We start from the raw sequence: 72,089 nt of genomic DNA, 5'->3' as shown, positions 1-72,089 counted from the left end.
TTGAGTGTGACGGGGTTGAATGTGACCAGGTTGAATGTGTCGGGACTGAATGTGAGGGGGTTGAGTATGACAGGGCTGAATGTGAATGAGTTGAATGTGATAGGTTGAGTGTTGCGGGAATAAATATGACGGGGTTGAGTGTGACTTAGTTCAATGTGATGGGGTTGAGTGTGACGGGGTTGAATGTGATGGGATTGCATGTGATATGGTTGTATGTGGTGGGGTTGAGTGTGACGGGGATGAATGTAAAGAGGTTGAATGTCACGGGTTGAGTTGATGGGGTTGAGTGTAACAGGGTTGAATGTGATGGGTTGAGTGTTGCAGAAATAAATGTGATGGGGTTCAGTGTGATGGGATTGCATGTGATATGGTTGTGTGTGACGGGATGAATGTAAAGCGGTTAAATGTGACGGGTTGAGTGTGATGGGGTTGAGTGTGATGGGATTGCATGTGATATGGTTGTGTGTGACGGGTTGAGTGTGATGGGGTTGAACGTGACAGAGTTGAAAGTGATAGGATTGAGTGTGATGGATTTGAATGTGACGAGGTTGAATGTGTCAGGGTTTAATGTTCGGGGTTGAGTGTGACAGGGTTTAACGTGACGGGGTTCAATTTAATTTTGTCCCTGTATGATTATGATTTAAAAAGATAGTCAAATAAATGTTTGTAAATCCTTAATAAGGAAATTTCCCATTTTTATAATCACTTATTCCTTTAATTTGTTACTTGAAAATCAAAAATCATAATTTGACTGTCGAATGGGGTTGAACGTAAAGGGGTTGAAAGTGACAGGATTGAGTGTGACGGGGTTGCACCCCTTCCCTTTGAACATCTGTTCTATAGGGAAGAGTTACACTTTAAAACAGAGGATAGGGGTACAAAGGAGAACTGGGATTGGGCCTTGAATCCTAAATGGCAAATACTGAAGTAAACAGTTACTTTACAAATCTACCAGTAACACTCACACTCTGTTACCTACCACTTCTGTTAATCAGCCTTTTCTCACTTTATATAAAACCACTGTAACTCTACAGGTTTTTAGTTTTCTCTTTATTTAATGCTACATTTCACATTTGCTTTTTTTGTTCTGTCTGTTTGAGTATGTTGGTCTTTCTCTTGGTATTTTGTTGCTTCTTGTCTCCCCCTACAGGATAATTTAGTGTAATTCACTTTTATTCCACTGCACTCAGCAAACAAACTAAGTGCTTTATACAGAACATTTTACAAGCTGAGAGACACAGAAAGTAAAGGAGGTACATGAGCTGGTGAGATAATATTTACAGATATGTAACTTTATAGACAAATATAAGTGTATACAGCATTATGCACTATATACTGCAGTAACCAGCATACCAAGCCCAGAGTGGCTCTGACTGCAAAACAATGTTCCATATTACAGTAAGCGTTAGGGGTGAAATTGATGATATCACAAAACAGATTTTTTTTTCTACTGCAGCTTTAATTACCTTATATGTTTGTATTAAACAGTTTAATTCATTCAGTAGGAACAAAAAACATATATGAACATTTTGCTTTTTCATAAACAGTAACTTATTAAGACTCTGATTTTGTATAAAATAATAATAGTTTAACTAAATAAAAAAATGCAAAGAAATAAAACAAATGTGGGGTGAGCCAAATTCAGTGCATAAATCAGACCAAGCATTAATGCACAGGCTTGGGCAACAGCTTTCATGTTGTCCAGAATGATGTCTCCATCAACGACTATCCTCATGTCCTCCAACAGCTCCACTCTCTTTTGTGACAACGTAAAACTGATTTTGGTGGTGTGCTGGTCTTTTATGAGGTCTTCAGATGGAATGTTACGGTGGCCGAGAAAGCCCAACACAGTGCAAATTGAAAAGCGCTGCAAAAGCACAAAACACATCCATCAAAATTACAACACAGGCGCAGCAAATAGAAAAACGAGCTGCAAATACAACCACAACACAACGGAATTTTCCCGGGGGACCTTAAAAGATACTGTACCAGCTAAGCTGCATCTTCAGTAACGTCTCGGACTTCACTATGTGTACAAAGGACAATAAGTGTCAAACAAGCTTCTGAAAAGTAAGTTATGTTTATTACCTGTGATTACCACGGTTGTGTGCATATTATTAAAAGTTCTGCTTCACAAAACGCCTTGTTTGCCACTTATTGTCCTTTGTTTGGGGGTTATATGTTTTTTTAATATGTATTTTCTCTAATATAACAGCTAAATTTAAATTCTTCAGATTAAAGGTGCTTCCTCCTTTAAACAGCTATAACATGGATTTGTATCAGGCTACAAACAGGGCTGCTTTATGAATTCATGTCTTAAAAGCATTTGACACTGTTTTACTCTTATTTAGTGTTGGCATAGCTTTTGCTAATATTACTTTTATATTTTTTACACTTACTTTTTAAGTTAACTGATCATATGTCAGTTTTAAAATCTGTTATTTCACTTGTTTTACTGCTTTTTAAAACATGTTGATCCACAGCATAGAGGCTACAAAACTCAAACTATGCAGCCTTTCAACAAATAAAATGTTACCTCCATCACCTCAAAGTCCCTGTGTAATCCTAACTTTACTAACATTACTACCTGTTTATGTGCTACACATTTCCGCTCAGTCTGTCGGTCAGTTTTTCCGTCACAAGCCTGCTGGGTCCGTGTACTTTTTGACAGTTTGATTCTTGAACTGAATAGAGAGCTGAAGAGCTGAAGTTTTTTGGTTTGGAAATTCAGTCCGAATATTGGTTTTCTCCTTTGGGTCTACAAAACGAACATATGGCTCATTATTTTGATTGCGAAATATGGGCGGGCTTTTATCGCGCCTCCTACCACATTGATTAGTCTGAGAGATCACGTGTTCGCAGCCGCTACGTTCAGATATAATAAAAGTCTCAAATTGTCAGTAATTATGACCGCAGGAATATTATTAGTGTTATATTATTTATCCAGTATGACTGAATTATTATTCTGATTACAGAATCTGATTAATGTGTTTGTACACACTACTCATCTGAGAAAAACTATAAAATTTATATGTAACAGGAATGTACACTGTAAAAGTAATAGAGCCCAAAATAATACACATGTAGAGTCTCGGTACCTGGATATTTAGTTTGAATTCATTATATTATTACATTCATACATCAAACCATTGTTCATCTTCTGTACTACACACTCATGAACTAGGTACCAGGCCCACCATGCATAACAAAAAACACTTTTGGATAAAATTTATGGTGGAAGTAATTCTCCAAAAAAATCCAGCTCTTTATCTGACAATAAATATTTTACATTGAGAAGTTATAGTTTATAATTATAGTTATTGTTTTTTTTCCCTAAACAATTGTTTATCATTTATTATATTATTATTTATTATGTTGCGGCTATATCAATCGGACAATAAAAAACATGGAATTTAGGTTAAAAAGGTGACATTTGCTTTAATTAGCTGTCAGTCCTTTAAGAGAAAAGTGCAGTGTCATTTCCTCATTTGCCTCAATGATGATATCATAAAAGCCAGTTTTTAATTTTATAGGGGGTAAATTAAATGGTGTGACAGAATAGCCGGCCCAATGCATACTAAAATTATGCGGATGCTTAGGGGTCCTAACGCCACTAGGGGGCACACCAAGAGCACAGAGACCCCATGATAAAAAATACATGTTTTAAAATAACGTATAAAATTAAAGTCTTTTTATTAACAGATTAAAGTCGTTATGTTACTAGATTAAACTCGTTATATCTGGCTACATTAGGTTTACATAATAATAATAATAAGAAGAAGAAGAAGAGAAAGAAAAAGAATGCATATATTTATTTATTTAATTGAATTTTATATATTTTTTTTTATTCCTGAATCAATCCCTTCATCCAGTTTACAGGCCTAAATCCACATCCACTGCAATATTCTTGATATGGCTGCAAAAAATGATTATATCTTGATTAATGTATTCAGGACTGAGAACAACTAAAAAAAATGTCATTTTAAAACGAACTTCATAAGTACAACAGACCCACGATTGGTACTCAAGGAAAGCTGCAAAGAAAAAATGAGGCAGTTTTTAAGTTAATATCCAAAAGATATTACTGATAAATATCAAAGCGGAGGATAATGGACCGACAGACGCACGCACGCACGCACACACACATTTCAGCATCTCCAATTCACCTGACGGCATGTGTTTTGGACTGGAGTTTGGATTATCTGCCCGAACTGGGGCAGAGGTTTCCCACCGGCTGCTGGCTCAGTCGGGTTTTAATAAATATTTTTCTTAAATAATAGGTCTATGCTTCTTTAGGCTTGCAATGTTAAATAGTACAACTCTGAACAGATTTCGCTCATTCAAACTCCCTGAAAATGTGTTTTAAAAGTTCAGTTTTAACGCACTACTAAAAACAATTATGTTTAAATAGGACAGGTTATGGGTCTGGGCGGGCTCGGGCAGAACGCGCACAGGCTCGGCCAGGTCGAGATGGATTTTTTGGGACAGCTAATTCAGCGCTACATTACTCTTTTAATAAATACATAAGTAAATTCCAAGCACTAAATTTAATTAATTCAATTCCTATTCAGATTGCGGTTGGGAGTGGCAGAAATGTGACGAGGCTGAAGTTGGTTTGATATTCGCAGCTCCAGATTCGTTTGGCTCGATATTCGCAGCCTCGTATTCCCCGGCTGAAGTTGGTTTGATATTCGCAGCTGCCGCTTCACTGAACCACCGTGAACTAAAGGGAGCGTTCACAAACACCCGCTGTTTATATTAAACACCTCACAGATCAACACTGAAGGAGATAGAATGAAGAAAAGCAGTACAGCTGTTAATGAACAATGTAAATATACAATATCTTATTAAATGTAATTTTATATACACGACCTTCCATCACTTATTTTCTCCAGTTTTACTTACAACATGAATTTGCTGTTCTAGTGTAATTCATTCATTTCCTGAGTCAAAAATATCTGAAATAGAGATTTAGCCTCCTACTTTCAAGAAAACCTGGCATTATCCTGTCCGGAGCTAATTGTATATTGTAAAATATTTATTTTAACTACTGAATTTATAATTATATATTATAATAAGTAATAAAAATATATATTTAATAAAATTATATTTTAAAAGCCATTGCTCTCAAAAAATATAAGGCAAATGTTCAAGTGTGATTTTGAAGAACTTTTTCATGTTGGGCCAGAACAAATACACATGATCTGAAGAGTTCTATTCTTCTAATTTAAGGAAATCTTGGAATTAGCCTGGCCCGAGCTGATTTTATACTTTAAAATGAACTGGCAACATGGCCTACTGATCCATAATGCACAATTTTTTTTTTATGTAAAGCTGATGTTCTAGTGTGATTTTGAAAGACTTTTTTAATCTTGGGCGAGACCAAATACACATGATCTAAAGAGTACTAGTCTTCTACTTTAAGAAAAACCTGGAATTAGCCTGGCCCAAGCTGATTTTATACTTTAAAATTAACTGGCAACATGGTATAACGAGCCATTTTGCACAAAAAAGCCACTGTTCCAGTACAATTTTGAAGAACTTTTTCATCTTGGGCCAGAACAAATACACATCAGATGAAGAGAACTACTCTCCCACTTTGAGGAAAACTTGGAATTAGCCTGGCCCGAGTTGATTTTATACTTTAAAATGAACTGGCAACATAGCATAGTGAGCCATTTTGCACAAAAAAGCCACTGTTCCAGTACAATTTTGAAGGGCTTTTTCATGTTGGGCCAGAACAAATACACATCATCTGAAGAGAACTAGTCTTCTACTTTAAGGAAAACCTGGAATTAGCCTGGCCCGAGCTGATTTTATACTTTAAAATTAACTGGCAACATGGAATACCGATCCATAATGCACAAAAAAACTTTATATAAAGCTGATGTTCCAGTGTGATTTTTAAGGACTTTTTTATCTTGGGCCACAATAAATACACATCAGATGAAAAATTCTAGTCTTCTACTTTTAGGAAAACCTAGAATTTGCCTGGCCCGAGCTGATTTTATACTGTAAAATGAACTGGCAACATGGTTAACCGAGCTATTTTGCACAAAAAAGCTAATGTTCCAGTGTAAATTTTAAGGACTTTTTTTTATCTTGGTCCAGAACAAACACACATTAGATGAAGAGCTCTAGTCTTCTACTTTAAGGAAAATCTAGAATTAGCCTGGCCCGAGCTGATTTTAGACTCTGAAGTTAATTGGCAATGTGGCAAACCGAGCCATTGTGCACGTAGCATGTGTCCCACCCAATGTAAGAAACAGCTAGGTTTGTCCCCTCCAATCATTTTACTGGAGGAAAAGTGGATTCTGCCTGTGGCTTGTGTTGAGACTCCTTTTCAGAAATGTCCTGCATTCACTGAGCCCAACTTTGCCTGTTTTAGAGTCTGGTAAGTTTGTGCAGATGTTGTGCCGAGTTTACTGCCCCAGTTCTAAACTCCTTTTTTCTTAATAAAAAGAAAAACTCTGTTATATGAAAAAAGTATGTAGACATAGGCTTAGAATATAATATTCAAAATAGGAAATAGGAATACGCAAGAATACAAATTTGATTAGTATACATACATATATATATATATATATATATATATATATATATATATATATATATATATATATATATATATATATATATATATTAAGAAAACATAAAAAACAGTTATTCTACTTTCTTTTTACTACTATACACACATAAAAACTGGCAAAAACACCTCTGCCTTGTAAAGAGAATGTCCTGCATTTAACCTACAAACAATCCTTTATTCAACTGTCAAATTAAAAGACATGTAACCAACAAATGAACTATATACAAAAATTAAATCTCTATGCATACTGTGGATATTAATATCTCAAATCTTCAGCTGGGCAGAAATAGCCTGTGTTCTAATAAGAATTTACATAAGCAGTTTTCTTTTTCTTTTTGTTAATAATCTCAAAAACTGAAATTAAAACATAAAATAAGGACGGAATATACTGTACTTTAATGGAAAATCTGGTTAAGGATTGTAGGAATCATTGTAGGAATCATGTTATGTTCATGTTATGAAAAATGTACTGGTACATTTTTTTTTGCTAATTAGTACACTATAACAAATGAGGTAAAGACTACCTTTCGGAAAAGCATTTGAAACTGGCTGTGATGGCGAGGAATCGTTTAAGCTGTAAGCCGTTTCAGCTTGTGTGGGGGAAGGAGCACAGCCAGCTACCACTGGTGGAGCCTTACCTGATGTGGAGAATCTGTGTATCATTCATTAATTTGATAATTAATAATTCAAATCGTAAAATAAAAAAAACATTATTATTTTTTGGTTTTTAAATATATTACAAAAAAAAAAACAAATAACTGCTTGTATTTTCAGATTTTTATTTGATGATCCGAACAACAGTGGGAAATTTAAAAAACAGGGGTGCGTTTCCCAAAACGTTCTTAACGCTAAGTACTTCGTAACTTCGTACTTACGAACAATCTTAAAATTACGAGCGTTTCCCGAAAGCCTTCGTAACTAACGTAGTACTTAAACTCGTTCGTAACTTTACGAGTGGTCTGACCCACTCGTAAATAACTAAGTTCTTCTTAACGTGGAATCCACGTGCAGTTCTGACTCAAAAACGAAAGAGGCCGCTTTTGATCCTTAAAAAAATGCATTTAAAGATGCATTCAGCATACGTATTTATAAAAAAATAAACAATAAAAAAAAGACTAAATTCCAGACTATTTAAATTCATTTATTAACCTGCGCATATTTATTCATAGTATTTGGGTTTATTATATGGTTGAAATAATCGTATTCACGTGAAGAAAAAGTTACAATTACCTACAAATATAATTTTTATTCACACATATCACACACATATGGATTAAATTAACGGTTTTCCCCAGTCTGACAGTCGTAGTAGTAAACAAATAAGTAAATATATTTTATTTGGCTTTTTATATCATACAAAATTATACCTTTGTGGCTTAATAATGAAGAACTGTATATAAATCGGTGGTCTAGTTTTCATCTGGCTTTGCCTTAAACCTCACAGACACGGGGGCGGAGCCACCAAAGTGCTACTTAAAGGTCCTTCGTAAGTATGGAGACTTAAGAGTGGCTTCTGGAAACAGTCGGAAAAATGGCGTTCTTAAAGTTAAGTCGTTCTTAAAGTTGTTCTTAAATCCCTAAGAACAATCGCTATCGGGAAACGCACCCCAGACCAGGAGCCGAACTTGATTTAGATTTTTCAACCAGCGTCTTATTCGGATTTCCGCTCCACATTAAATGCTTACTGCAGTAACACACACAGAGTCATCCTTCGGGTTATCACTTTATTCAGTCCGGGATGGGTCAAGCTCAAGAAAATGGTCTGTGGCGTCTTTTTTTTATGCAATTTTGTTTTACAGAAAACTATGGTGTAATAATCATAGTATAGCTAAGTAACAAATCAAACTGTTTTTAAAAAAAAGTTGCACAAGTAAGAATGCTATAATCATGCAGCTCTGGGCGCACATGTGAGCTCCTCCACTTGACCACGTTATGTACTTGACTTGTAGAGAACTTAGATCGGGCCCTAAAAATCCAGACAGACCTGCCCCATTAACTGGCATTATGATCCCGAGACCGATTTATAACTTTATTTTTATTTATAACTGTATAATCACAGCAGCCCTGTAACAGTCCTATAGAGGAAAATGCTTCTTTCCCTCTGAGCTTCTTGTCTTAGTGCTTGCGTTACAGAAATCGTTCGCTCGAATTACAGAAATCGTGAGCACGAATTATATAAATCGTGAGCACAAACTGCACATGGTTCACTCGAATTAAAGAAAACGTGAGCACGAACTGCTATATCGTTCACTTGATTTAATATTTTTTTATCCAGGGCCCCTCCCAGGCTCCGTATTAACCTGACTTTTCAGCTAGGGTGGTTAATTCAGTTTAATTTATGTGCTAATAAATACAGTTAAATTTCTACTACTTTACTCCAGTGCTGAAACCCCAGGTTCACCATCACTCTTATTTTTTTGACTAAGTCTCTGGATGTTTTTGAGGTAGAGACGCTCTGATGTGATATTATTGCTTGTCGAATAAGTTACTAAATTACAAAAAATAAAATGTGCTCTGGTTAATAGAAAACAATGTTAAAATGCGTTCTAAAATAACCGTTTGTTTTGTCAATGCATTGATTTAAAACACTAAAAATAAAAATATCACAGAACTTTTTCGGACAGCTGTGGGCCTGCTATGGCTATCCTATGGGTGGATTTTTAGTGAGGTGAAGTGGAATCAGCCTTAGCTAATATAGCTTATACAGTGGGCATGGGCGTGGTAGTGGGGGGAAAAGTGGACCTGACTACCCAGGGCCCGAGTAGGGAGAGGGGCCCATGAAAATCCTGATTTTATTTTCGCTCACTTTCCTTTGTTTACTGGCATGGATAGGGGCCCATTAACATAGAGGGTGTACAGGGCCCAGAATTTGCTGCTACGCCCCTGACAGTGGGCTTTGGTTTGTAGTAGCTAATGTGTCCCCTGATGTTAAACCCCATTCCAATACAGTACAGTAATTTACAAAAACAAAATAAAAACTAAATTATAAATCCAATTCTTCACTTTTTATGAGCTTAAAATACAGACATTATAGTTCTTTAAAAAACTAAGGTTCATTTTGTCCCTTACATTTTCCAGAAATAAATGCATAAGCTTAATGTCTGAGAACAAAAATGATAAAATTACGGATGTCAGCTTTTTCACCTCTGGATCAAATTTAAGTGCTGGGCAAAGTGCACAATGGTCACGCGTATACACCAGGTATACCTGGTGACAATAACGATTTTATGCTCACAGCAGTGCGACTGTAGACTAACACATGCACTTTCCTAGTGCAGGATGACTCAAACCTTTTTAAAACTGTATTTTCTGAAGCATTTATTTATGTATTTGCTAGATAGATTCACATATTAATGATATCTATGTATCATGAAAGTAATAATGATGTAACCAGATTTTAGAAGGGTCGCATTTCCTTGGAGGCTGACTAATATTTAAAGTATTTTATGGTTGGGTGTTTAGTTATTGCATGTGCATCTGCTGGGAAATGCTGGGAATATTTTAATATGAATTATTTTTATTTAATTAATACATGTTAGCCCTATATTACTAAATAGTTAATAAACACAATTCCACATTGTAGAGATCACAACTTCGACGCACATCATGCTTCACAGTATATTTTATCTTGATATAGTTTATTACCAGTGTTGGGAGTAATGCCGTTACTTTTTTCAGTAATGAGTAATCTAACTAATTACTCTGACTGTAACTATAACGCTGTTACCATTTCCGACTCCCCGTTACTGCACGTTACTTTAGCCGCTTTTTTTTTATAACTTCGCTTTGCCCTGGTTAACCCCTCCTCTTTCCGGTGAACTTGAGCTTCTGGCCCGAGTTCCGATTTAAGGACGTTAAGTTCTTTTTAGCTGCTCCGGTTTTTGTGGTGCTGCTGCTTTCTCTTTTAGAGCTTACATTCTATGCCCAAACCCGAACTGACCCGAGGACCGACCCGAAATCGGGCTCCTATTTTTATTTTATATAAAGCTCTGGTGTGATAATCACAATGTTGCTAAGTAACCAATTATTATTGTTCACTAAAGCGAACGAAATAGCGAAAACTGAAAGTGAAAAAACATTTGTGTTAACTGAATCTAATAAAAACGGTAATTAAAAGGAAAAAAACATACTGTATTTTGTGTTTATAAAACTAACTAAAACGAACTGAAATTACTGATAGAATACCCTAATTTTCGTGTTAAATTTATTTATAAGCGCTGTTGTACAGCGGAGTTGTACAGCCGGCGGTGTTGTGCCCAGCGCGCAGCACCTCATAGTGCGTGGCGTTAGTTCTAGTGTAAAGCGCTCCCGCTAGCCGCAAAATACGACAGAAAACACTGAAAAACTGCAGAATTATGTATGGGATTACAATATGAGCGCAGGCAGATAAAAGAGAAACAGGAGATACAGTGTGTGAGAACCTTTAACTGTGAGTAGCTCATACCAGAAGTATCTCTCTCTTTCTCTCTCTCTCTTTCTCTCTCATGTTTATTAGATTGATCTCTCTGATGAGATGTGAGAAAACTAATAAAAACTAGCAAGCCCACCCTAAAAAACAAATTAAAACTTACTGAATAGAAAAAAGAAAAACAGCACTGTGTGTAGCTGTTCTTAAAAATCATTTTAATTAAATAATAGTTCTATGCTTTTATGTTACAGTGTTGATTAACATAATTATATTTCGCTAATTCAATCAGCCCGAAAACAGACAGTTTATGGGGCGGATCTTGTCGGGCTCATAATGATATAGTTCATGGTTTGGGTTGGGCTCGGGCATAACGTGCGCGGGCTCGGGCTGGGTCGGATTTTTTGGTCCCGCTCTATTCTCTTTTGGTGAAGCTTTTGATTTGATTAATTCTCTTTTGATTAATACCATTTTAACGGTCATTAGATTGTTGTTTTTGTCCATTATTTTGTTTTGTTTATATATACACTGTAACCAATTGCTGTATTTTTTTACAGTAAAACCATACAGTAAATAACTGTTTAACGATTTTCCATTGTAAAACTGTAGAACGCAATGCATCATGGGATGCCCTACAAATACAACTGCCACCTGTGTATTTAACCATAACCTACTGGGGGCAAAGAGGCAGTTCTGTTTTCCCCTGGAAAGAAGAAGTTTCCTCAGGATTTACTGCTGTTCTTGAGCTCACCCACCTGAGGAAAACTCCAAGAACACCTGCATTTGTGAGTAAGAATTAACCTTTGTTTTAGGAAACCTTTTAAATTAGACTAGATTCACGTGGTGCTACGTGAGGCTTATTAGCAAGCCAAACCTGGTTTATTTAGAGAGTTTGCTAGCTAGTTGTTGTTAGAGTAGCATTTGTTAGCTTTGTTGGTTCTGTTCATTGGTTATTGGTTAGATGGAACATATTGAAGTTATTTGGAGTGTTGTATTGGAATGTGTGTTTTATTAACCTAAGTATGATCGGTTGATAAAACATCTAACTACTTAGTTTAACTCTTTATTTGGTTTAAAGGTGTGCCATGCAGCTAGGTTATCTAGGTTAGCTAGCTAGCCAGCTAACTAACTACAGTCAAGCTAGTTAGCAGCAAGTTACTGTGGTGTATGTCAGCTAAATGTAGCTAGCTAGCGAGCTAACTGCTGTCTAATGGAATGACTACCAACCTAGCTAGCTAGCTAGCACTAATTAATTAACTGTGGTGTATATCAGCTAAATGTAGCTAACGTTACCTCGCTAGCTAGCGAGCTAACTACAGTTTATTTAGCTGACATACACTATAGTTACTTAGTGTTAGCTGGCTAGCTAGGTTTGTAGTAATTCTATAAGACAGTGGGTAGCTCGGCAACTAGCTAGACCATAGTTATCGGTGCTTAACTGTGGCTGTCATCACATATCAAACGCTATAAAAACATTTGAATGGAGCGCTAGAATTGTAGTGTGTTCAATATACAGGTATGTGTTAAAAATTGTACAATTTGTTAAGTGTTTAGGTTTCAGAGATCCACGCCATGCAGTCAAACCAGGAGGAGACAGACACCCGTGTTTTCCTGTACCTCCATCAAGCTGTAAAGTGGGGGTACAAGTCCAGTGTGATGAGGACCCCGAACACAGAGACATTACTGAACCTCCTTTACCATGTCAGCAGTGTCAACCTTAGCATGTAGTGAATGTCTCTGAGCTAGCTGGAGCTCTGGGATCTAAATACTGCAGCACTCTTCTGGGATTCTATGCTGCACCAGTGCTCTCAAGGGCAAGGGAAAAGTAGCTCTCTTGAAGAAGCTGCAGCTTGGTACATTGTGGCAGGACAGCAATGAGCTCCAACAGGAGATAATGTTATGTATGTCCATGGTCAACTGACCTCCATTGATGCTGTGAGAACCAAGATGCTGCAAAAGATGGTGGGTGTTAACAGAGCCCTGGATGCAAGTTTTAAAGTAGACAGAGTAAACTACAGGGTTGGCTTCTAAGAAAGGACAGATCAGCCAAAACCTGAAAGGCCAAACCCTTACGATCAGTGCATGAGTTGGGAGAAGACAATGGAAGAGGGGGTGTTGGAGCCGGTCTGGTCAGTTTGCCCCATCTTCCCTCCTTCTCTTGTTGACATTTTTGCAAGAGCAGAAGAGACAGAATTGATTGGAGAGGGGACCGATGATCTGGAGGAAGGGACTGAGATTTAAAAGAGACTTTGATGATCTCTTCAATGATGATAATGAGGATAAAAATTATTAGTACCCCACTATACTAATATTTTATTTTTAGTACATTGTTGAATTTTATCATCAATTAGTTCTGCAGCTAATTACTTTTTTCATCCTGGTGTCTGGATCTAAAAATAGACTAGGGTTATAATGGAAATATAATGTGAAAACATACAGGCGATCATAACATTTTCTGCTAATTTTTGTATCTTTTTTGTCCCAGAATTAAGTCAACATGTGTCAATTGTATGGAAAAGTGTGTTCATTTGGTTGTGTAGGTTTTTAACTGAATGAGCTATGCCAATTTCATTTTTTAGGTTTGGCACTGGGATAGATGTAGTAAAAAATTAAAAATAAGCCCCACGGGACATGTTTTGTCCTGTTACCCGTCAGAATCTCAAATTACACACTTTAAGGATTAAGTACAATCTCAGGATGTTTTTATTTAGTGTGCAGGAATTAGTATAATGTGAAAACATACAGTCACATTTAACATTTTCTGCTTTTTTTTTGTCCCAGATAAGAGTCAAAATGTTTAAAAAACTTAGAAATAACCATTCTATTGACTTCCTTGGCCCAGAATTGTATGGAAAAGTGTGCTCATTTATCTGTAAAGTTTGTGAACTCAAGGAGATATGCCAATTTCTTCATCATTTTTTTCAGGTTCAGAATTGCCATAGATGCATTAAAGGGTTAAAAATAAATATCATGGGACATTATTTCATCCTGTTACCTGTCAGAATCTTAAAATAGACACTTCAAAGTTTAGGAAAAACAGGTGGGAAAAAAAAAATCCACTATGTGCTCGTGGACCCCTGTTTCCATCTAGACTATAGTGTTCTCCCTGGAGAGTATTAAATAGAATGTCACTATTGTGGCTTATATCCAGGCACAACCTAACTTTTTGGTAACAAGCTTCACACCTCTGAAAGTACTAAAAAGTATATCGGGATAAATAGAAATAGAAACTATAACTGGAAAACTCATTCTACAGTATATTGATTCTGGCAGACTTTCTGCATCTAAATAAATGAGTAGCAAAAAAGAGTATCTCTCAAAGCATGGTAAATACTAATTGTTAGTTTGGTCCCCCAAGTGTTCTTTTGAAACTCTTTATCTAATGTAACAATTCTGCATTTCTTTATTGTTTTCAGAAGAATTAAAGTTCTGTTCTTCGTTCAGATGTCCAAAGTCCAACACCTGCAGACGTATCAAGAAGTCTAAGGAATAGCCAACCCATCATCAGTACACCAAGTACATCCAGCCCAAATGACAGATCCAGAGTAATAGATCTTAGTACTTGGCTCGACAAGTTTAAGGTCCCATGGAGCAAGATGCCCCAAGGAATAAAACTCTCGATAAATGCACAACAGCGGCCTACTCCTCGAGACCGTCGGGAGATGATAAGTCATTGTAGACGAAATAAGACTTATTGAGCCCAATCCTACTAGATCAGACTGCGTTACAGTCGCCAAGATGGTTGTTAAGGAATATCCAGAAAGTTTTGCAGACATTCTAAAAGATGGCACCAGAATTGGAAGTGGGTTTGCTTCACTGGTGAACCAGCTAAAAACGCGAGTTGAACACCTCAACCGTAACAGTGTAATAGGAAGGCGCAGAAGGATGAAAGGACACTCCAGTTCACCAACTACAAACCGAGCAAAAGGGCCATCGGACCAATATGGGTGCATCAGATGGCAACCTGATTGTCCTCAAGGGGAAACTGAGTCAATTCTGAAAGAGAAGCAGGAGGAAATGAAAGAGCTTTATGCTCGTGAGGGTCCAGCAGCAGCAGAGAGAGGGCACATTACTCAGCTCATGGAGAGGACCTACTACTTGCAACGAAAAACCATCAATGCAAGTCCAGCCCCATCTATTGTGGAGCTCAAAACTGGCTGGCCATTTCTTTTTACACCAAAAGAAATTTATAATCACTTTAAGCTGTTAACTGACATCTCTATCCTTGAAAAAATTACTGATGCAATTGAGCACAGAGGGAAGATGATCGTTAACTTTTTTCGCCAAAAACCAACAAATGAAGTCCAGCAAATTCTGTCAAGGTCGAGCTATTAAGTAAGTTTAATCTGCATTTAAATAATTACTTTTATTATTTGACTTCTGCTTTCAGTTTCCAAAACTTGTGGGGTTATTTGTTAGAGTGAATCTTAAATTATGTCTTTTATATTAGCCTATTGTATATATGTTTGTGTTTTAGGCCACAGCCACACCAGCAGATGTGGAGGAATCAGTTTTACCAGACTCTCCAAGATTGATTGTTCAAGGTACTAAATTAGTTTACTATTGCAACTTGGGTTGGTCAGAGACATTTATATTAATGAATAAATGTTTAACTATTTAAGGTGAGACACTGACCTCAGCAAATTGGATGATGAGTATAGAAGGTCAGGTGGTCTTGTCTTCACATCCCAACTTTGCTGCAGGCTTGGCAGCTTTGTTTGCCTCATTCTACAACTTTAATTTGGAATACCAAAAAGAGGCCTCATGCACTCTAGACTTTATCCAAAGGTAAATGAGTGTTATTCAAAAAATAGTTCCACATTATTTATTTGGTTACTTAAAAGTCCAACACTTTCGCTTTGGGTGTGATTTTGTTTAGGGGTGTGGTGTTTTTTTTTCCCCCTTTTCTTTCAGTATAATTCATCCCTTTAATTTGGTGAATGGTTTACTTGGGTACATTTTTCTTTCTTTTTTTTAATGTTAGTTTAAAAAAGTTGAGCCGCATATTTGTTTAAATATGTTAAAATGATTAAAGCTGTATTTGGATTTCTAACATGATTGAATGTACATCAGTATCACACAGTAATCATGAGCCAACTTCAACACACATAAAAAATTTCAATAAGACCTCGCAGCCAAAACATATTGGTCATGAGTCAGTCATTTGCATGTACTAAATATGAAGTCATTTTTAATTAACTGTATTTTAATTTCCTTTAGAAATGTGCAAAAAAAGGTCAAATGCCTCACATTCTTGTGTATGATGGAATAAAATTTTAATTTTAGGACTTTTTAAAATACATAGCCCAACAAAAACAATTATTTGTTTATATCCCACTAAACACATAACTTAAGTAATATATTATTGTAGCATTTTAAAAGGATAGCACCTAAATAAACTCATTATTAGTGACAAAACTGTTGCGATTAGAAATGTATATAGAGGGAATTCATTTGAAAATAGAACATTACAGATTACAACTGCCCTATAGACGCTGTCTTAAAATGTTCTAATACAGCTCTTTTTCTGACTGTGCAGATGTTTTGTGGGAATCAACACAACCACTGGCTCTAAGACATCTACTGAGCAGGTCCTGAGCAAAAGAAGTGGAAAGGTAGTGGAGAAGAAAAAACACTCCATGAATGTCAAAGTTTGCAGCCTTCTAAGGAAATTAATGGACTTCGACTGGCTTTGCATGTCGGTGTAAATGTTGTCTTCAGCATACTACTGCATAATGTGAAAATGTTTATTTATCTTCATGATTATTACAAAAAGACAAAATGTCAAATTTATGTTTAACATTTTTTGTAGTTTTGGTATGTACTAGTAGATATGTTTGCCTATTGACTGCGTGTAAGTTGGTTGTAAATCTAATAGCATACAGTACTTGTCACAAGTTGATGCACCTTTTCATTCATTTATTTATTTTTATTTATTTATTTTTCTTACATTGTAATACTGAAGTCATTCAGACCATGAATGAACACTTAAGTTTAGTACTTAAGTGTTCATTCATGGTCTGAATGACTTCATTTTTTATTTTAATGGTATTTATTTTAATTGTTCAACAAAGCAAAATATGTATCTCTTATCTGGGGTGCTGTGAACTTTTGTTTTTTGGGGCTGGTAACTCTTGCAACAACCTAAAGAATCTAAAATCTAAAACATATGGTTTATTTAACACTTTTTATTTTTATTGTGTTTGTTGCAGTTTATTTTTTATTTTTTTATACCAAAATACAGTGTATTTCCTCTTTGGTTATGTTAATGTAAATTAGCAGCCTGTTATTCTTATTGTTCCTGTGGAGTGATTCTTCAACAGATTTCTGTTCTTTCCTATACTCCCCTGTGTGATCCCAGATTAGGATATATAGATGTAACCTGAGTTGTTCTAATACAAATTACTGTGAAATTTGAATGAAACTAAAAGTGGTACATATTGTGACAGACTTTTTTTATAATAAATACTTGATGGGAACAAATGTTGTATGTTTTATCTTTTGAAATACTATTTGTACTTTTAAATTTCTTCTAACTATATGGAAAAAAGCTGTTTTTTTTTTTCAAGATTTATATTATTAACAATTTTACAGTATTTTATTGGCAACTTGGGTTGCCAGGGAAAGACAGGGGGAAAAAAAGAGTTACAGCTAGTTATTGTAAAGAATAATTACAGTATTTATATGCATTCATACCATTACCTACTGGAAAAAAGTGGTAATGTACTGTAAGTTATTTTACAGTAATTGACTGTTCAAAAAAAAGTATTATGTTGTAATATTCTCCTACAGTGAATTGCTGTAAATGTACAATCTTTTATTGGCAACTCGAGTTGCCAGGTAAAGACTGTAAAAAATGTTTATTACAGCTGGTTATTGTTAAGATGGATTACAGTGTTATAATGTATTTATTTATGACAATACTTACTGTAAAGAGGTGGTAATGCACTGTAATTCTACTACAGTAATTTACTGTTCTAATTAAACAGTACAATATTGTGATTTTCTATTACAGTGAATTATTGTAAATTTACAATCTCTTATTGGCAACTTTTTTGCCATTAACTTGCTGTAAAATTTACAGGAAACTTTTTACAGTGTACATATTTCATTTGAGTGTGGCTTGGTTTGTTTAATTTCATTCCCGTTTTTCCGTTTTTCTGTTTTTTTCAGTATTACAAATTTTTCTAATAATAATAGTAAATACATTATTGATTTCCTTTTTTTTTGACGGGCAAATAATAAAAGTAACGCGATAGTTACTGGTAAGTAGTTACTTTTATAGTGGAGGAACTCTGTTAGTAACTCAGTTACTTTTTTGGAGAAGTAACGAGTAACTATAACTAATTACTTTTTCAAAGTAACGTGCTGAACACTGTTTATTACACACAGTCATCCTGTACAGTAAAATGTTTATTTCCATTGTTCATGACTGGAACTGTATCTATGTTCTTAAAAACCGCAAAGCAGTGCGATGCTCCCTTCAAGGGACACCACCACCGCTAAATCTGCACTGTATTACCTAAATGTAATAATAGAGCATTAATAAGCAGGATGTTAAAAATGTAGATAAGGAATGGTATCACTGCAGCCCTGTAACAGATTATGTGTGGAAAATGCTTATTTTCCTTCCTCCCTGCTCCATTTTTAAACTGCAGCCCAAGCATTTAGAAATACATTTCCCTCAAAATACTAAGACTTTATTCTAGTAATATTACGACTTTATTCTTCTAATATAAGATTTTAATCTCGTAATACTATATGACCTTATTCCGGATGTGAACTGTTTTAATTTTTTTAAAAGTGGCCCTAAAAGTCATAGTTAACAAAACAGTGCCACCTGCAGTATATTAAAAACACGTGATGGTAAATGCTGTAAAAAAAAATCCAAACCAACAGGTGTCACTGTTTGGAATTTTTCGTTATTATGCTAAGTTTTTCCCAAGACAACTTGTTGATGTGAACATATCTGATCTGATCGGCCATTGCCCGTTATCATTGTCGCGGAAGCAGGACATTAGAAACCACACCAAATCAATCTTCAAATGGACCATGGAGAGTGACGGAAGGTGATGTCGTATAGGTTGTCAAGTATGTTATATCTTTTTTATGCTTTATCATGCCGTGGAATCTTTTCAAAAATCAAAATGATTCAGAGGAGACAATTATTAGTCTTTTTCAAAGACACATTAGCCAGTTGGATCCAAGGGCGTAGGAGCGGGTTTGATATTGGGGGGGACACATTTGCTAATATGCACCAAAGCCCACATAGTTTCTTAGAACAACATTTAAGGAATTACTTTTAATCACAAATAATCCCTTTTTTCTGTACTCTGTTTATTATTAGTTACATCCAAGTAAAGGTGACTTTACAATCGCCATGTTACTCCAAATAACATTTAAACAAATATGCGTGAAATGTCTCAATTATATACATATATGACAAAAACTGATCAGTTATCATCTGCGCTTTTAATTGTTTCTACTGAAAGCACTTCTTATGATGGTGTCCTTTTTTGAAAAAAGAATGTAACTTTACGTTTCATAGAGATTTTTGACAGAAGTTAATATAAATATTAGACTAAAGAAAAAAACATTTGGATTCGCCTGGAATCCCTCTATTTACTCAGGATTTAGTCTTACTGTGAACTACAAATAAACAGAAGTCAGGTTAGAGCAGTGTTTCTCAACCCTGTTCCTACACATTCTACTGCATATCCCCACTGCCTACTCTGCTTTAAAGTCACTTAATAAAGTAAGTGGAGGTATGATGTGTCTAATACACTGCTGACATACATAATGATTTATGCTCAATAGGGGGCTAAGGGGTTTTAACAGGTAAACGCAGTAAAGGACTGTTTATTAGCTAATCAGTTGGATCTGGTGGATACAACACAATTTTAGGGCAGAGATCAGGGTTAATAAACTGCTTTAAACTACCAACATAAAGTATTGTACTAAATTCTGGCTATCCACTACATCTGGCTTCTAGCTAACTATTTTTTTAGTTTACTATAGCTTACAATACGTCCTGCAATCCTAAATGAATAAACACAATTTGAAAATGAAATAGTGATTAGCTGATCAGGCATATCAGGGCAAGCTGAACATAACATTTATGTTTTTTTTTTTAAGCCTTGACTCCCTGTCTAGCTAATTCCAAAGTTAAGATAACTGACTAACACAGCTGCAGTTTATTAATCACACGGTGGGTTTAATCTGTGTGTTTTGATTTGGAGAGGAGTCTTTTTAACCAGCTATCAGAAATAATCTCAACACAGGTCACATGGTTAGCTCCGTTAACTCTTAGAAAAATCGCCGTATATCCAGATTTACTTCAACACCAGCTGATGCTGGACACCGCTTCTAAATCTCACAGCGAGGGGGAGGGGCTTCTCCTCCAGCAGCACGCTAACTCTTCTCGCAAGACCAGCGAGCTGATTGGCTGTTTATTCTGAAAGGCGGGACTTTCTCCCTGAAACGCACCGTGATTGGTTTCCCAGCGCTTAGCGGTCGGTCTCTTCATTGACAGTACGACTGAGCTGAGCGAAACTATTTCATTTTGGGGGGGGGACATATCCACCTGTTTCTAATATTGGGTGGGACATGTCCCACCCATCCCCCCCGGTTCCTACGCCAATGGTTGGATCATAAAGGCTACAGAAACCCAGACTCTATATGGGGTACAATTGCAAAGGAAGTCTGGAATAACAATTTGCGCATTAGAAAATGGCTGTATCAAGTGTGGCATGAGGACAGACGTTGTTTAAAGTCAAGAGCAAAAGCTTTCCCGCAAAAATTCTGTCCAGCTGAAACAGTTGAACAGTATGGTGAAGATACGCCAGGTGAAGCTTCACAAAATATTTTAGCTTATGATCCTGAGCCGGTTTTTTGTGTATGCAAAACGTACAACAACCCCGAGGAGCCTTATGCACAGTGCGAAGCCTGCAAAGACTGGTTCCACCCTAGATGTGTAGGCTATCAAAGCATAGAGGACATCTGTGTGATTTCTCCATGGTACTGCCCTGAGTGTGCTATAAAGATGAAGAAAAAAACAATAACTAAAATGACTGCAAGGAAACGCTTATTTAAGCCAGATGAAAGAGACACTGATGATGACATGGGTATGGATGAGGATAAAGAAGATGAAAATGTCACTGAATCAGGTGTTAAGAATATCAGACCAGCCTGTCCCTCACATTTCAAGATTGCCTTGTGTAGGTCCGAGTGGGCTAAAATAAAGCCAGAAGGAGGAGAGGTCCTGAAGGGTAACTGGACAGGCATCATTGCCAAAAAAAATTCAGATGTCAACACATTTTGTGTTTTGGCCTTTAAGTACAACCATGTGAAAAAAGACTCAACACGAAAGAAAAACAGTCCATACTGGCATGGAAGGGCAGTGTGCAAATTCAGTGGGTGCACCACCTACAATCTAAAGATTTCTAAAAAGCCAAAAAAGAACCAAGGGGAAATATTGGTAAGGGTAGAAGTGACAGGAAATATTCACCACTCTCAAAAGGAATGCCATAGGAGACACTGCAAAAATAAGGACAGAGAAATCCTTAAAACACAACTTGGTGAATTCAGCCCAATGCACTTGCACACAAAGAAAATTGCAAATGCTGATGAAGAAAGACTGTCTTATGGAAACATGACAGACATTCCATCCCTTTCAACCCTTCAGAAAATTTCAAGTGAGAAAAGATTGGAAAACCGCTGCGATCCCAATGAGTACCTGGAGTGTCTTCAAATACAAAACTTTCAAGATACAGCAAAACATCCTGCAATCACCAAGCACAGCAGTCTGCAACATGTCAGTGTTTGTCCTTTCATAATACATATGTATGGTGATGCTCAGCTCCATGTCTTAAAAGACCTACAAAGGTCAAAAGCTTGCCTTCTCTACCTAGATGCAACTGGCACAGTTGTGTCCAAGCCACAATACTGCAAACAAAATGTTCTGTATTATGCACTGTGCATATCTACACAGTCTACTACTCAAACCACTCTTCCAGTTGCAGAGATGCTTAGCTCTGATCAAAGTACTCCAACAATCCAGCACTGGCTAGCATGTTTGGGCAGAGATTTTTTCAACGGATTTAGGGTTCAGCTGCAACCACAAAAAGTGGAAACAGATTTTAGTTGGGCCATGATACATGCCGTTACACAGGTCTTCAACAAATGCAACATTCAAGACTACTTAAAGGTCACCTTCCGTCGTTTTTTCTTTCATTTTAAAATGTCTAGTTGTGGTCTCTAGTATGAATGAATGACATGTGCAGGGCCGCTGCTAAGGTTTTGGAGGCCCTAAGCATAACTGGTCAGGGAGGCCCCCCCCCCCCAAAAAAAAAAAAAAAAAAAACACACACACACACACACACACAAACACAAAAGGTTTACGCAAAATTTTACTATTTATTAAAATTACACATGTAACTGTGAATATTTACAACGTTATAAGTAAGGCCAATAACAGTGAAGAACAGCACAAGAGTACTATTTATAATGTATAAATAATAAATGAATGTCTATTTAAAGCAGTGGACACGTCATTTACACAAGCCAGCCTTAAAGGTTATGAAATTATCGTTTATATTCGTGGTGTATTTATATCAGCCTGTCAAAATCTATAGAGCTGTCTGATCCTGCTGTCATACAGACCATTTGGATAGTGCACTGACGGCATTAGTCAATAGGTAGGCTACTCTGTTTATTAATTTTTTATTAAAGTCACTAAAAATCTTCAAACTACACTACTACTATTTGCAAACGTGCCACGTGCCTTGCAATACCCAGATTAGTTTCTAGTTAAGCATTTAAAGCTACCAAATCAGCAAAGCCAACGTAACTAGCTCAGGCAACACCACTGAACATGAAGTAATCAAAACTATTTAAACCTTTATCATCGAAGTTACTCACCAGAAAGGGATGCATGGGCCTCATCTTTCTGCTTCTTTTTCTTCTTCTCAGCTCCAGACTCAAACCGTCGCTTCATAGTTGAATTACCATTTAGTAGCAACTTCGCGCGGTGAACTTGTCTCCTGCCAAACTCAAGTAGCGTTGCTACTTTAGCTAGGACTAAGGTTGCCAGATAAGTTACGATTTTTCATCCTATTTGTTTATTTTATTTTAAGTTTTTAACTTACACAAATATTGCACTGGACAAGTTTTTGTATAGAATGGCCACATACACTTTAAAAATGGTTAAATATGCGCAAGATTTAGCGCCTCCATGCATTTTTTGATTATTTATTTGACTGGAAAATGTCACATCTGGCAACAACCAACAGAGCAAACCGAGCCGTGCCATTTCAGGCAATAGGGGTGGGGGCATTATATTATGCACAAAAATAATAACGTGCCGCTTTTAAGTAGTAGAGTAGGTGCCCCATGCAATGTTTAAAGACAAAAAAGATGAGCGTATCATAAATAATTCACATTGGGTTTTAAATTTAATAATGTCATAATTTCAACACATTTCATTCTCAGTCAATTTGGCTCCCTGCAACTGCAAAATGGTTGAGGCCTAACGCTGGCTGCGTTGTCTGCGTATGCAGAGCGGCGGCCCTGGACATGTGAGCCGTTTTTGTAAAAAAAAAGTGCTCAGGTGTCTCTGTATAGCTCTTTTTTAATGGACTGTTTTAGGGATGTGTCCAAAATGACCGGATTCCAGCTTTGCTCATGAATATTCATACATGCAAACAGCATGCAAATATCTCTCCTCTGATTGGCTAGGAGCACTGCGACGCCCCTCCACCGCTCTGCCGCTCACTGCCTCCCACCTCCTAACTGATGAGCGGTGATGTTGCGTCGCTTCAGCTCCGCCTCTGGGAGTTTCTCGAGCCAAGGTGGGCTGGTCTGTGAGTTTCTGCCTACGTAGGCAGAAAGATAATTCAAAATTCACCCGTTTTTCGGAGGGGGGGAGGGGGGATTTCTTTGCTTAGCTCCTGCAGACAATGGGGGCTGCAAAACAGTTTAATGTGCAGGTGTACACATTCAACTCGGAGAGACCTACTGTATTCCACAAAAAACAAGAAAAATCGGATTTTCGCGGAAGGTGAGCTTTAAGAAAGTGCTTCTTGGTTTGCCAGCAGAAAGAGCAGTGCAACTTCACTGTAGTTCATGTATGCTCTGCTCACATGATGAAACTCATATCTGTGAAGACTTTCAAAATTAAGGCAAAAAAATCAGTGAAGGATTTGTTCCTCTACTGCTTTGGTCTTTTGCTGAATACATGCTCAATGTCCAAAATGAAAACTATCATCCAACAGATTGTGTATGTTTTCACGGCAGAAAAGGAAACAAGCAGTGTCAAGCGGAGTGTAAAATCTCTGAACAAAGCTATTCACAACCAGTCAGCAGATTGGCTTACTGGTAATGAGGTGGACACTTTCACTGTTGAAGAACCATCTGACGAAGTTGAACTGAGAGGAAGGAAAAACTCAACTTTTGCAGAGGTACTGGCAAGCGTTTTTCAAGATGCCAGTGAGCAAATTAAAAATGAAAATGTTGATGCAACAAGTTCTGCAAATTCAAACGTCTGCCCTGAGCTGGTAGATTTGCTTGAACACTACACAAGCACCTTACCTCTATGGTCTGGTGTTATGTTGCAATGTTTTCAGAAGACCCGTGACACAAATGCAACAGTAGAAAACTGGTTCAGAACAACAAAGCGAGTTATACTAGGAAACCGCCTACACCGCCGACCTGGAGATTTCTTGCAAATAATGCAGGAATTTGTATCAGGTAGAATAAGGGGAATGACACTGCCAAGTCCTAAAAGGCGAAAGAAATCCCAACAATCAGAAATCAAAGAAAAGAAAAACACCAGAGTAACTGAAGAATGTTCCCAAAAAGAGCCTCTCAGTCATGAAGAAAAATGGCAAAAAAGGATGCCAAAGAAAAGGCCAAAATACTTTTCCACCCCATTGTCATCAGCTGCAACAGAGGCAAAAAGTTGCCCTCCTTGGGGAGGAAAAGGAAAATTTGAAAAGAAAACACTTCAGTTGACCAATACATGCACAGTGGATAATCTTTTATATGTCATGCACCTGTCCATGAAAAAGTTTCCAAACATTGTTGAGGAACTTGAGACTTTAAGGAATGAAAACCAGTGGCTTGACAGCCTCCTTAAAGTCCATGATCATTTCACAAATAAAAAGTGGATTGAAGGCAAGATTGAGTGGCTTAGTAACATTCCAAGATTCCAAGGTATGAAATACTGGGATTGTTTTGGCTCAGAAGAGGACTTCATTGTGTGCCGACTTGACTATCTCCAGTCAACACACTGGGAGATAACTTGCTCCTCCCAGTGCTGCCCCTCGTCATCACAGAGAAGAACATCACATCTAATTGAAGTTTCGTAAGTATATTATATACTATTCTATAACTGTATAATAAGTCTGCACATATAATTCTGAAAATAAAATGATTTCAGCCTAATGAATATTTTCTTACTTTACAGTAAAAGCTCTTTAAAATAAATAACTCATATTAATTTAGTTTTTATAATTATTTTTCTACAGATGTAATGATTTAACCACACTGCAGTGTTCTATTGAGTCCTGGGCAGCAGATTCCGAAAGAGTATGTGGGCGGAAAAAGTATGTTTCTTGCACCATTGGTGAATTACTCTAATAATTCAAAATATTAACAGTAGTTCTGAAATATTTGTCATTTTTATTGTTGTATGTTATTACTAATTGTTATGTCAATCTTATTACATTTATAATTATTGTATCCTTAAAATCTGTTATTACACTCTAAGAAATATAAGTACAGATTTGTACTTAAAAGAGTACAAAGCTTGTCGCTGGGGCTGTACCTTATATTGAGGCACAAAAAAGTACCTTTCAGTGAAAGTCCTTTTTTGTACCCATGGTTTTTGTGGCAGTAAAGATTATAAAGATTCTAAACATTATCATCAACTAAATATGGCTCAAAAACTTGATGATACAAAATTGTCTGGCTTTCAAATAAAAAAATGTGCAATTTAAATATATATTGTTTATTAGTACAGTAATACAGAATACTGAATGTACCCTTTGGCTGGTTAAATGGTACAAATCTGTACTTATTGCTGTTAGAAATGACTTTGTACTTCAGAGGGAACAAATCTGACCCTGTAAAGACCAATATTGTACCTTTGAGGGTACAATTATAAAGAGTGTACCTTCGAGTACAAAAAAGTACTCATATCGTACCTCTGTTTTTTAGAGTGTATAGTAACAAGCAGGAGCAGTGTAAAGGTGTGAGATCAACACATTCCAGACATTTCCTTCATGGTCTGCCGTGTTTATTGTTAATCTCCATGGTGACAACAACATCAGGACCTTTGCCATCTGAGCTCCATCCAACGTCTTTGCCATCATCAGTAACAGTCCTAGGAGGAAGGTCAGTTCATTTTATAAAAAAAAATTAAAAACTTTTAAATGTTTACATTTCAGTTTGCTATGTTTAATTTGGCTAACATTCCCTTTTCAATTTATGAAGGTACAAACCTGTAGCGGTGACATACCACCTCCAAAATGAGAGTCATTTCATTTGCTTTCATCGTCTGCATCAAGATGATGAGTGGAATTTATATGATGGCCTTAATGAAGGGAAAAAAATCCCACTATGGCGACGTTAAGGCAACATCTACAGTTGTTCAAACAACATTCTCCAAAGCCTGCCAGTTAGGCCACCTTTTGTGTGTTCGAGTAAGTTTTTTATAATACATATAAATATTGTTGTGGCAAATTATTTGACCATGATTTCTCTTTTGAAATCTTGTTACCCAGATGTGTCACAAAAGTGGATAGATTCATCCCTTAAATGTTTTACACATGTAAAATGTAAAAATCTATTGATTCCTAATTACATTAAAACTTGTATCAATTAAATGTACATTTATATTGTAATGTATATATACAAAATAAATATAAACTACAACACATTTCAAAATAATGAACCATTTAAAACATTTAATAATTCATAAAAATGTAAATTATAATAGTACCAAAATGGAATGGCAACTGTATATTGATTTCTGTGTGGGTAAAACATGTGGGTAGCTGGAAGTAGCTTTGAACATTATGTGTTTAGTTCCTTTCAGCTAAAGGTCTATATATTGTCCACATTAGTACATGAAACAAATAAAATTCCCAGAATGTCATCCAGCCCTTTACTGAAATAAAAACCTGAGGCACACTTTGTGTGCATAAGATTGACACCCCTGTCCTACATTGTAATGTAGGTCAATTTTAAATCAATATTCACAGCTTTAACGTACGTTTACAATTAAGGGAACATGAACAGCCTAAGAAAACATTATCACCCCTAATTTACTTTTCTTATTTATTCTTATACATGAAATTACAGTTCACCCATCAAATGTCCAAAATATTTATAGTTTATATTGAATAAAAAACAACGAAAATAAATATAAAACCTCACAATTCCCAAACATTTTATGGTAATAGAAAAAAATATATATAATTGCACTTCACTTTAAATATTCATTGAATAAACCTAATACTAATGTGCTTTTATTATGAAAATCTAAGCACCACAGTTTATAATGGCTGCTAAAAATAACTTTTGATTGCCATATTGTAAAAATAATATGTAAAGTCAAAACTGCGTATCCTCATGAAACATCTCATAAAGCATATTCCTATGACGTAATTTGTTAAATATGTATTATTCTTTTTAAACAATGTTCATGTAATATGTTTTTGAGAAAAAATGTGTTCTGTAAATGTGAATTATTATCTATTTCAGGATGGTATTTATGTGTATTTTAAAGTATAAAAATCAGCTTGGGCCAGGCTAATTCCAGGTTTTTCTTAAAGTAGAAGACTAGTACTCTTCAGATCATGTGTATTTGTTCTGGCCCAATATGAAAAAGTCCTTCAAAATCACAATGGAACATCAGCTTTACATAAAAAAATTGTGCATTATGGATCGGTATGCTATGTTGCCAGTTAATTTTAAAGTATAAAGTCAGCTCGGGCCAGGCTAATACCAGGTTTTTCTTAAAGTAGAAGACTAGTACTCTTTAGATCATGTGTATTTGGTCTGGCCCAATATGAAAAAGTCCTTCAAAATCACACTGGAACATCAGCTTTATATTCAATTTTTTTGTGCATTATGGATCGGTATGCCATGTTGCCAGTTCGTTTTAAAGTATAAAATCAGCTTGGGCCAGGCTAATTCCAGGTTTTCCTTAAAGAAGAAGACTAGTACTCTTCAGATCATGTGTATTTGGTCTGGCCCAATATGAAAAAGTCCTTCAAAATCACACTAGAACATCAGCTTTACATAAAAAAATTGTGCATTATGGATCGGTATGCTATGTTGCCAGTTAATTTTAAAGTATAAAGTCAGCTCGGGCCAGGCTAATTCCAGGTTTTTCTTAAAGTAGAAGACTAGTACTCTTCAGATCATGTGTATTTGTTCTGGCCCAAGATGAAAAAGTCCTTCAAAATCACACTGGAACAACAGCTTTACATAAAAAAAATTGTGCTTTATGGATCGGTATTCCATGTTGCCAGTTAATTTTAAAGTATAAAATCAGCTCGGGCCAGGCTAATTCCAGGTTCTTCTTAAAGTAGAAGACTAGTTCTCTTCAGATCATGTGTATTTGGTCTGGCCCAAGATTAAAAAGTCCTTCAAAATCACACTAGAACATCAGCTTTATATTCAATTTTTTTGTGCATTATGGATCGGTATGCCATGTTGCCAGGTAATTTTAAAGTATAAAATCAGCTTGGGCCAGGCTAATTCCAGGTTTTCCTTAAAGAAGAAGACTAGTTCTCTTCAGATCATGTGTATTTGTTCTGGCCCAAGATGAAAAAGTTCTTCAAAATCACACTTGAACATCTGCCTCATATTTTTTGAGCGCAATGGCTTTTAAAATATAATTTTATTAAATATATATTTAATTATTTATTGTAATATATAATTATAAATTCAGTAATTAAAATAAATATTTTACAATATATAAAATTACATTTAATAAGATATTGTATATTTACATTGTTCATTAACAGCTGTACTGCTTTTCTTCATTCTATCTTCTTCAGTGTTGGTCTGTGAGGTGTTTAATATAAACAGCGGGTGTTTGTGAACGCTCCCTTTAGTTCACGGTGGTTCAGTGAAGCGGCAGCTGCGAATATCAAACCAACTTCAGCCGGGGAATACGAGGCTGCGAATATCGAGCCAAATGAATCTGGAGCTGCGAATATCAAACCAACTTCAGCCTCGTAGAAAACCGTGTATGTGGCGGACAGCCACATTTTTTTAAAGAATGACCCAGAAACGCCATCATATAGGTAAAAGGCTTGTAAAATAAAAAATATTTAAATTGCAAAAATAACACAAGTGTCAGGTACTTTTTTAATATAGTATTTTTGTTGTTTGATTTTGTTCTTATTTATATTATGTTTATTTTAATCTATATTATATTTTAATACTTGATGTATATAGTTAATCTATTTAATATTATGTTATTACTTTTAAAAATAAAAATATTTACTTTTTAGTTGGTTTTGTTTGCTTTATTTTACTTATTTTTTTATTTTTTTTATTTAAGTTTAGTTTGAAGCATTGTACTGCATTTTTATTTATGAATGGTGTTATATAAATAATGTTGTTGTTATTATTATTATTATTATTATTATTATTATGTAACGTAATGTAGCAGATATAAGAGGAGGTACCTTTATCAAGAAGACGCGCTCCCAAGATAAAGTGTTTTTCATGGCGGCGGTGCTGAACTCGTCGAAATCAGCACGTCTTTAATCGGTTAATATAACGAATTTAATCTGGTAATATAACAACCTCCTCCACCAGTCTTACATGCTGATTTACTCCTGGTGCAAAAAAGCCAAGCAGTTCAGTTTGGTGGTTTGATGGCTTGTGATCATCCATCTCACTCTTGATTATATTCCAGAGGTTTTCAATTTGGCAAAATCAAAGAAACTCAAAACTCAACCCCCCCCCAGGACATGAAATACTGACATGTCCCGGGAAATATGTATATATATATGTAATATATGTACATATATATATAATTAATTAATTTATACACTTATTAATATGCCATACCATATATCTGTCTTTCTTGGTCGCTCCGAGCAGGGGTGCGTTTCCCGTACAACGACGGAGCCTAGCATTGAACTAACGTGGTACGATGTATCGTTAAACTAACTAACATCTGAAGTACGACCGTTTCCCGAAACCATCGTACTTTGTTGGTACCACAGAAGTCTGAACTATGTTGGTTTGAACCACCGTGGTCTTAACTAAGGTGTTTCCAGATGTGTTCGGCCAGACTTTCCCAGCAGAAAACGTGCAAAACTCACAATCTTTAAAATATTATGGAAAAAATAATAATGTATCATTTAGGCTATTTATATTGTAATTATCACCAGAACATAACGGACAACAATACTATTGATAAAATAACAATGAACTGCAAGTAAAATGTACACAATAATTGCTATATATTAATTATTATTTGTAACAGACAGTGTTAAAAAACACATACACATATTTGCTATTGCAATATTTTTTTTAAATAAAATAATCACCATTCTGAATGAGTCTTATTCAAATGAGACCTGAGAAATGTGTGTTACTCAGTGGTTCAGCAGAGCGCCTACGACGGTGCAGCGCGCGGTGTTCTGTCGAATTGTGCAACCGATCGAGATGTGCTTCTCAACACCAGCGCCCATGCGTGGAAACATTTTTTATTTATTTATTGTTTTTTTTTTATGGTAATTCTGTTCTTTTTGGGTGCATTAAACAACCAGAAACCCCTTTGCCATTATTTTTTTTTATTATTATTTAGTATTACAAATGCGTAAATGACAGCTGATGATAATGAAAGTAATGATAAGTTAGCAATAATAAAAAACATAAGGTTTATAATCACCTCTAATAACCCTAAACTGTCTCCTGATATGTTGATTCAGGCTTTCCAAATATTCTACCGAAAGCATGTTTAAATATGGGGCTTTTTCTAGCAATTTTATATTTAAAAATTAAATATGCACTAGGGTAGTACGGTTTGACAGGGTAGCAAAACTCGACAGAAGACCGGATGGAAACCTAGTTCGAATCCCAGTCGTGGTTTTATTCTCTTAATGTTTTATTTTTCATAATGGCAATTAATGTTATTATTTTTTACATAAATATTAATGTAGCCTACATATTTCTACGTATTTCCTGTAATATATTATTTAACAAATACTAATTGATAACATTTGTACAGGCCTAGAAACACACGTTGTATTGGCTAAATGATACATTTTCTTTATTCACACTCTGTCTGGCCCTGTTACCTCCAGAGGATAATTAGGTAATTCAAAACACCTGTTTATTACATGTCTCTATTTATTTTAAGACACTTTTTACTTAGTTTTTTCTTGTTATGAATACATTATTAAAAGACACCTTCTTGCCTACTGTATGGATATATTTGTTTCACTGGGTACAAACAATGCAAATATACCCTCAAAGGTCCTTAGGGTACAGGTGTTTACGTTAAAGCCATTTTAGAGTATTACCCCAGTGACAGTTTAATAGCCTTATTCACAGAGTGCATATAGCACAGTGGGTTTAAAAAAATAATTATTAACTATTTCATAAATGTGCACAGCACAAGTTATCTTTACTCAAGAGATGCCTGCTTGAATAATTGACATACATCTTTCCAAGACTGTAAAATACATTTTAGCTAAAGAGCACTTCAGTGCACTCTTTTCACTACACTGAATTCATGTTTGCCAAATAAAGCTAAATGTTAAAGACAGACTGAATTTTATTATCTTACCTGGGCGCACATGGGTAAAAGTGAAGTGGCTCAATTAATGTAATTAACACAAACATTTTTAAAAAATAGGTACACTTGACATCTTAAATCCTCGTGCAGCAATATTAATGTGATTTATCAGCTTTCTGAGTCCTACCGTCCATCGTCTGCACTAATAACCAGGAACTAAGCTCCTAACGACAGGTCTAGAGCTGTAGTTGGAACGACGCAGCTGAACGACGGTAGTTGCGAATATTCGCTGGAACTACGGTTCTGGGAAACACCTGAGTAGCTTAACTAAGGTTCGCACTATGCAAGTTACTAACGTGGTTACCTCCATAGTTTCAACCACGCTTTTGGGAAACACCTGCGTCGCAGCTGCATCGTCCAGACTATGTAAGTTGCTAACGTAGTTAGCAACTACGCTTTTGGGAAACGTACCCCAGGTTGTTTGGATGTTAGCATAGTCAGCTAGCTAACTCTCCCGCTCTCCTTCTGTCCCCACCCTCCTCCAGCTCATGGAGGTAGGTGGTACATCACAATCCGTGTATCATTCGTTCATTTGATATTCAATTGAGAATCAAAATCGGAAAATTAAAAAACCAATTCGTTTTTTCGTTTTTTCGTTTTTGAATATAATACCAAAAAACGAATAACGGCTTGTATTTTGTATTTTTATTTGGTTATCCAAACAAAAATTGGAAATTTAAAAAACGGACCAGGAGCCGAATTTGATTTTGATTTTGAACTTGACCCATTTGTGTGCCCCGGAAGTTACTGATTTGTTTATTCTTGGTGGGTTTCTGTTGCGCGGGAGTTCACTGCAGTGTTATCTACACAGTCTGTATTGCTGTAGGCTTTGGATGGAGTTGAGGATGGAGAGTTTTATCTTGTTCAGAGGAACTAAACGCGTTGCAGTGAAAGAAGACGATATGACAACAGAAAAAATCGGCAGGATCTTTCAGGTGTTTGTCTAACGTTCCGTAGCTAAATGTCATATTTAGTAGGCGGCAATTCACAGAATAACATTAACTAAATATGACATTTAGCTACGGAACGTTAGACAAACACCTGAAAGATCCTGCCGATTTTTTCTGTTGTCATATCGTCTTCTTTCACTGCAACGCGTTTAGTTCCTCTGAACAAGATAAAACTCTCCATCCTCAACTCCATCCAAAGCCTACAGCAATACAGACTGTGTAGATAACACTGCAGTGAACTCCCGCGCAACAGAAACCCACCAAGAATAAACAAATCAGTAACTTCCGGGGCACACAAATGGGTCAAGTTCAAAATCAAAATCAAATTCGGCTCCTGGTCCGTTTTTTAAATTTCCAATTTTTGTTTGGATAACCAAATAAAAATACAAAATACAAGCCGTTATTCGTTTTTTGGTATTATATTCAAAAACGAAAAAACGAAAAAACGAATTGGTTTTTTAATTTTCCGATTTTGATTCTCAATTGAATATCAAATGAACGAATGATACACGGATTCATCACGAACCCTGGAGATATTAGCTAATAGCGTTCGCTGAGGGAGGTGACCCTGGCCCCGCCCCCAAACCGTCAAAACCACCCCTTTTAAAATTCCAGCGCAAAAAACTCAGTCGAGCACAAAGTGCTGCAGCAGGTAATTCACACAGCACGCGAGGAAAAAAAGCGCCCGAGAGGAGAAAAATGAAGCGCGAGAGCAACATTTTCTTCAGCGCGCACACCATTTATTTTTTGTTGCTTGCTAGTTTTACATTTGTGCTCATGAGAAGTTCATTTACACACACAAAATGTTAAACCACTGGGTAATTTTTTTCACCTGGTCTTTTTGTGCCCCCGATTTTTGACATCGATCTGACACCATATTATTGGAGCTTTTAAGGTGGAACAGAAGATTAAAATAGGAATCCACGTTCTGTTTTTTATGGACTGTTTCTGATTTCTGCTCACACTAAGCAGAAATGTGTAAAACTTCTAAAACACGTTATCACCTACTACAGTCTAAAGAGCAAACTGTGTTTTAATGTAGAGAAAATGTGTTTTAATGCAGGGAAACTGTTAAGGTGGAATGGTGGAATGTGTTTTATGGTGGAAAGAAAATGTGAACAAGAAACTAAAAGCTTCATACACTGCAGTAAGTAGTGAGTGAGGATTAGTTACTCAGATAAGTAGTTTTACAGTAAACCGGTGTACTACAATTTGAAAATTAACAATAGCCAAGCTTTTTAAAAGGCTTTAGCCAAGCTATATAAATGCATTCCTACATATCTCCCAAGAACATTTAATATTGTAGTCCCAGTGTCTACATTTGTCCTCCTTTAGTGTCTGATAAACCCAGAAGACATTATAAACTTTCCAGAAGCTTTGTAGTTAAAGCTTAAATGTGTCATTTTCTTAGCAGATCACTTTTCTCAGGAAAATATTTTGGTGACCGTTGCTATGGACTTCCATAGGTATTTACTTCATCCTGTAAAATTTCTTTGTTCTTTTTTTCTATATTAATTTTACCAGAGTAAAAAGTAAGCTTAATTTTCATCAGTAACACTCAGCAGACATGAGACAGCATTCCAACGAGTTTATTCTGTAAAAGTCTTGTGAATAAACAGGGAAAACAGTTTACATTTAACTACAAACGTTGAAAATGTAAGATAGAACTTGTCCCGATTACAAGCATAACAAAGAGTCAAGAAGGAACAGAAGCTACGTGATGAGTTTTTACCACAGATGAGTCATCTACTATCATCAAAAATAAATAGAATATATTCTTTATATAAACACAGATAAGAAAGAAAGATGCATGGTGTTTAGGAGCATGATGGTAAAGTTTGTAATCGCAATAAGAGTTATTAGGAGCTAAAAGTAATGAGTTTTGCACAGATGTTGCGATCTGTGAACCCCAGCAGGAATATGAGTCTAAAAACCTAAATAAAAAAAGAAAATAGTGGAATGATCTCTATTTCACATGGAAAATACAACAGATGCGCATGCCACTAAAAAGCCTAAAACATGAAACCCCACTGACACAGGAACCAGGATTATTTACTTCTTAAAAAAAGGAACATCAATCTGGGTTTGAGCTCCAGACCTACAGTGAAATGAGACGGCGTGACACGGTGACTCTCTCGGCTGCTGCAGTGCCACACATTTTCCTACTTCATCCCTGCTTCAGTTCAGGAATGAGAACCACATGGACCACATTTTACAGACAAACCTCCCAGAAGGTCTAACGGCTTTTCCACACACAAAAAAAACCTTGAGCTACAACAGACAGCGCTGACCGGCACAGTGAGGGGCAGTGGGAACGGGTCAAAAGTCAGGATTGAGGGTCAGTGGAATGGTCAGGAATGAGTTTCAAGGTAAATAGTCAGAGTTGAGAACCAGGTTGAATGATTAGGGTTAGAGGATCAGGGTGAATGGTCAGGGTTGAGGATCAGGATGGATGGTCAGGGTGAATGATCAAGGTTGAGGATCATGGTGAATGGTCAGGGTTGAGGATCTGGGTGATTGATCAGGGTGGATGGTCAGGGTGGATGGTCAGGGTTGAGGATCAGGGTGAATGGTCAGGGTTAAGGATCAGGGTAAATGGTCAGGGTTGAGGATCTGGGTGATTGATCAGGGTGGATGGTCAGGGTTGAGGATCAGGGTGAATGTTCAGAATTAAGGATCAGCGTGAATTGTCAGGCTTGAGGATCAGGGTGAATGGTCAGGGTTGAGGATCAGGGTGAATGGTCAGGGTTAAGGATCAGGGTTGAGGATCAGGGTGAATGGTTAGGGTTGAGGATCAGGGTTGAGGATCAGGGTGGATGGTCAAGGCTGAGGATCAGGGTGGATGGTCAGGGTTGAGGATCAGGGTGAATGGTCAGGCTTGAGGATCAGGGTGAATGGTCAGGGTTAAGGATCAGGGTTGAGGATCAGGGTGAATGGTTAGGGTTTCGGATCAGGGTTTCGGATCAGGGTGGATGGTCAAGGCTGAGGATCAGGGTTGAGGATCAGGGTGGATGGTCAGGGTGGATGGTCAGGGTTGAGGATCAGGGTGAATGGTCAGGCTTGAGGATCAGGGTGAATGGTCAGGGTTGAGGATCAGGGTGAATGGTCAGGGTTAAGGATCAGGATAAATGGTCAGGATTGAGGATCTGGGTGATTGATCAGGGTGGATGGTCAGGGTTGAGGATCAGGGTGAATGTTCAGAATTAAGGATCGGCGTGAATTGTCAGGGTTGAGGATCAGGGTGAATGGTCAGGCTTGAGGATCAGGGTAAATGGTCAGGGTTGAGAATAAGGGTAAATGGTCAGGATTGAGGATCAGGGTAAATGGTCAGGGTTGAGGATCAGGGTGATTGATCAGGGTGGATGGTCAGGGTTAAGGATCGGGGTGAATGGTCAGGGTTAAGGATCGGGGTGAATGGTCAGGCTTGAGGATCAGGGTGAATGGTCAGGGTTAGAGGATCAGGGTAAATGGTCAGGGTTAGAGGATCAGGGTAAATGGTCAGGGTTGAGGATCAGGGTAAATGGTCAGGGTGGATGGTCAGGGTTAGAGGATCAGGGTGAATGATCAGGGTTAAGGATCGGGGTGAATGGTCAGGCTTGAGGATCAGGGTGAATGGTCAGGGTTGAGAATAAGGGTAAATGGTCAGGGTTGAGGATCAGGGTGAATGGTCAGGGTTAGAGGATCAGGGTGAATGGTCAGGGTTGAGAATAAGGGTAAATGGTCAGGGTTGAGGATCAGGGTTGAGGATCAGGGTGAATGGTCAGAATTAAGGATCAGGGTGAATGGTCAGGGTGGATGGTTAGGGTTGAGGATCAGGGTGAATGGTCAGGGTTGAAGGTCAAGGTGAACGGACATGTTGAAGTCAGGGTGAATGATGAGAGTAAATAGTGAAGCTGAAGCTTAGGGTGAATGATCAGAATTGAAGGTCAAAATGAACAGTCAAGATTGAAGGTCGGAATGTATGGTCATGCTGAAGTCTGGGTTGAAGGTGAATATTCAGATTAATGGTCAGGGTTGAAGATCAGTGTAAGTGCTTTTTGTTGGAAGTGAGGATGATTAGTCGAGTTGAAGGTCAGGGTAAAGGTTCAGGGTGTTTGGAGGGGCAGTGAGAGACTGTTACACTGGTAAACACTTGCGGCTCCAGCTTTTCAGCTACAGCTAAAAAAATGACGCTAGATCTGATGACTATATTACAATTTAATGTTGGTCGAGGTGTGGAAATAACACTATGTTTTAAAGACAGTAAGTAGCATTGTAGCCACGTCACACTGGCTTCACTGTCTGCCTGTAAAATATTGATTGATATTTAAAAGTTCTACTGATGGTTTCTTTAAATCTATTTGTTTAATCTTCTGTTTCTGCTCCGGTGATGAGCGGTGGAGTAATTTTCAGTGGTTGTAGTTGTCCTCTGATTTGTGAATTTACAACAATGCTATCGCTCATGATTTTGATTATGTTAACAATTATACATTTCCAATATCACATAAACAACCACAGAATGATCTGGCAGCCCTCAGGATCTAATGTTCCTCTCGCAGCAACTGGTTCTGTGGGAGACAAAAAACAACATTAAATATTTACATAAACTGATCAATAAAAAAATAGGCTTAGATATAAATAGTATTGTAAACATTTTATAGAGTAGAAAACTGGTAGTGTGCCACCTGGTGGCCACTGTAAAAAAATACTTTGACTCTCATTTAGGGATGTCCCAATCACTTTTTGTGCTCAAGAGTCATTGTTAGTTTATAATGAAACAAATGTATCAAAACATATTTTTTATCACAACATAAACATATACTAAATAGCCATTTCCATTTAAATATATATATATCTTTTCTTAAATAAACAAAATTTCTATAAATTCAAAAATAAAATAACTCTAAGAAGTGTATTAGCAGTGGTGTGGCTAATTGTACTGTCCGGAGCCGTTCAGTTGGAAATAAAGATGGGATCAGGGGCATCCCTACTCTCATTCCTTATTATTTACTCATTAATATGTAGTTTATAAGCTGATTATAAAGGGTTATGAATGTGTCTAAATATTAACCACGTTTGTAACAGTATTTGTGTGTAAGAGTGTTGTGTACCCCTTGACAGCATGTTTTCTTGTCTGAGGAGTTCTGCATGTCGTTGTCCTCGTCTCTCTTTTCCTCCTTGTCATCTTTCCCGTCCTTCTCCTCGTCCTCGTCCCCCGAGCACTTCCTGGACAGCTTGGACGACTTCTAGGAAAAAACACAAACACTGAAATGCTGCTGCAAAACACACACACAGACACACACACACGACCTTCCTGCGCCAACACAAACTATGCACTTCTTATCAGACATGTAAAAATGTTCTTTGGCCTGCAGATAAAACTCCTCAAAAAACGGAAGTGGTTAGGTCTATGTGTGAGTGTGTGTGTTGTGTGTTTAGGCATGTGTGTGTGTGTGTGTGTGTGTTAGAGCTGTGTGCTGCAGCCCGGCCACAGGAGGTGAAAGCACTGCAGGGGGAATTCCCCTCTCTACTGCTATTCCTGTGTTATGTGTGGTGGACCAAATCCATCCACAGCTTCAGTCTCCACCCCCTTCCTCAGACATAGCTCCACCCCTACAGTCACGTCTGCAAGATATATGAACGTTAGTCCCTGTTGCTAGGTAACAGCCGTTGCTAAGCGAATGCTGAGCAGAGTGTGTGTGGAATCTGGGGAATGAAATACTCACTGCAGCTTCAAACACACACACGCACTTTAATATGGCAGCACACACACACACACACACACACACTGAGTGCAACCGAGTGACCTTCAGCACATATATACATCTAAATTTCACAAACAGAAAAACAATCCAGGAGTGAGGAAGACTACAGTGTATTGGTTCAGTTTTTAGGGAAGTATTAAGAAAGTGTAGAGTATCAGTACACAGCACAGTATTAGGGTTAAGTATTAAGGAAGTGTAGAGTATCAGGGTTAGGTATTAGAGAAGTGTATACAGTATAAGGGTTAAGTATTAAGGAAGTGTAGAGTATCAGGGTTAGGTATTAGAGAAGTGTACACAGTATTGGGGTTAAGTATTAAGGAACTGTAGAGTATCAGGGTACACAGTATTAGGGTTAAGTATTAAGGAACTGTATAGTATCAGGGTTAGGTATTAGAGAAGTGTACACAGTATTAGAGTTAAGTATTAAGTAAGGGTAGAGTATCAGGGTTAGGTATTAGAAAGGTGTACACAGTATTAGGGTTAAGTATTAAGTAAGGGTAGAGTATCAGGGTTAGGTATTAGAGACGTGTACACAGTATTAGGGTTAAGTATTAAGAAAGTGTAGAGTATCAGGGTTAAGTATTAGAGAAGTGTACACAGTATTAGGGTTAAGTATTAAGGAAGTGTAGAGTATCAGGGTTAGGTATTAGAGAAGTGTATACAGTATTAGGGTTAAGTATTAAGTAAGGGTAGAGTATCAGGGTTAGGTATTAGAAAGGTGTACACAGTATTAGGGTTAAGTATTAAGTAAGGGTAGAGTATCAGGGTTAGGTATTAGAGACGTGTACACAGTATTAGGGTTAAGTATTAAGAAAGTGTAGAGTATCAGGGTTAAGTATTAGAGAAGTGTACACAGTATTAGGGTTAAGTATTAAGGAAGTGTAGAGTATCAGGGTTATGTATTAGAGAAGTGTACACAGCACAGTATTAGGGTTAAGTATTAAGGAAGTGTAGAGTATCAGGGTTAGGTATTAGAGAAGTGTACACAGTATTAGGGTTAAGTATTAAGGAAGTGTAGAGTATCAGGGTTATGTATTAGAGAAGTGTACACAGTATTAGGGTTAAGTATTAAGGAAGTCTAGAGTATCAGGGTTAGATATTAGAGAAGTGTACACAGTATTAGAGTTAAGTATTAAGGAAGTGTAGAGTATCAGGGTTAGGTATTAGAGAAGTGTATACAGTATTAGGGTTAAGTATTAAGGATGTGTAGAGTATCAGGGTTACGTATTAGAGAAGTGTACACAGTATTAGGGTTAAGTATTAAGGAAGTGTAGAGTATCAGGGTTAGGTATTAGAGAAGTGTACACAGTATTAGGGTTAAGTATTAAGGAAGTGTAGAGTATCAGGGTTAGGTATTAGAGAAGTGTATACAGTATAAGGGTTAAGTATTAAGGAAGTGTAGAGTATCAGGGTTAGGTATTAGAGAAGTGTACACAGCACAGTATTAGGGTTAAGTATTAAGGAAGTGTAGAGTATCAGGGTTAGGTATTAGAGAAGTTTACACAGTATTAGGGTTAAGTATTAAGGAAGTGTAGAGTATCAGGGTTAGGTATTAGAAAAGTGTACACAGTATTAGGGTTAAGTATTAAGGAAGTGTAGAGTATCGGGGTTATGTATTAGAGAAGTGTACACAGTATTAGGGTTAAGTATTAAGGAAGTGTAGAGTATCAGGTTTACGTATTAGAGAAGTGTACACAGTATTAGGGTTAAGTATTAAGGAAGTGTAGAGTATCAGGGTTATGTATTAGAGAAGTGTACACAGTATTAGGGTTAAGTATTAAGGAAGTCTAGAGTATCAGGGTTAGATATTAGAGAAGTGTACACAGTATTAGGGTTAAGTATTAAGGAAGTGTAGAGTATCAGGGTTAGGTATTAGAGAAGTGTACACAGTATTGGGGTTAAGTATTAAGGAAGTGTAGAGTATCAGGGTTAGGTTTTAGAGAAGTCTACACACTATTAGGGTTAAGTATTAAGGAAGTGTAGAGTATCAGGGTTAGGTATTAGAGAAGTGTATACAGTATTAGGGTTAAGTATTAAGGAAGTGTAGAGTATCAGGGTTAGGTATTAGAGAAGTGTATACAGCATTAGGGTTAAGTATTAAGGAAGTGTAGAGTATCAGGGTTAGGTATTAGAAAAGTGTATACAGTATTAGGGTTAAGTATTAAGGAAGTGTAGAGTATCAAGGTTAGGTATTAGAGAAGTGTACACAGTATTGGGGTTAAGTATTAAGGAAGTGTAGAGTATCAGGGTTAGGTATTAGAAAAGTGTACACATTATTAGGGTTAAGTATTAAGGAAGTGTAGAGTATCAGGGTTAGGTATTAGAGAAGTGTACACAGTATTGGGGTTAAGTATTAAGGAAGTGTAGAGTATCAGGGTTAGGTTTTAGAGAAGTTTACACACTATTAGGGTTAAGTATTAAGGAACTGTAGAGTATCAGGGTTAGGTTTTAGAGAAGTTTACACACTATTAGGGTTAAGTATTAAGGAAGTGTAGAGTATCAGGGTTAGGTATTAGAAAAGTGTATACAGTATTAGGGTTAAGTATTAAGGAAGTGTAGAGTATCAAGGTTAGGTATTAGAGAAGTGTACACAGTATTAGGGTTAAGTATTAAGGAAGTGTAGAGTATCAGGGTTAGGTATTAGAAAAGTGTACACAGTATTAGGGTTAAGTATTAAGGAAGTGTAGAGTATCAGGGTTAGGTATTAGAGAAGTGTACACAGTATTGGGGTTAAGTATTAAGGAAGTGTAGAGTATCAGGGTTAGGTATTAGAGAAGTTTACACAGTATTAGGGTTAAGTATTAAGGAAGTGTAGAGTATCAGGGTTAGGTATTAGAAAAGTGTACACAGTATTAGGGTTAAGTATTAAGGAAGTGTAGAGTATCGGGGTTATGTATTAGAGAAGTGTACACAGTATTAGGGTTAAGTATTAAGGAAGTGTAGAGTATCAGGTTTACGTATTAGAGAAGTGTACACAGTATTAGGGTTAAGTATTAAGGAAGTGTAGAGTATCAGGGTTATGTATTAGAGAAGTGTACACAGTATTAGGGTTAAGTATTAAGGAAGTCTAGAGTATCAGGGTTAGATATTAGAGAAGTGTACACAGTATTAGGGTTAAGTATTAAGGAAGTGTAGAGTATCAGGGTTAGGTATTAGAGAAGTGTACACAGTATTGGGGTTAAGTATTAAGGAAGTGTAGAGTATCAGGGTTAGGTTTTAGAGAAGTCTACACACTATTAGGGTTAAGTATTAAGGAAGTGTAGAGTATCAGGGTTAGGTATTAGAGAAGTGTATACAGTATTAGGGTTAAGTATTAAGGAAGTGTAGAGTATCAGGGTTAGGTATTAGAGAAGTGTATACAGCATTAGGGTTAAGTATTAAGGAAGTGTAGAGTATCAGGGTTAGGTATTAGAAAAGTGTATACAGTATTAGGGTTAAGTATTAAGGAAGTGTAGAGTATCAAGGTTAGGTATTAGAGAAGTGTACACAGTATTGGGGTTAAGTATTAAGGAAGTGTAGAGTATCAGGGTTAGGTATTAGAAAAGTGTACACATTATTAGGGTTAAGTATTAAGGAAGTGTAGAGTATCAGGGTTAGGTATTAGAGAAGTGTACACAGTATTGGGGTTAAGTATTAAGGAAGTGTAGAGTATCAGGGTTAGGTTTTAGAGAAGTTTACACACTATTAGGGTTAAGTATTAAGGAACTGTAGAGTATCAGGGTTAGGTTTTAGAGAAGTTTACACACTATTAGGGTTAAGTATTAAGGAAGTGTAGAGTATCAGGGTTAGGTATTAGAAAAGTGTATACAGTATTAGGGTTAAGTATTAAGGAAGTGTAGAGTATCAAGGTTAGGTATTAGAGAAGTGTACACAGTATTAGGGTTAAGTATTAAGGAAGTGTAGAGTATCAGGGTTAGGTATTAGAAAAGTGTACACAGTATTAGGGTTAAGTATTAAGGAAGTGTAGAGTATCAGGGTTAGGTATTAGAGAAGTGTACACAGTATTGGGGTTAAGTATTAAGGAAGTGTAGAGTATCAGGGTTAGGTATTAGAGAAGTTTACACAGTATTAGGGTTAAGTATTAAGGAAGTGTAGAGTATCAGGGTTAGGTATTAGAAAAGTGTATACAGTATTAGGGTTAAGTATTAAGGAAGTGTAGAGTATCAGGGTTAGGTATTAGAGAAGTGTACACAGCACAGTATTAGAGTTAAGTATTAAGGAAGTGTAGAGTATCAGGGTTAGGTATTAGAAAAGTGTATACAGTATTAGGGTTAAGTATTAAGGAAGTGTAGAGTATCAGGGTTAGGTATTAGAGAAGTGTACACAGCACAGTATTAGAGTTAAGTATTAAGGAAGTGTAGAGTATCAGGGTTAGGTATTAGAGAAGTGTACACAGTATTGGGGTTAAGTATTAAGGAAGTGTAGAGTATCAGGGTTAGGTATTAGAGAAGTTTACACAGTATTAGGGTTAAGTATTAAGGAAGTGTAGAGTATCAGGGTTATGTATTAGAAAAGTGTACACAGTATTAGGGTTAAGTATTAAGTAAGGGTAGAGTATCAGGGTTAGGTATTAGAGACGTGTACACATTATTAGGGTTAAGTATTAAGAAAGTGTAGAGTATCAGGGTTAAGTATTAGAGAAGTGTACACAGTATTAGGGTTAAGTATTAAGGAAGTGTAGAGTATCAGGGTTAGGTATTAGAGAAGTGTACACAGTATTAGAGTTAAGTATTAAGAAAGTGTAGAGTATCAGGGTTAGGTATTAGAGAAGTGTACACAGTATTAGAGTTAAGTATTAAGTAAGGGTAGAGTATCAGGGTTAGGTATTAGAAAGGTGTACACAGTATTAGGGTTAAGTATTAAGTAAGGGTAGAGTATCAGGGTTAGGTATTAGAGACGTGTACACAGTATTAGGGTTAAGTATTAAGAAAGTGTAGAGTACCAGGGTTAAGTATTAGAGAAGTGTACACAGTATTAGGGTTAAGTATTAAGGAAGTGTAGAGTATCAGGGTTAGGTATTAGAGAAGTGTACACAGTATTAGAGTTAAGTATTAAGAAAGTGTAGAGTATCAGGGTTAGGTATTAGAGAAGTGTACACAGTATTAGAGTTAAGTATTAAGTAAGGGTAGAGTATCAGGGTTAGGTATTAGAGAAGTGTACACAGTATTAAGGTTAAGTATTAAGGAAGTGTAGAGTATCAGGGTTAGGTATTAGAGAAGTGTATACAGTATTAGGGTTAAGTATTAAGGAAGTGTAGAGTATCAGGGTTAGGTATTAGAGAAGTGTACACAGCACAGTATTAGGGTTAAGTATTAAGGAAGTGTAGAGTATCAGGGTTAGGTATTAGAGAAGTGTACACAGTATTAGGGTTAAGTATTAAGGAAGTGTAGAGTATCAGGGTTACGTATTAGAGAAGTGTACACAGTATTAGGGTTAAGTATTAAGGAAGTGTAGAGTATCAGGGTTATGTATTAGAGAAGTGTACACAGTATTAGGGTTAAGTATTAAGGAAGTCTAGAGTATCAGGGTTAGATATTAGAGAAGTGTACACAGTATTAGAGTTAAGTATTAAGGAAGTGTAGAGTATCAGGGTTAGGTATTAGAGAAGTGTATACAGTATTAGGGTTAAGTATTAAGGATGTGTAGAGTATCAGGGTTAGGTATTAGAGAAGTGTACACAGTATTGGGGTTAAGTATTAAGGAAGTGTAGAGTATCAGGGTTAGGTATTAGAGAAGTGTACACAGTATTGGGGTTAAGTATTAAGGAAGTGTAGAGTATCAGGGTTAGGTTTTAGAGAAGTGTATACAGTATAAGGGTTAAGTATTAAGGAAGTGTAGAGTATCAGGGTTAGGTATTAGAGAAGTGTACACAGCACAGTATTAGGGTTAAGTATTAAGGAAGTGTAGAGTATCAGGGTTAGGTATTAGAGAAGTGTACACAGTATTGGGGTTAAGTATTAAGGAACTGTATAGTATCAGGGTTAGGTATTAGAGAAGTTTACACAGTATTAGGGTTAAGTATTAAGGAAGTGTAGAGTATCAGGGTTAGGTATTAGAAAAGTGTACACAGTATTAGGGTTAAGTATTAAGGAAGTGTAGAGTATCAGGGTTATGTATTAGAGAAGTGTACACAGTATTAGGGTTAAGTATTAAGGAAGTGTAGAGTATCAGGTTTACGTATTAGAGAAGTGTACACAGTATTAGGGTTAAGTATTAAGGAAGTGTAGAGTATCAGGGTTATGTATTAGAGAAGTGTACACAGTATTAGGGTTAAGTATTAAGGAAGTCTAGAGTATCAGGGTTAGATATTAGAGAAGTGTACACAGTATTAGGGTTAAGTATTAAGGAAGTGTAGAGTATCAGGGTTAGGTATTAGAGAAGTGTACACAGTATTGGGGTTAAGTATTAAGGAAGTGTAGAGTATCAGGGTTAGGTTTTAGAGAAGTTTACACAGTATTAGGGTTAAGTATTAAGGAAGTGTAGAGTATCAGGGTTAGGTATTAGAGAAGTGTATACAGTATTAGGGTTAAGTATTAAGGAAGTGTAGAGTATCAGGGTTAGGTATTAGAGAAGTGTACACAGCACAGTATTAGGGTTAAGTAGTAAGGAAGTGTAGAGTATCAGGGTTAGGTATTAGAGAAGTGTACACAGTATTGGGGTTAAGTATTAAGGAAGTGTATAGTATCAGGGTTAGGTATTAGAGAAGTTTACACAGTATTAGGGTTAAGTATTAAGGAAGTGTAGAGTATCAGGGTTAGGTATTAGAGAAGTGTACACAGCACAGTATTAGGGTTAAGTAGTAAGGAAGTGTAGAGTATCAGAGTTAGGTATTAGAGAAGTGTACACAGTATTGGGTTTAAGTATTAAGGAAGTGTATAGTATCAGGGTTAGGTATTAGATAAGTGTACACAGTATTAGGGTTAAGTATTAAGGAAGTGTAGAGTATCAGGGTTAGGTATTAGAGAAGTGTACACAGTATTAGGGTTAAGTATTAAGTAAGGGTAGAGTATCAGGGTTAGGTATTAGAGAAGTGTACACAGTATTAGGGTTAAGTATTAAGGAAGTGTAGAGTATCAGGGTTAGGTGTTAGAGAAGTGTACACAGTATTAGAGTTAAGTATTAAGGAAGTGTAGAGTATCAAGGTTAGGTATTAGAGAAATGTACACAGTATTAGGGTTAAGTATTAAGGAAGTGTAGAGTATCAGGGTTAGGTATTAGAGAAGTGTACACAGTATTAAGTTTAAGTATTATGGAAGTGTAGAGTATCAGGGTTAAGTATTAGAGAAGTGTACACAGTATTAGGGTTAAGTATTAAGGAAGTGTAGAGTATCAGGGTTAGGTATTAAAGAAGTGTACACAGTATTGGGGTTAAGTATTAAGGAAGTGTATAGTATCAGGGTTAGGTGTTAGAGAAGTGTACACAGTATTAGGGTTTAGTATTAGGAAAGTGTACAATGTCAGGGTTTAGAACTTAGGAAGTGTGCAATATTAAAACTAAGTTAAGTAAAGTTAATTAGGGAAATGTACTAAAGCAGTGTAGAGTTTTAGAGTTGAGTAATAAAAAAGTGTACAGTATTGGTTTCAGTATAAGGGAAGTGTACAGTATTGGGTTCAGTATAATGGAAGTGTTCAGTATTGGGTTCAGTATAAGGGAAGTGTACAGTATTGGGTTCAGTATAAGGGAAGTGTACAGTATTGAGTTCAGTATAAGGGAAGTGTACAGTATTGTGTTCAGTATAAAGGAAGTGTACAGTATTGGGTTCAGTATAAGGAAAGTGTACAGTATTGGGTTCAGTATAAGGGAAGTGTATAGTGTTGTGTTCAGTATGAGGCAGGTGTACAGTATTTGGTTCAGTATAAGGGAAGTGTACAGTACTGGGTTCAGTATGAGGAAATGTACAGTATTGGGTTCACTATGAGGGAAGTGTACAGTATTGGGTTCAGTATAAGGGAAGTGTACAGTATTGGGTTCAGTATAAGGGAAGTGTACAGTATTGGGTTCAGTATAAGGGAAGTGTATAGTGTTGTGTTCAGTATAAGGGAAGTGTACAGCGTTGTGTTCAGTGTAAGGGAAGTGTACAGTATTGGGTTCAGTATAAGCGAAGTGTACAGTATTGGATTCAGTATAACAAAGTGTTCAGTATTGGGTTCAGTATAAGGGAAGTGTACAGTATTGGGTTCAGTATGGGGGAAGTGTACAGTATTGGGTTCAGTATAATGGAAGTGTTCGGTATTGTGTTCAGTATAAGGGAAGTGTACAGTATTGGGTTCAGTATAAGGGAAGTGTACAGTATTGGGTTCAGTATAAGGGAAGTGTACAGTATTGGGTTCAGTATAAGGGAAGTGTACAGTATTGGGTTCAGTATAAGGGAAGTGTACAGTATTGGAAGTATATACAGTGAGTCCAAGAAGTATTTGATCCCTTGCTGATTTTCTTTGTTTGCCCACTAATAAAGACACTATCCTTCTGCACTTTTAATGGTAGATATATTCTAACATGGAGAGACAGAATATCAAGACAAAAATCCAGAATATAATTTTAAAGAATATATTTTAATTAATTTGTATTTCAATGAGGAAAATAAGTATTTGATCCCTCTTGCCAAACACACTCAATATTTAGTGGCAAAGCCTTTGTTTGCAAGCACAGCGGTGAGACGTTTGTTGTAGTTAACCACAAGTTTAGCACACACACCAGGGGGAATTTTGGCCCACTCTTCTTTGCAGATCCTCTCTAAATCATGAAGGGTGGTGGGCTGTCGCTTGGCAACTCTGACCTTCAGCTCCCTCCATAGATGTTCGATCGGATTGAGGTCTGGCGACTGGCTGGGCCACTCCATGACCTTAATGTGATTTTTCTTGAGCCAATCCTTTGCTGTATGTTTAGGGTCGTTATCATGTTGGAAGACCCAACCACGGCCCATTTTCAGATCCCTGGCAGAGGGGAGGAGGTTGTCCCTCAGGATTGTGCGGTACATGGCTCCATCCATCTTCCCAGTGATGCGGTAAAGTAGCCCTGTACCCTTGGCAGAGAAACACCCCCAAAACATTATGCTTCCACCTCCATGCTTGACGGTGGGCACAGTGTTCTTGGGGTCATAGGCAGCATTTTTCTTCCTCCACACATGGCGGGTGGAGTTCAATTTTGGTCTCGTCTGACCACAAAACCTTCTCCCAATAACTTGGTTCATCTTTCAAATGATCATTGGCATACTTGAGGCGCGCCTCCACATGTGCTCTCTTCAGCAGGGGTACCTTTCGGGCACTGCAGGATGTGAATCCATTGTTGCGCAAAGTGTTGCCAATTGTTTCCTTGCAAACTGTGGTCCCAGCTGCCTTCAGGTCATTTGCTAACTCCTGCCGAGTGGTTGCAGGACGATTTCTGACCGTTCTCAGCATCATTGCCACCCCACGAGGCGAAATCTTCTTTGGAGCACCGGGCCGAGGTCTGTTGATTGTCATGTTATACTCTTTAAACTTTCTGATAATTGCACCAATAGTTGTTACTTTCACATCCAACACCTTACTAATCTTTTTGTAGCCCATTCCAGCTTTGTGAAGGTCAACAATTCTGACTCTGAGGTCCTGTGACAGCTCTTTGGTTTTACCCATGTTGGAGACTTGAAATCTGTGTGATCTGTCTGATTCTGTGGACAGGTGTTTTTCACACAAGTGATTAGTGAGAACAGGTGGCTTCAGGTCAGGTAACAAGTTGATTGGGAGTGTCTAACTGGTCTGTAAAAGCCAGAACTGCTAATGAATACTAAGGGATCAAATACTTATTTCACTCCATGAAATACAAATCAATTAATATATATTCCTTAGATTTATTTTCTGGATTTTCTTTTTAATATTCTGTCTCTCCATGTAAGAATACATCTACCATTAAAAGTATAGAATGATCATGTCTTTATTAGTGGGCCAACGAAGAAAATCAGCAAGGGATCAAATACTTCTTGGACTCACTGTAATTTCAGGGTTCAGTTTGGGACTTGTTTTTGGGTTCTAAAGTGTTGAAGAAGAAATCATATTGTTTACTTAATATTTATCCAATGTGTCCTCTTGTGAACTTATTGGGAGTTTTGCCATTACTATAATAACAGGGTATCTTTATAGGTCTTTTTAAGACCTTTTCCGGTCAGATTTAAAACTTTTTAAGACAAATGAAGGCCTTATTTTCTGATAAAAGAATTTAAGACTTTTTAAGGATCACCTTGAGCAATTAGGATAAAGTTTTCCTTTTAAATCTTTCCTGCTATAGTTATAGTTTCCCAGCAGCCACTCTTTAGTCAAACAAAAGTCTTTGTTGATGTTTATTATTCTGACTGGACTGTCTCCAACAATCACTAATACCCGTCAAAAATACGCCTAAATCTAAAATAAATAATTGGCCCAGATTAGAACAGTGTTTATTTGTGTGTACCTTTGAGGACACAGTCTTTTTCCGTTTGGATCCGACTTTTTCCCCCTTCATTTTTCCATCCTCTTCCTCTCCAATGGAGTCACCCTCCTCTGCTCCACTGCTGCCTTCCGCCGGGTCAGCGTCACCCCCCTCGCCCTCCGACCAGCCCTGCTGCTGCATGCTCTAAACACACACACACACACACACACACCGCAATTAGCTACTTGTGTACAAAACAGCTGTCCAATATACAATAATATCTCATTCAGATACTCATTTATTCAAATGTCATCAATTTATAGAGTAATTAAATGGTGGTAAAACTGCTCATTAATATAAAGCACTGCATTATTAGTGTCTGTGTGTTTCTGGAGACGTTTAATGTCTGTTTCAGTTCTTACTCTGACAATGTCCTTCAGGCTGACCTTTCAGAGAGAGTCTGATATAAACTCACCAAAACACTCACTTCATCACTTCACACACCAGCTAGCTCTTACATTAACCATTCATTACCCAGAAAGCTTCAGAAGGCTGACTAAGAAACAGAAACTCACAAAAACAGAGCATAAACACACCTGGTATCCAGTGAATTTGACGCCTGGGTTATTCTCGATCTCCCACAGACCCTCATTGAAGCCTTTCCTTTTGTTTGATTTTCCGAACTTGTCTTTGTACTCCTTGTAGGGCAGCAGGTCTTTAGGGCCGAGGAATGCACTGAATAAGAAATTTTAAGCTTGATTATAAACACAACACTCACAAACTTTCACGTACACACACACACTCGTAGTGAACTTACGTCTCATGGGTGCCAAAGAAGAAGATGGGGTATTTGTTTGCCGGCGGCTTTACTGCGCCCTCTGGAAGCTCGTCAATCTGCAGCCAATCAGAACAGAGAAAAGATCATTACTGTTGGGCAGATAATTCCTGTGGTAAATCAGTATTTAATTTTAGAAAGTTATAGACAAAACAGTGTTAAAATTCTCAAACAAAAAGTCAGATCTTTAAAACACACTAATTCTTATCATTGTGATGGGTGTATATGGTAAAGAAAATACTAATAACCACAATAACCTTTCAAATTGCATAGTTTTAAATAACAAAGTATTACTACTACAGTGTTAATAGTACAGCTTTAAAACTCACTAGTCCAACAGCTTTGGAACTGCAGCAATAGTAATGTAAAGTATTAATAGTAGAACCAGTGTTAGTACTACCTTGTTTTTACAGCACTAAAACTACATGGTTTTAAGAAGCATGGCAGTAGATGTAGTGTAGTATATTAAATAAAAAGACTGATTAATGTATGCCAAATTATGATGTTTTCTTTATAAAGCAAGACAAACATACATTTAGGCTGTTTTATTTGTGCATTATTTAAAAAGTGCAAAATTCTGAGTTTAGTTTTTAGCCAAATGCTCTATTTTGTTCGGTTTTAGCCAAATACTTTCCTTTCTCTGCATCCCTGTTTTAGAATGTGTACAGTACAAATACCATGACAGTACCATAGCAAATATATTTTTTAATATCCACATGAACAGAAATTATTAATCAAAATATCTAATCCTGGGTTAATAGTAAAGGTTGTCACCATAGTTACAGTGTAAATAGTACAGTACAACAAAAAAAAACAAAAGCCTCTGTCCTCAAAGAGACAAGCTGGTGAAAAGGATTAACATTTGAGTCCCTGCTTTCTATGTTTCTACTTGGTTTACAAGACTGACGTCTGAAAAGTCTGTCTTTTACAAGCTGCTAGCTGGGAAATAGGACACATTCCTGGTGCTCGGTAGGCTCTACAAGATGCTACCTAATGACTCTACAAATGATGGCCTAGTGAATAGAATTGACATTTAGAGCCACCGTCCTCTACACATTACTAGCTGGTGTGAAGGACAGGCCTGTCAAGTTTCTGGCTGTTGAATTGGATTTGAAACCATTGTCCTCTACAAGTTGTTTTTTCTGGTCATACCAGCAAAACCATCTTTTTAACACAACTTCTCTATAAGCATCAACTCTCTCTCTCTCTCACTGACAAAGGTTGCTAGGAACCTGGGTGTTATGGTTGATGACCAGCTCTCCTTCACGCACCATGTGGCCTCAGTTGTTCGATCCTGCCGCTTCACGCTTTATAACATCAGGAAAATTAGACCGTTTCTGACGCAACAGGCCAACCAACTCCTGGTACAAGCAGTCGTCATCTCACGCCTCGACTACTGCAATGCCCTGCTAACTGGCCTCCCGGCCTGCGTAGTAAAACCACTCCAGATGATCCAGAATGCAGCAGCACGTCTGGTCTTCAACCAACCAAAACGGGCACATGTCACCCCGCTGCTCATTGAGCTCCACTGGCTACCAGTTGATGCTCGCATCGAATTCAAAACTCTTACAATCGCCTACAAGGTGATGACAGAACAGCTCCTTCCTACCTGCACTGCACCTCCCGGCCGCTGCGCTCCTCCAATGAACGTCGCCTCGCTTTGCCAAACACTCACACAAAGCAATCCAGACTGTTCTCATACAGAGTTCCCCAATGGTGGAACAAACTACCTTCCACTACCAGATCAGGAGAATCTCTCACTATCTTTAATAAACTCCTGAAGACAGAGCTCTTCAAAGAGCACTTACTCTCCTAACACCTCTAACACACTAACTACTTCAACCCCCATTTCCTTCTTCCCCTCCTTCACTTCTCTATCCCTTTATTTCCCTTTGACCTCCTTTAAGCCCTATCTAAAAATGGGTTATCTTAATTCCTATTACTTTTGTACTTCATTATTGTAAGTCGCCTTGGACAAAAGCGTCTGCCAAATGTAATGTAATGTAATGTAATGTAAAGTTGCTAGTTGATGCACAAGACATAATCCAGGAGCTTCAAGTTTCTTACAAGGATGGGCATAGGAGCAAGTTTGATATTGGGGGGACATGGTAATATAAACCAAAGCCCACCCTACAGTGTCTTAGAACAACATTTGTGGAATTATTTTAATCACAAATAATTCCTTTTTTCTGTTATTAGGTACATCCAAGTAGGGGTGGGAAATATTATATCGTATACAATATATCATGACACAGAAATATCATGATATTAAAAATCCATATTGTGATAATAGGGATGGTTTGTCTTAAAAGTAGTCTGTTATTTACTGTGAAGCTTTAAGTGTATTTATTGTATAATTGTTTTAGTTTATAGTTTTTGTTTGCAGTTTGCAATATTTTTGCTGCATTATATTATTTTATGCTATATTATTTATTTTGCCACATTATGAATATACTATTATACTTTATTCTATATTCCTGAAGTTAATTAATTATTTTTCTGTTTTCTTATATTGCCAAGTATATCAGTATCGCAAAAATACCCTGAAATATTGTGATATTATTTTAGAGCCATATCGCCCACCCCTACATCCAAGTAAATGTTACTTTACAACCTAAACATGTTACTCCACATTACATTTACTGTTGTTAGAAAAAATTGTGTGAAATGTCTGAAATATATACATATGACAAAAACTGATAAGTTATTACCTTATATTTAAAATAATATAACAGGTTTGGTTCATATTATTATTATTATTAATTATTATTAATAATAATATTAGTGTTGTTTTGTAATGTCAATTCTGTTGTGTATTTACATTTTCTCCACTCTTTTTAAAAACAAAAAATTAGTAGCATTGGGTCCTGCGCTTTTAAGTTTTTCTACTGAGAGCACTTCTTATGATGGTGTCCTTTTATGAAAAGGAATGTAACTTTATGTTTGATAGAGATTTTTGGCAGAAGTTAGACATGAGAAAAAAAACATTTGGATTTTCCTGGAATCCCTCTGTTTACTCAGGACATGCGGTCTTACTGTGAACTACAAATGAACAGAAGTCAACCCTGTTCTTACATATTCTACTGCATATTAACACTGTTCTGTATATTCTACAGCTTCATCTGCTTTAAAGGCACATTATAAAGTAAGTGGTGGCATGATGTGTCTAATATACTGCTGATATACATAATTACTGATTTATGATCCATAGGGTGCTAAGAGATGATTTGTTTATTAGCTGATCAGTTGGATCTGGTGGAAAATACACAATTTTAGCATATTGTACTAAATTCTGGCTATCCACAACATCCAGCTTCTAGCTAACTTTTTAGCTAAATGAATTTCGATCATTATAGCTGACAGTAAGTCCTGCAATCCTAAATTAATAAACACAATTTGAAAATGAAATAGTGATTAGATGAACAAAACCAGCAAGCTGATTGGCTGTTTCTACTGAGAGGCGGAACTTAATTCCTGAACCGGCTTTGTGATTGGCTTTAAGAGATTGCCCATTTACACAGCGGTCAGTTGCCTGTCCCCACATTAATAGCACAGCTGAGCTGGGCGAAACCATATCATTTGTGGGGGGGGGACAAATCCACCTGTTTCTAATATTGGGTGGGACATTTCTTCACACTTCATCCCCCCTGGTTCCTACGCCAATGCTTACAAGTTTTTACAGGTTGCTAGCTAGTGATAAATACAGACTCCATAAGTCTTGGTCCTCTACAAGCTGCTACCTAGTGAATAGAACTAACATTTAGAGCCTCTGTCCTCACTCATTACAAGCTGGTACACAGGACCGACTCTAGGAGCCTTGGGTCCTTTACAAGTTGTTAGCTGGTGAATTGGGGCTACTTCATGAGCCTCAAGACCTTAACATGTTCCCAGCTGCTGTAAAAGACAAACTCTTTTGGCCTCTTTCCTTTAGGTTGGTAGCTGGTGCATAGGACAAACTCCAGACAGCCTCTGTCCTCCACAAGTTGCTAGTTGTTGAATGGGATTGACATTTGGAACCACCATCCTCTACACATTGCTAGAAGGTGAACAAGACAGACCCCAGGAGACTCAAGTCCTTTACTAGTTGCTAGCAAACTGGGGCCTCGTTCCTTTACAGGATGCTAACTGGTGAATAGGACAGACTTTTACAGCTTTTGTCATCTAAACGCTGATAGCTGGTGTACAGGATAGACCTTTGGTCCCTCAGTCCTCAACAAGTTGCTAGCTGCTGTATAAGACAAACTCCTGGGGCTTCTTTCATTTACAGGATGCTACTGGGTGAGAATCCTGGTACATATACCCTCTGCATGCTGCTAGCTGGAACATATGACAGAACCCTAAAGCCTCTGTCCTCTACAGTTGCTAGCTCATGTTTAGGACAACTCTCTGGAGCCTCAGTCCTCTATAAGATGCTGGCCATGGAACAGGACTGACCGTTGCAGCCTCTGTCTTCTACATGTTTCTATTTGGTGCACAGGACAGATTGCCATCTGCTGTATAAGACAAAATCCTAGGTCCTTTACATGTTTATATATTGCTAGCTGGTGAATAGGACATACTCCTGGTATATATGTTCTCTGCATGCTTTTAGCTGATACATATGACAGACCCGTGGAGCCTCAGTCCTCTGCAGCTGAGACATAACTATTACAGTAGCCTCTGTCTATTACACATTGATAACTGGTGTACAGGACAAGTCTCACACCCTAAGTATCTGTGCTCTACAGTTGCTATCTGGTGAAAAGGACTGCTCTCTGGAGCCTCTGGTTCTTTACAGGTTGATAGTTGTTGTAATGGACATAACTATTACAGTAGGCTCTGTCCTTTACACATTGCTGGCTGGGGCACAGGACAGACTCTTAAGGCTCTGTCCTCCAAAAGCTGCTATCTTGTTTGTCCATGTTGATACAGAGTAGCCATAACCATAACACTAGAATTCTAATATTTTAGATATGCTGCACAATTACCCCTCTACAATAGCAAGGATATGATCATTCTAAAGAAGTATCTACTGTTTTAAAACAAATTCAGACCCTACATGTGTCAATATATATTCTGTTGCTTTTTTAAGCGAAAGACTTTATTGAAAATTTAGTCACATACAATAAAAATACAAATTACAAATACATAATTATACACCTCAATAAGACTAACATTTTACAGTAATAACAGTAATCACCTGCAAGCACAATATTATAAAATAAAAGTCTAAATAATACATTTATTTGCTAAAATTCTAGAAAGAGTTTTTTTTTCTTGTGCATCCAAGGTTCTTCTCATTTTTAGTTCTTTTGAAATTAGTTTAAAGACACAGTCACTGCATACGAATTGTTGATTAATTATCATCTTACAATGTGTTTTCCACAATTTATTTTAACAATACATAATATCAACAAAGTTATGTTTTGGGAATTTAAGAGGTCAACATAAAAAAATGCAGAAATCTGCAGATTTAAAATTAATTGGAGTGTCTAGTTTAATGTTTTTTTGTATTAAATTTAAGCCAAACTTCTGTTCTGTGCCAAAAGTTAATCCTTATTACACACTGGGCATTGGATATTGTGCTGTTTTCACAAAGCAGCTCCACTTAGCAACAGCTCTCACTGGTAGTCTTCTTAAAGATATCAGCCAGCTTGTTTTTCTAATTCTAACTGATTTTACTATAAATATATTTCATAACAATATCACATTCTTCTATGCTCAAAACCTTATATTCAATTTTACTATGATATATATTTAAAAGGTGACAAAATTATTGTACGTTCATTACTCTGTAGGTAGAAGTATAGATACTAGGGTTTTAAATACTTCTGCAGAAGTTGAAGTATCAACTTAAGCTTTTTATTCTTTAAGTAAATGCCATTAAGAACAAAAGCTTAGGCCACATCACAGAGCCCTATAGTGCACTACCAACCCCCCCCCCCACCCCCCCCACCCCCATACACATTTTTCTAAAAGCTATAATGTCTATAATGTTATAATAAAATGTTAATGTTAATAAATTAGGGATGCAATAGGCTCCCTTCTGTTTCAGCTACATATATGCTGATTGTAAATTAATGTATTTTAGTAGAATATAGTAAATATATTAAAGAAGCTTAGTTTGTCTGTGACATGTGCTGGTATGATGGATCACAGTATAAACCAATAGGGAGTCAGAATGGTATATGTTTATACTTCTCTACATCCAATCACAATCAGATTCACTCTATCTGGATGGAGAGATTTATCTGGATAGGGGTTTTATTGAAGGATGAGAAGCCGGAATGAAAACAAGCTGAAATGAAACAGAAGTAATGAGGTTGTTTTTAAAATGTAAGGAGTAGAAAGTTCAGATAATTGTGTGAAAATGTAAGAAGTAGAAGTAAAAAGTTGTCTGAAAAAGAATTACTCCAGTAAAGTACAGACAAGTAAGGTAATAAAGTACTTGTAGTTATTGACACCTCTGTATATTTTATTACAGCTAATTTTAGATTTTTTTTATTTGGATCTGATACACGGTTTATTTTTATTGCGTATTTTTTTACATAATAAGGATATACTTTTTTTAAATATAGAAATAATAAATAAACGTTGCATTGTCTCGACATGTCCCGTCCTTCGACATCTATCGCACACCCCTGCTTTAATTGGCTGGCTATTCACACTCGCAAGCGTTAGACCAATCCGGTGCGAGGTGGCGGGGCACTGCTATCCAATCCAAGGCGGGTTAAGGCGGGATTTGCCTGAAAGCGGGTCTGAAGGGAAAAATACGCTTTCTACGTAGTTAGCTAACAGTGCTTAGACACAGCAGCACTGCTGTCAGCAGCCCACCCGTTTTCGACGGGCAACATCTCTCTGTCTCACTGTCTGTAAATAAGAGCATTAAAATAGAACCTAGCAATCAGATGTTTTCATATTAATATTATTACACAAAAGGAACAAATCACGAGATATTTAATGAGTGTAAAAAGCACCAGCCTCAGCCTGAGTGTGCTAACAGTGATGCTAACCAGGTATTTTTACATTTAGTCTAATATTGCACATTAAAAATGTGAGGCTAATAATGTGATAATAAAACTCACATGTTATTCACTGTGGCTGAGTGTAAACTACCTGTGGCAAATTGGTGTAAAAACGGAGGCAGGAAGAGGGGCGTTTCTGCTTTTAGCTAAGCTAACAGCAAACGAGCTAATCATCCAAGGGTTAAACACAAAACAGCGCTGTAGCGGGAAGAAGCCAGAAGCGCTTAAAAAGGCGTAAAAACCCTTTATAAAGAGGCTTAAGGGGGTAAAAAGAAGAGCGATAATCCCTCAAAACACGCGTGTAACACACACACACACCTGAGAGGGAGAACGCCATAACCCGCCACACAGAAACACACACACACACATTTACACAAATAACGCTATAAAACATCTACTCGATACAGGAGAGAAATGGAGGAGAATCCTCCAGAATCAGATATTAATAAATAATCCCGGCCGCCTCTGAGCGCAGCTGGCCCGCAGAGCGCGGCTCAGAGCCCCGCGCTGAGCTCAGACACCGACCCCGCCTCCCCAGTGCCTCAGTCCGGCTGCAGCCTGTACTCACCCTCGCTGGCCAGTGCGGGTATCCCTTCATTTTGGCGAAAACCAGATCTCCTGCCTTGTACTCCCGGGGCCGAGGACGAGCCATAGCGAGCGCGCGCTGCACCGCGGATAACCGGGCTTAATCACGGGATTCACACACTGACAGCACCGCTGGAGAAGCGCTGGACCATCAATGTTTTGATTAGCAACACCGCAGTTAATCAGGAAATAAATAATTAAATAAAACCCAAACACACAGAGAGAGAGAGAGAGAGAGAGAGAGAGAGAGAGAGAGAGAGAGAGAGAGAGAGAGAGAGAGAGAGAGAGAGAATGACGGAGAGAGAGAGATACAGATATAGAGAGATATACGAGAGGTGAGAGAGATACAGATAGAGAGAGAGATACAGAGAAAGAAAGGGAGATAGGAAGAGAGATACAGAGAGAGAAAGAAAGAGAGATACAGATAGAGAGAGGGAGAGAAATATTAAAAGAGAGAGATACAGAGAAAGAAAATGATAGAGAAATACAGACAGAGATACAGAAAGAGACAGAGAAAGAAAATAAGAGAGACAGAGATGAAGAGACAGAAAGAGGGAGAGAGAGAGATAGGGAGAAATACAGATACAGAGAGAGAGGGAAAAAGAGAGAGATACAGACAGAGAGAGGGACACAAAAAGAGAGAGAGACAGAGATACAGAGAAAGACAGAAAGGGAGAGAGAAACAATGAGAAAGCAACACTAAACAAAACTGTTGAATTTACATGAAAAAAGTATGTACATTGGTTGCACATAATTAAGTTGTGTTTTCAAAAAATAATATAATCATGCTGAACAACTATATATATTTTTTTGGTTCACCGAACATGACTTATATTATTGTAAAGCTATTCTTTTATGTACACTATAGTCAAATGCAATTGGTTAAACCAGCATGACTTTCATAAAATAGCGATATTAGATCCTTACAATTGTAGTGAATTATTTCATACAAAAATAACGCAGTTAAAATTACTCATTAATGCAATATATTAAATTATGCATTATACCAATGTGTCTTTCATGTGAAACACACACTGTGGTAAAATGACCTAACCTCCATAAATGATTTCTTACTGTTATAGAAGAGCTTTCACATAGTTCATGCATAATATGTTATATTTGTAAGCTGATTCATTATTTAGCCCTTTCAAACCTGAATTATTTCCAAGTGACGATAAGAATGTTTTTTTCTGTTATCCACACAAAACAAGAATCAGTGAAGTGATCTAATATACAAGTCCATTGCATTGGAAGCCTGGGCTTAACTTTCATAACTGATATTAACCTTTCTGCTTCTCAAACCATGACTAAACCATAAAATTAACTAATTTAATAAAGTGTTTTAAATTCAATAAAATAAATAAAAATAAGCCCTTGCTTTTCCTAGAGTGCTGCCTTGCAGTACTACAGCTGCTATTTTTCCAGTGCAGTTGTCAAGCTACTGTTTTATTGGCTGGTAAACTTTTTAATTGGTATGTAAATGGTGTGTTGTGTGCAACAAAACATTAAAAAAAGAAGAAACAACATGATGTCCACTGTAATGGACGCAGGGTCCAATGTGCAACATAAAAGAGAGTTTAGAGTTCTTGTAGATGAGCAGCAAATATTGGGTAGATGTGGGTGCTGGTTGCTGGTTGCAAATCTGAAGATTTGTTTTTTTTTATCCTGCAAATAAAACTTTTTTTCAGAAATAAGTTTAGTCAGTCAAAAACTGGACTTGTCCACATATTTACTTGAAAATCACATTGTGCTAGCACTAAGAAACAAATTTTCAGAAACGTGCATAGAAAACAACAGCAACAGGTCCTCCTGGAACAGAAATGCATCACTTTTCTCAAAGTAGAATTCTTCAAAATTGTTTAACAAAGACTTTTTCTGACACTTATAAACAGAGAAAAATGCCCTGTTTTAGGTATAGTGCAATACACAATCATCTATACATATAAATATTTTAAAAAGGCAACTGTCATAAAAGAAATAAATAAATCTTCAGTTTGCTGTGATGAGTCAGTTGAACAGTCTTATGGCCTGAGGGACAAAAGACTTTCGGAGTCTGTCTGCGGAGCAGGACTGAGACAGTAGTCTGCCGCTAAATGAGCTCCTCTGCCTGGTGATGGTGCTGTGCAGAGGGTGGTGAACATTGTCCATGATGTTCAGCAGCTTGCTGAAGGCTCCTCTCAGCCAGTGGTGTTAAGGACTCCAGCTCTAATCCCAGCAAAGAACCAGCTTTCCTCACCAGCCTGTCCAGTCGTCCAGTCGTCCTGTACAGCGTAAAAGAGGACGCTGGCTACCACAGACTGGTAGAACATCAGCAGGAGTTTCAGCCAGATCCTGAAGGACCCGAGTCTCCTGAGGAAGTACAGTCTGCTCTGTGCCTTCCTGTAGAGGAAATCAGTGTTCACTGACCAGTCCAGCCTATCGTCCAGATGCACACTGAGGTAGGACTTGACCACCTCCACATCGACCTCCTCGATGGAGATTGGCTGGTGAGCAGAGGGCCTGGACCTTCTGAAGTCTATGCATCTCCTTGGTTATGGAGATGTTCAGCTGCAGATGGTTCATCTTGCACCACACCAAAATGGATGGTGTTAAAGGCACTGGAGAAGTTGAAGAACATGACCCTCACAGCACCTCCCCCCTTGTCCAGATGAGAGTGAGCTCTGTGCAGAAGAGTCTTCCACTCCCACCTTTTCCCGGTATGCAAACTGCAGCGAGTCCTCAGCATGGTGGACCTGAGGTCTGAGGTGGTCCAGCAGCAGTCGCTCCATGGTCTTTATCACGTGAGATGTCAAAGCAGTAGTCATGTAGTCATTCAGCTCCTTCCGGTGTGTCTTCTTGAAAACTGGAATGTGGCAGGTTGTCTTCCACGTGGCAGGAACCTTCCCTGGACGCAGGTTAAACACAAGACCCCCAATAACACCTACAGTGCTGTACTGGGACAATATCCCCTCCTGATCACTATTCAGACACAAGCTCTGAAATCCTGGAAAAATTAAATCCAGTGACCCCCAGAATTAGAGATGGACCGATCAGTGTTTTTGGGGCTGATTTCGATCGCCGCCGATATTGGGCGGGGCCAAAAGCCACATTAATGCCACACAGGTGCAAGGCAAACCTGGTACAGATTCCCCTAATTACATTCACGCCTAAGCAAACACTGGTAATATACACTGATAGAAAATTAACAGAAAAGTGTTACTGACCAAAATAAAAGCTTTTCAGGAGAGATATAAGTTATAATAAATAAATATGAATATTTATTAGACACCAGAATTTTTATATGTATATGTTAATACCGCAGGAATGTGTAACATCAGCCGCCTCAGCCTGTTTTTCGGAGTCAGCTTACTGCCTATACAATATTTTAATAAGAACAACAGTAATGTTAATCTAACGCTCCAGCTAGAGTTTAGATTGGGCAAAAATTCTTGCCTGATTCTGCCCGCCCTAATAAACTGTAATTGAGAGCGTGGACCTGATTTAAAATCTATTTTTAGTAAGTAACGTTACAGCAATAAAACAGAGCTTTTAACTAAATTCACAAATAGTTGGACAGAATGAAATCTGTTTTAATGATGTTAATAAACAGGGCAACACGGAAAAAGCCTATTTTCTTTTACGAAACTGTGACAGCGCTGCTTATTCTCTGCAGCGAGGGACGAGGATGTGAATCACTTATCTAACCTGCTCCAATAACCCTTTCAATAACCTCCAACAGACTTTAATAGTCTCCAGTAGCCTTCAACAGTCTAACCTGCCTGCCGGCCGTGTCCACTAAACTCCGTAGTTATAATGTAATCCGAGCAGTGACTGAGGGCTTGTCCTGCTGCTGCTGCAGCTCCGACTAGTGGTTGGATGAGGAACTGCAGCTTCTTGTTAGTAAGCAGTTTCACCGGCCATCCACTCACAGTTCTGATTAACTGCTTAACCCTAAACTCCTGAATCAGGCCGGCAAAATTCATAGGAATATCGGCCGATACCGATACACTGCTGATCGATCATCCCATCTATAGCCAGAATATAAATGATCATAACTAATTTACTGATATTACACATTTATAAACTCTCCATATAATAATTTTCCTTTTCTTGTCAATTATCATTAATAATAATTGTTAATCCTGTAAACAACTCTGAAAAGTTCTGTTGGTGTAATTGTATCCATGAATGTAATCTTTCTTTTATTTTTTTATGTGTTTTCTGTTGTATGCTTTGGCAATAGTGTTTCTTATTACATTAATGCCAATAAAGCACCGTTGAACTGAACTGAACTGACAGAGAGAGAGATGCAGAGAAAGGTAGAAACAGAGAGAGACACAGATATATAGAGAGAGACAGAGATAGAGAGAGATAGAGAGGGAGAGAGAAAGAGTTTAACCATACTTTATTATCAGTTAGACTGATCAAAAACATTGGCAATCAAGTAAAAGTCTTCCAGCCCTATCATACACCCCTGCTCATTTTTATGCCTTGCGCACGCGTCCTTAAAATAGGTTGGACTTTTGGAATAAATTAACGCAGATGGGTGTGGTGGTCTGGAAATGACGTGTGTTCAGGTAAATTTCTGGCGTGTTTCTGGGCCCTATTTTAACAATCTATAGCGCACTAGTTAACTGCGCTTTGCAAGGCTATTTTTAGGGGCGTGTCCTGTGTCTTTGGTATCTTGGGGGCGCAAAGGGCTTGTTTTAATTCTCTTAATTATTCATGGGTGTGTTTTGGGCGTAACGTGAAATAAACCAATCAGTGTGTCTGTATTCATTCCCTTTAAGACAAAAGGTGCGCGCTGACTTCAGTTCATTCCTATTTTAAGAGCATAAACCAGCAGCTCAAATAAGGTAAAAGTAATGTTATTTTATTCTTTATTCTGTTTATTATTTATGTAAAAACTGGGTTTGCAACACTGAATATTAATCAAGCAATCGATTATTTACACTGGAGGGGGACCCTCATTTACAGTTTAAAAGTTAATAAAAAAAAATGGAAATAAAAACTGACATTTACTATAGACTAATAATATATATACGTAAAAAAGCAAATAAAAAAAAATCATAAAAATTGACATAAAAAGTAAAGAATTTATGTCTTATGAAGAAAATAATAATAGTAGTGAACATAGGCGTAGGAACCGGGGGGGATGGGTGGGACATGTCCCACCCAATATTAGAAACAGTTGGATTTGTCCCCCCCAAAAATGACATCAGTTCGCTCAGATCAGCTGTATTATTAATGAGGAGACAGACCGGACCAATCACGGAGCTGGTTCAGGTATTAAGTCCCGCCTCTCAGTAGAAACAGCCAATCAGCTTGCTGGTCTTGCGGCGCGCGGAGCAGAGGCAGTGTGCTGTTGGGGAAGCCCCGCCCCCTCGCTGTGAGATTTAGCAGCGGGATCGGGATGCAGCAGCTTCAGCTGATTTTAAAACAGAGATGGATATACGGAGATTTTACTAAAATAAAAAAAAGGTAACGATAGGCTAACCACGTAAACTGTGATGATATGTTTCTGATAGCTGGTTAAAAATACACGTCTCTGAATCAGCACACAGATTAAACCCACTGTGATTAATAAACTGCAGCTGTGAGAGTGAGTTAGTTTATCTTTGGAATTAGCTAGATTGGGAGTCAGGCATAAAGAAAAAAAATAAACTATATATGTAATGTTTCCCTGTACCTGATCAGCTAGCTAATCACTTTAATTTTCAAACTGTTTATTCATTAAGGATTACAGGACTTAGCTATAATGAACGAAAATTAATTTAGCTAACTAGTTATCTAGAAGCTGGATGATCGCCAGAACTTAGTACAGTACTTTAAATTGGTAGTTTAAAGCAGTTACTTAACCCCGATCACTGTCCTAAACTAGTGTTTTCCACCTGATCCAGCTGATCAGCTAATAAACAGTCATTTACTGAGTTTACCTGTTAAAATCCTTTAGCCCCCTATGGAGCCTAAATTAATCATGTATATCCACCAGAAAGAGCTCTAAAATATGCAGAACATTGTTAATATGCAGTAGAATATGTAAGAACTGGGTTGAGAAACACTGCTGTAACGTGACTTCTGTTCATTTGTAGTTCACAGTAAGACCACTTATCCTGACGTTTATAAAAATCTCTATGAAACGTAATTACATTCTTTTACATAAAAGGACACCATCTTAAGAAGAGCTCTCAGTAGAAAAAAAATAAGAGTGCAGGAGAAAATGTAAATATACGACAGAATTGACAATATTATTTTAAATATTAGGTGATAACTGATAATTTTTGTCATATGTATATAATTCAGACATTGCATGCATAATTTTTCTAACAACAGTAACTGTAATGTGGAGTAACATGTTTAGGTTGTAAAATCACCTTATAATAATAATAATTTACTTTTAATTAAAAGTAATTTCCACAAATGTTGTTCTAGGAAACTATTGGGTGGGCTTGGGTTCATATTGGCAAATGTGTCCCCCCCAATATCAAACCCGCTCCTACGCCCTTGGTAGTGAAAGTAAAGTAAAATGATAAGAATGAGAAGAAAATATCAAATTAAGAACAACTAAGAACATGGGAATCATGGAAAAATATATATATATGTACTTAACAACTTAACAAAAATAAATAATATGAAATATAATCTCATAAAAAATTATTTAAAACAATCACAGGCTTTCTGATGCGCATAAAAATAAACGTTTCAGTTTCAATTCAGTTTCAAATTATTGAAACAGCTCATCAAAACCTCAAGTATCCTTTATATTTGACAATATTTGATTAACTCACAGGTCCTTACTTATTTTTGTTTAACTGAACTGAGTTTTATTTTATTATGCGCTGAGAGAGAGAGAGAGAGAGAGAGAGAGAAAGCAAGAGAGAGAGAGCAAGAGAGAAAGAGAAAGAGAGAGAGGCGCAGTGCATTTTGCCTGATTTTCTTGATCAGTAAATATGTGGCTATAGTGAGTTTATAACAAGCATTTTTCTACACTTGTCGACCTTATTTATTAAAATCGTTTTTTTTTTTGAAGACAGAGGTTATTCTGCGCACAATGCTGCGCACTGCGCCAAGCACCACTTTGCATGCCTGCAACATTTTAGAGCGCTGGACTAGATTTTAATTAATGCTGACATATAGCTTTATATTTCTATGTATTTCAAATGTTTTAAGTTTTATATAATTAACAGGCAGCATTACACGCCAGGGTGAAAATGTGCTTTAATTTTTAGAAATAAAAGTGAATTTCAGTTAAATAAGCAAAGTTACATAAAATAAATTTATGTTCAGTCAAAGTGCTTTTCTCTTTTTCATTTCAAAAACTCCAGCATTTGAGTGAGAATAAGCATCTGTTGAAATTCTTAAACAGCAGATTGCCTGTGTCTGCTATAATAAGTTTCAGTTATTTAGTCTGTGTACTAAACATAAATATAAATCCTTATAACTGACAGAAATAAATATAACTAATAATAATTTATAGTTACTGTGCAGGGGTGGGTTTTCCGAAAGCTTCGTAAGGCTGAGAACTTCGTTAACTCATAATTAAAATTGATCGTTAATTAAAGAGTGTTTCCCAAACCCCTGCGTAGCTAAAGTACTACGTAAACTGGCTTGCAGATTAAGAGTCCTTATTCTTAAAGAGCTACTTTAGGGGATCTCTTCTAGCAGTTCAGCACCTTAAATACCAGGGAGTGCCAATTTTGAGGGAGAAAAAATATTATTTCTCTGGTTGAATCAATTCTATTATATTATATTATATTATATTATATTGTATTATATTATATATAATTTAATAAATAAATAAATAAATTCTCTCTATATATATAGACATATAGGAACATACGTTATAACACTAAATTAATAAACAAATTTAATATTTTAAAGATTTAATTAATATTAATTAAATTAATATTTATCCTCCAATCTATTTTAAAACATTATACAATCTATAAAAAACTTTAATGCTTTAAAATAGATTAGATTTTCGAGTATTTATTTAGTCATATATATCTTTAGTAGTATTTTATTAATGTAAGTACATCTTTTTGTAATTTAAATTTCGGAGTATGTATACTATTGATGATTTCAACACAGTTCTGTGTTTTTAGGGTGCAGTAGTGAATAAATATTGCATATTGGCAGTGTTGAATCGATGTTTGTGGATCGATTGAGCGCGCTGTTTCGGGGGAGGAGTCAACAAAGACGTTCTTTAACCTCGTTCATTAATTTTCACTTTTGCGAAGCTTTTTGGTAAAAACTCATGGCTCGTTCTTTACTCACGTCATTCGCTAAGATTGATCGTTTTCGGGAAACCCACCCCGGTTCAGCAGACCCAGGGCCGTTTTAAGCCATTTTAGGTCCCAAAGCAAAATGACAGATTATTAAGTATAATATAAGCATTACTAAGCAACAGTAAAGCTTAGATCGAGTCCAAAAACTCCAGCCCGACCTGGCCTGACCGGACCGCTCCATAAAATAAACAAAACATTTTTTAGTAAGTATAGGATAAAAGCTGAGCTTTTAAAAAACATTTTCGGACTGTTTGAATTAGCAAAATCTGTTAAGAATGAAGTTAACACTGCAACACTGAAGAAGCGTAGATCTGTTATTTTATAAAAATGTTTATTAAGAACCGATCTCCCTGTCTACTCTAATATTAACAATGTCTAAGAATATAACACATTTTCTGAACAAACGATTTTTTTTTATTTTAAACATAAAGCCTATAGCAAAACACAAAAAACAACAAATCGGGCTATGTACTGCACACTCATGAACACGAAATAGACCAAGAACAATAACATAACTTACAATGACTTTCATCTACTATCATATAATTACCAATGTTTAAGAATATAAAACACTTTCTAAACAAACATTTTTTATTAAACATATAGCCTCAGTACAAAACACATAAAACAGCAATAAGGCTCACTGCTGTTTCAGAGCTGGTGATTATAACATTCTAACTCGGGTCGGTAGGGTTCGGGCAGAGAATCTAAGCTCTAAGCAGCAGGTTATAAATAGTTAACTGATTGCAATCATTATTGTTAAAAGCTGGCTTTAACTGCAGTAAGCATTTAAGGTAGAAAGGAGGTCCGAAAAAGACACTGTTGAAAAATCTAAAATCATGTTTGCAAGTTTGTTTGCAAGAATGCCGTTCTAACGACATAATAACTCATAAAAACGAGATAATTTCTCATAATTACGAAACACTATGTCGTTTTAAAGACATAATAACAAGATCGTTTCTCATTATAAGGACATGTTGAAGATTTTTTTTTACCATGGGTGGCAGCAATAGGATTCCATAGAATTCAGAGCGAGGCTACAAATAATACAAAACTCAGTTTAGTTTACAGCAATAACAACAGGTAAGACCTCCAGCAGCTTCGTTCAATGTGGCTTATAATGCGCCTTCAAGGCAGGCTTTACATCATCAGTAACGCCAAAATGTGTTTGCCAGGGGGTGTCTGCCCAGCCTGTCAGTTTAAGGACAACCCCTATACAAAAGTCTGGCATTAACACTTTCAAAACTCAGAGCACACAGTACATCAATGGCCAGTAAAGGGGTCGCTGAGCTTGAGAAAGTCACCATGGGACTGATCCAAAGGCAATGAAAGAGACCAATCTATTTTGGCCATGGGTCAAAAGAGGATAAAAATAATGGATAGACGGTTTATGTATAATTTTGACCCTGCTGACTTCAGAAAACCAAAGAAAATATAAATTATGTTTTATGTGTTCTATAATTTGTCTATGACGTACAGTACAGATTTACATATTATTAATTGCACATCACACAATTGTAAACTATTTTATTGTAAACTACAATTAATAACTAAATAAAAAAAAAACTCTCCTCCACCGATCTGTGACAGGAACCTGACACTGAAACTGCTTCTATCCATAAATACGGTCTACAGTGGATGACCATCATCATCCATGATCATTGGGTAGGAACTGGGGGGATGGGTGGGGCATGTCCCACCCTATATTAGAAACAGATGGATTTGTCCACCCCCCCCCAAAAAAAAAAAAAAGGTTATATCGTTTTGCTCAGATCAGCTGTACTATTAATGAGGAGACAGACCGGACCAATCACGGAGCCGGTTCATGTATTAAGTCCCGCCTCTCAGTAGAAACAACCAATCAGCTAGCTGGTTTTGCTGTGCGCAGTGTGCTGGTGGGGGGGAAGCCCCTCCCTCGCTATGAGATTTAGCAGCGAGCTCGGGACACGCAGCAGCTTCAGCTGATTTTAAAACAGATATGGATATACAGAGATTTTTCTAAAAGAAAGATAACGGTAGGCTAACCATGTAAACTGTGATGATATGTTTCTGATAGCTGGATAAAAAGACTCCTCTCTGAATCAGCACACAGATCATCAAACCCACTGTGTGATTAATAAACTGCAGCTGTGTTAGTGAGTTAGCTTAACTTTGGAATTAGATAGAAGTCAAGGTTAAAGAAAAAAATAAACCAACTTGACCTGTACCTGATCAGCTAATCACTAATTTCATTTTCAAACTGTGTTTATTAATTTAGAATTACAGGACTTATTGTGAGCTATAATGGATGAAAAAGAGTGGAGAAAATGTAAATATACAACAGAATTGACATACCAATACATAATAATAATATTAATAATAATAATAACCAAATCTGTTATATTATTTTAAATATTAGGTCATAACTAATCATTTTTGTCATATGTATATAATTCAGACATTGCATGCATATTTCTAACAACAGTAACTGTAACGTGGAGTAACATGTTTAGTTGTAAACTCACCTTTAATAATAATAATAAACAAAATACAGAAAAAAAATGATTATTTGTGATTAAAAGTAAATTCCACAAATATTGTTCTAGGAAACTATAAGGGTGGGCTTGGGCTCGTATTGGCAAATGTAGTGTCCTCATTCAAAGAACATGACTCTCACAGCGCTGCCTCCTCTGTCCAGATAATGGTTGGTCCGGTGGAGGTTATTGAGGTCATTGAGCTCACTGGGACGTACCTTCTTGGGTACTGAAACCAGGCATGATGTCTTCCACAGTGTGGGAACCCTTCCCAAGTGCAGACTCAGATGTAATGAGTATGTAATGCAATCAACAAAATATTTCTTTGCCTCACTGAGATACAGAATATGTGCCAAAATGAAATGCAAAACCACTATTAAATTTTATTTTACTGTACTTGATCTATTTTTTTTATCAATACACAAGAATTTAAAACCAAACGCTTTATTCTGTAAGCAAATTCTTTACATTACAAATATAACACAAGAGCATCATGTATTATATTTCAATTGTTTTTTATATCAAAATTGTATTGTATTTTATTTAATTAGTTGTTCTTAATTTTATTGTGTTTATTTAATTCTAAATTTAATATTTAATGTCTATACTTTTGTCTAATGTCTATAATATTCTTATTTTTATTGTTTTTATCTTATTTATTGGTGTACATTTTTTATTTAAGTTAATTGTGAAGCACTTTGAGCTGCATTTTATGTAAAAATTGTGTTATATAAAGTATATAATTATGATTATTAATAATAATATTAATAATAATAATAAGAATAATAAGAATAATAATAATAATAATATGTAACCCTAATGTAGCTAGATATAAGAAGGGGTCTTTCCAGGAAATCGGGCTGTTTGAAAACGCACCCACCTTTAACTTTCTTTCTGTTGACCCAAATGTGAAACATTAGCTATAAACCTAATTCTTAATGCAAACAGGCAGGTGGTGGGTTTATACATATAATCTAAAATGGAAAGTAATTGTAACCTGTTGATTGATATTGAAAAAAAAAATAATCACAAAAAACTTCTTGACTTCTTGACTTTCACTTTTACAAATTAAATAAATCAGTTTTTTTTCCCAATGCTGTTAAATGTTAGCATTAGAGTAGCAGTTAGCGGGAACTGCTATTTTACGTTCATCCCTCCTCCTTTATCCGGGCTTGGGACCGGCAAAGTGACCTTAAAATAGACACTTTGGCGGAGTTAAAAAATTTGGGGGTCTATCAGCGCCGGAGAGCGGCTCGACCCAGACGCCGAAGACAGGCTATCAGCGCCGGAGAGCGGCTCGACCCAGACGCCGAAGACAGGCTATCAGCGCCGGAGAGCGGCTCGACCCAGACGCCGAAGACGGGCTATCAGCGCCGGAGAGCGGCTCGACCCAGACGCCGAAGACGGGCTATCAGCGCCGGAGAGCGGCGTGTTCCAGACGCCGAAGACGGGCTACCAGCGCCGTAGAGCGGCTTGTTCCAGACGCCGAAGACGGGCTACCAGCGCCGGAGAGCGGCTTGTTCCAGACGCCGAAGACGGGCTACCAGCGCCGGAGAGCGGCTTGTTCCAGACGCCGAAGACGGGCTACCAGCGCCGGAGAGCGGCTTGTTCCAGACGCCGAAGACGGGCTATCAGCGCCGGAGAGCGGCTTGTTCCAGACGCCGAAGACGGGCTATCAGCGCCGGAGAGCGGCTCGACCCAGACCCCGAAGCGGGTTTATCAGCGCCGGAGAGCGGCTCACAGCATCTTCTTCACACAGGTAGCCAGAACAAAACCAGTGGCCAACACACCTGCGGCCTTCTTAAAGCCCACAGTCCCGCCAATAGCAACGCCCAGCGCAGTGCCCAGGCAACCGCCCCATACGAAGCCCACCGCAAAGGACGCCAAAACGGCTAGTCCTGCTCCCTTTACAACCATCGTGTCTGGACCCGTGGTATCAGTCAGAACAAACTCCTGCTCGAGCGCGATCCAGTCTGACAGTCTCGCAGTCTGCGCCGCCTTATATACACAGACCTCAGCGGTGATTTCGTCATAGAACATTCGTGACGTCACAGCATTCGTGTGACCGTCGTGTAACAGAGAGCAGCTCCGCTCACTGTGTGATAGGTAGCCTGTTAATATGTTCAGAACATGGATCGTGTCCATTATTAAATAAACTGATGTATGGAGTATTTATATCAATACACCTTATTCGTATGGGCAATATTCAGAGATTTAATGAATGGCTCCACTATATATGTACATATTAAACTACCTCTGCCTAATAGGCAACAAGTAATTAGTCGCAGACTTATGTGTAACTATTAGACAAGGAAATCTTTAATTATTAGACTATTTTTAATTTTTAAAATAAATAATTAATTTCACGAACTCATTTGATTCAGTCTAATTCATGTCATGACCAGATACACATTACCATTACTTTTCTAATTAAGTCAAGTAGTTTTATTGTCAATACTGCATATGTACAGGACATACAGAGGATCGGAATGATGTTACTCTCCTTCCCCAAGGTACAACAAGCACAGCAAAATAAAAAAATATAAATATAAAAGAATGAGGGACACTAAAGGACATTACAACAAGGTCACCGATATATATATACCGATATATATATATATATATATATATATATATAGACATCGTAGTTTTATTTTGGATGCTTACACTATATTGTATTCCACTCAGAAATGAAGATATTACACAAAACACAAAAACTATCAGGGTCAAAATTATTAGCCCCCCACATCCTAATAGTTAATTGTGTATCCTTTTTGCTGGATTACTGCCTGCAGACGTTTGTTGTAGTTTACAACAAGTCTCTCACACTTCATTTGAGGAATCCTGGCCCATTCTTCTTTGGCAAATCTCTCAAGTTCCTCTAGATTCGATGGTTGTCTTGCATGGACATTTTTCTTTAGGTCACCCCACAGATTTTCTATTGGATTTAAGTCAGGGCTTTGTGCAGGCCATTCAATGACATTCACTTTGGTCATCTGGAGATAGTTCTTCACCAGGAGGGATGTGTGTTTAGGATCATTGTCATGTTGGAAAATGAAGTGACGTCTCAGACCCAGTTTCACAGCTGACTGCTTAAGGTTCTCTTTCAAAATAGTCACATATTTTTCTTTATTCATGATTCCATCCACCTTGACAAGATTTCCAGTTCCAGATGCACTGAAGCATCCCCATAGCATAATACTCCCACCTCCATGCTTCACTGTGGGGATGGTGTTCTTTGGGTTGAATGCCTGTCCTTTTTTTCTCCAAACATAAGCAGTGTCCCTGTGGCCAAAGAGCTCTAGTTTAGTCTCATCAGACCATAAGACACGCTTCCAGTATGAATAATTTTTCTCCAGGTTGTCCCGAGCATACTTAAGTCTTGCTTGAAGGTGCCTCTTCCTCAAAAGTGGAGTTTTTCTTGGTCTGCACACTCGCAGGTCATTCCTGTGCAGAGCTCTAGTGATGGTCTTCTTAGAGACTATGATTCCTGATGTGGCCAAGTCATTTGCCAGTGCTTGGAAGTTAATCTGGGGTCTCTAGACACATTTCTCACTAGTATTCTTTCCAGTCTCTCTGAAATCTTTCTCTTTCTACCTCTGCCAGGCTTGTTCTGCACTGTGTTGCTGTCTTTGAATCTCTGAATGATGCCTCTCACTCCAGTTCTTGACACTTGGAAACGCTTGGATATCTTTGTATATCCCTCTCCTGCTTTGTGTGCATCAATAATTCTTTTTCTCAGGTCCAAACTGATTTCCTTTGTTTTTGGCATGTTGCTTCCTCAACTGCCAGCTCCATAATGAGGCTTTTATACCATGTTTTAACTTAAATGAGTTAATTAACTTAACTTAATTGAGTGCAGTCATCTGTTTCACCTGATCACCTTTATGCACATCACCTGAGAAGGTAAAGCACATCACTGCACAAAAGTGGCTTGTGTGATGACTTAATAAATGTTAATTTATTAAAGGGGGCTAATAATAATG

At 37.2% G+C, this 72,089-nt stretch overlaps 1 protein-coding gene and 3 long non-coding RNA genes across 5 annotated transcripts; 3 read left to right on the top strand and 1 right to left on the bottom strand.

Annotated features, from left to right (window-relative positions):
* The first annotated feature begins 11,564 nt into the window (after window positions 1-11,564).
* On the top strand, window positions 11,565-17,477 carry LOC125804600 (uncharacterized). Its single transcript, XR_007440720.1, has 2 exons — window positions 11,565-11,779; window positions 14,411-17,477. It is a non-coding gene; the product is annotated as an uncharacterized LOC125804600 (long non-coding RNA).
* An 18,679-nt stretch (window positions 17,478-36,156) lies between these two features.
* On the top strand, window positions 36,157-36,520 carry LOC125804560 (uncharacterized). The gene is made up of 2 exons (XR_007440669.1): window positions 36,157-36,223; window positions 36,421-36,520. It is a non-coding gene; the product is annotated as an uncharacterized LOC125804560 (long non-coding RNA).
* On the bottom strand, window positions 36,505-57,718 carry hdgfl3 (HDGF like 3). Of its 2 annotated transcripts, none has more exons than XM_049483461.1 (6): window positions 57,307-57,718; window positions 49,717-49,793; window positions 49,496-49,634; window positions 48,942-49,103; window positions 37,865-37,999; window positions 36,505-37,321 (listed from the first exon to the last, which is right to left on the bottom strand). In XM_049483461.1, exons 1-6 carry the CDS (start codon window positions 57,388-57,390, stop codon window positions 37,295-37,297), a joined length of 624 nt encoding a protein of 207 aa, XP_049339418.1. In that variant the 5' UTR covers window positions 57,391-57,718; the 3' UTR covers window positions 36,505-37,294. The 2 variants fall into 2 exon arrangements, with proteins under 2 accessions (XP_049339418.1, XP_049339419.1); XM_049483462.1 differs by having other exon boundaries at window positions 37,865-37,996.
* Window positions 38,858-44,962, top strand: LOC125804561 (uncharacterized). The gene is made up of 5 exons (XR_007440670.1): window positions 38,858-38,905; window positions 40,004-40,078; window positions 43,353-43,405; window positions 43,859-44,178; window positions 44,824-44,962. It is a non-coding gene; the product is annotated as an uncharacterized LOC125804561 (long non-coding RNA).
* Window positions 57,719-72,089: the final 14,371 nt, after the last annotated feature.

Source organism: Astyanax mexicanus, chromosome 9, assembly GCF_023375975.1.
Source record: "Astyanax mexicanus isolate ESR-SI-001 chromosome 9, AstMex3_surface, whole genome shotgun sequence".
Lineage (NCBI taxonomy): Eukaryota > Metazoa > Chordata > Actinopteri > Characiformes > Acestrorhamphidae > Astyanax > Astyanax mexicanus.
This window is presented reverse-complemented; position numbering and strand designations above follow the sequence as displayed.

Excerpts from the sequence above, each read along its gene's own strand:
- hdgfl3 (XM_049483461.1), bottom strand. The coding sequence starts at position 57,390 with ATGGCTCGTCCTCGGCCCCGGGAGTACAAGGCAGGAGATCTGGTTTTC. Across the intron at positions 49,104-49,495 it reads TCAAATTCACTGGATACCAG|AGCATGCAGCAGCAGGGCTG; the intron begins GTGTGTTTATGC and ends GTGTGTGTTTAG. Across the intron at positions 38,000-48,941 it reads AAAAGACTGTGTCCTCAAAG|AAGTCGTCCAAGCTGTCCAG; the intron begins GTACACACAAAT and ends GTTTTTTCCTAG.